The 64,618-nt window shown below is 38.5% G+C and overlaps 1 protein-coding gene across 1 annotated transcript; it reads right to left on the bottom strand.

The window, feature by feature from the left end:
• Positions 1 to 28,756: 28,756 nt before the first annotated feature.
• On the bottom strand, positions 28,757 to 40,384 carry LOC311285906 (putative E3 ubiquitin-protein ligase HERC4). The gene is made up of 24 exons (XM_084401781.1): positions 39,635 to 40,384; positions 39,270 to 39,384; positions 39,105 to 39,181; positions 38,763 to 38,984; positions 38,547 to 38,638; positions 38,316 to 38,446; positions 37,625 to 37,752; positions 37,450 to 37,520; positions 37,266 to 37,372; positions 36,576 to 36,635; positions 36,380 to 36,485; positions 36,109 to 36,298; positions 35,860 to 36,023; positions 35,695 to 35,769; positions 35,050 to 35,145; positions 34,879 to 34,962; positions 34,687 to 34,788; positions 34,418 to 34,558; positions 31,054 to 31,220; positions 30,845 to 30,905; positions 30,170 to 30,240; positions 29,833 to 30,016; positions 29,634 to 29,736; positions 28,757 to 29,512 (listed from the first exon to the last, which is right to left on the bottom strand). Exons 1-24 carry the CDS (start codon positions 39,846 to 39,848, stop codon positions 29,301 to 29,303), a joined length of 2,973 nt encoding a protein of 990 aa, XP_084257907.1. The 5' UTR covers positions 39,849 to 40,384; the 3' UTR covers positions 28,757 to 29,300.
• Positions 40,385 to 64,618: the final 24,234 nt, after the last annotated feature.

The following is a 64,618-nucleotide window of genomic DNA, read 5'->3' on the forward strand; positions in this document are numbered from 1 at the left end:
GCAACCCGAGTTCAAGTCCCGGGTCATCGAACTTTCTTGATACTATACTTTCCTATCATAATAAAAGGCAAAAAATATATTCTTTAAACTGTTGCAAGTTAAGCTCCATCCACACACAAAATAGAATCAGCATTTTTTAAGCCATTACATCAACACCTCTCATAATGGGAGTGGGGGAACGGATTCCGACAGCTGTTTTTTTGCCGTCGGATTCCGTTCCCCCTATGTTTCTTACACGATAAGGTTCTAATATTTATTGAATTGTAGCATTTTGCTATCCTCAATAGCCTAGAGGTCAGTCCCCTGACAATTTTTTTTTTTAGCTTTGGGGCGACCCGAGTTCAAGTCCCGGGTCATCGAACTTTCTTGATACTATACTTTCCTATCATAATAAAAGGCAAAAAATATATTCTTTAAACTGTTGCAAGTTAAGCTCCATCCACACACAAAATAGAATCAGCATTTTTTAAGCCATTACATCAACACCTCTCATAATGGGAGTGGGGGAACGGATTTCGACAGCTGAACTATTTGCCGTCGGATTCCGTTCCCCCTATGTTTCGTACACAATAAGGTTCTAATATTTATTGAATTGTAACATTTTGCTATCCTCAATAGCCTAGTGGTCAGTCCCCTGACCATTTTTTTTTTTAGCTTTTGGGCGACCCGAGTTCAAGTCCCGGGTCATCGAACTTTCTTGATACTATACTTTCCTATCATAATAAAAGGCAAAAAATATATTCTTTAAACTGTTGCAAGTTAAGCTCCATCCACACACAAAATAGAATCAGCATTTTTTAAGCCATTACATCAACACCTCTCATAATGGGAGTGGGGGAACGGATTCCGACAGCTGTTTTTTTGCCGTCGGATTCCGTTCCCCCTATGTTTCTTACACAATAAGGTTCTAATGTTTATTGAATTGTAGCATTTTGCTATCCTCAATAGCCTAGTGGTCAGTCCCCTGACAATTTTTTTTTTTAGCTTTGGGGCGACCCGAGTTCAAGTCCCGGGTCATCGAACTTTCTTGATACTATACTTTCCTATCATAATAAAAGGCAAAAAATATATTCTTTAAACTGTTGCAAGTTAAGCTCCATCCACACACAAAATAGAATCAGCATTTTTTAAGCCATTACATCAACACCTCTCATAATGGGAGTGGGGGAACGGATTCCGACAGCTGAACTATTTGCCGTCGGATTCCGTTCCCCCTATGTTTCTTACACAATAAGGTTCTAATATTTATCAAATTGAAGGAAGTTACTAGTCTCAATAGCCTAGTGGTCAGTACCCTGACAATATTTTTTTTTAGCTTTGGGCAACCCGAGTTCAAGTCCAGGGTCGTCGAACTTTCTTGATACTATACTTTCCTGTCATAATAAAAGGCAAAAAATATATTCTTTAAACTGATGCAAGTTAAGCTCCATCCACACACAAAATAGAATCAGCATTTTTTAAGTCATTACATCAACACCTCTCATAATGGGAGTGGGGGAACGGATTCCGACAGCTGTTTTTTTGCCGTCGGATTCCGTTCCCCCTATGTTTCTTACACAATAAGGTTCTAATATTTATTAAATTGTAGAGTTTTTCTAGCCTCAGTAGCCTAGTGGTCAGTCCACTGACAATATTTTTTTTTAGCTTTGGGGCGACCCGAGTTCAAGTCCCGGGTCATCGAACTTTCTTGATACTATACTTTCCTATCATAATAAAAGGCAAAAAATATATTCTTTAAACTGTTGCAAGTTAAGCTCCATCCACACACAAAATAGAATCAGCATTTTTTAAGCCATTACATCAACACCTCTCATAATGGGAGTGGGGGAACGGATTTCGACAGCTGAACTATTTGCCGTCGGATTCCGTTCCCCCTATGTTTCGTACACAATAAGGTTCTAATATTTATCAAATTGAAGGAAGTTACTAGTCTCAATAGCCTAGTTGTCAGTACCCTGACAATATTTTTTTTAGCTTTGGGCAACCCGAGTTCAAGTCCCGGGTCATCAAACTTTCTTGATACTATACTTTCCTATCATAATAAAAGGCAAAAAATATATTCTTTAAATTGTTGCAAGTTAAGCTCCATCCACACACAAAATAGAATCAGCATTTTTTAAGCCATTACATCAACACCTCTCATAATGGGAGTGGGGGAACGGATTCCGACAGCTGTTTTTTTGACGTCGGATTCCGTTCCCCCAATGTTTCTTACACAATAAGGTTCTAATATTTATTGAATTGTAACATTTTGCTATCCTCAATAGCCTAGTGGTCAGTCCCCTGACAATTTTTTTTTTTAGCTTTGGGGCGACCCGAGTTCAAGTCCCGGGTCATCGAACTTTCTTGATACTATACTTTCCTATCATAATAAAAGGCAAAAAATATATTCTTTAAACTGTTGCAAGTTAAGCTCCATCCACACACAAAATAGAATCAGCATTTTTTAAGCCATTACATCAACACCTCTCATAATGGGAGTGGGGGAACGGATTCCGACAGCTGTTTTTTGCCGTCGGATTCCGTTCCCCCTATGTTTCTTACACAATAAGGTTCTAATATTTATTGAATTGTAGTATTTTGCTATCCTCAATAGCCTAGTGGTCAGTCCCCTGACAATTTTTTTTTTTAGCTTTGGGGCGACCCGAGTTCAAGTCCCGGGTCATCGAACTTTCTTGATACTATACTTTCCTATCATAATAAAAGGCAAAAAATATATTCTTTAAACTGTTGCAAGTTAAGCTCCATCCACACACAAAATAGAATCAGCATTTTTTAAGCCATTACATCAACACCTCTCATAATGGGAGTGGGGGAACGGATTTCGACAGCTGAACTATTTGCCGTCGGATTCCGTTCCCCCTATGTTTCTTACACAATAAGGTTCTAATATTTATCAAATTGAAGGAAGTTACTAGTCTCAATAGCCTAGTGGTCAGTACCCTGACAATATTTTTTTTTAGCTTTGGGCAACCCGAGTTCAAGTCCAGGGTCGTCGAACTTTCTTGATACTATACTTTCCTGTCATAATAAAAGGCAAAAAATATATTCTTTAAACTGATGCAAGTTAAGCTCCATCCACACACAAAATAGAATCAGCATTTTTTAAGTCATTACATCAACACCTCTCATAATGGGAGTGGGGGAACGGATTCCGACAGCTGTTTTTTTGCCGTCGGATTCCGTTCCCCCTATGTTTCTTACACAATAAGGTTCTAATATTTATCAAATTGACAGATGATAATAGTCTCAATAGCCTAGTGGTCAGTACCCTGACAATTTTTTTTTTTAGCTTTGGGGCGACCCGAGTTCAAGTCCCGGGTCATCGAACTTTCTTGATACTATACTTTCCTATCATAATAAAAGGCAAAAAATATATTCTTTAAACTGTTGCAAGTTAAGCTCCATCCACACACAAAATAGAATCAGCATTTATTAAGCCATTACATCAACACCTCTCATAATGGGAGTGGGGGAACGGATTTCGACAGCTGAACTATTTGCCGTCGGATTCCGTTCCCCCTATGTTTCTTACACAATAAGGTTCTAATATTTATCAAATTGAAGGAAGTTACTAGTCTCAATAGCCTAGTGGTCAGTACCCTGACAATATTTTTTTTTAGCTTTGGGCAACCCGAGTTCAAGTCCAGGGTCGTCGAACTTTCTTGATACTATACTTTCCTGTCATAATAAAAGGCAAAAAATATATTCTTTAAACTGATGCAAGTTAAGCTCCATCCACACACAAAATAGAATCAGCATTTTTTAAGTCATTACATCAACACCTCTCATAATGGGAGTGGGGGAACGGATTCCGACAGCTGTTTTTTTGCCGTCGGATTCCGTTCCCCCTATGTTTCTTACACAATAAGGTTCTAATATTTATTAAATTGTAGAATTTTTCTAGCCTCAGTAGCCTAGTGGTCAGTCCACTGACAATATTTTTTTTTAGCTTTGGGGCGACCCGAGTTCAAGTCCCGGGTCATCGAACTTTCTTGATACTATACTTTCCTATCATAATAAAAGGCAAAAAATATATTCTTTAAACTGTTGCAAGTTAAGCTCCATCCACACACAAAATAGAATCAGCATTTTTTAAGCCATTACATCAACACCTCTCATAATGGGAGTGGGGGAACGGATTTCGACAGCTGAACTATTTGCCGTCGGATTCCGTTCCCCCTATGTTTCGTACACAATAAGGTTCTAATATTTATCAAATTGAAGGAAGTTACTAGTCTCAATAGCCTAGTTGTCAGTACCCTGACAATATTTTTTTTAGCTTTGGGCAACCCGAGTTCAAGTCCCGGGTCATCAAACTTTCTTGATACTATACTTTCCTATCATAATAAAAGGCAAAAAATATATTCTTTAAATTGTTGCAAGTTAAGCTCCATCCACACACAAAATAGAATCAGCATTTTTTAAGCCATTACATCAACACCTCTCATAATGGGAGTGGGGGAACGGATTCCGACAGCTGTTTTTTTGCCGTCGGATTCCGTTCCCCCAATGTTTCTTACACAATAAGGTTCTAATATTTATTGAATTGTAACATTTTGCTATCCTCAATAGCCTAGTGGTCAGTCCCCTGACAATTTTTTTTTTTAGCTTTGGGGCGACCCGAGTTCAAGTCCCGGGTCATCGAACTTTCTTGATACTATACTTTCCTATCATAATAAAAGGCAAAAAATATATTCTTTAAACTGTTGCAAGTTAAGCTCCATCCACACACAAAATAGAATCAGCATTTTTTAAGCCATTACATCAACACCTCTCATAATGGGAGTGGGGGAACGGATTCCGACAGCTGTTTTTTGCCGTCGGATTCCGTTCCCCCTATGTTTCTTACACAATAAGGTTCTAATATTTATTGAATTGTAGTATTTTGCTATCCTCAATAGCCTAGTGGTCAGTCCCCTGACAATTTTTTTTTTTAGCTTTGGGGCGACCCGAGTTCAAGTCCCGGGTCATCGAACTTTCTTGATACTATACTTTCCTATCATAATAAAAGGCAAAAAATATATTCTTTAAACTGTTGCAAGTTAAGCTCCATCCACACACAAAATAGAATCAGCATTTTTTAAGCCATTACATCAACACCTCTCATAATGGGAGTGGGGGAACGGATTTCGACAGCTGAACTATTTGCCGTCGGATTCCGTTCCCCCTATGTTTCTTACACAATAAGGTTCTAATATTTATCAAATTGAAGGAAGTTACTAGTCTCAATAGCCTAGTGGTCAGTACCCTGACAATATTTTTTTTTAGCTTTGGGCAACCCGAGTTCAAGTCCAGGGTCGTCGAACTTTCTTGATACTATACTTTCCTGTCATAATAAAAGGCAAAAAATATATTCTTTAAACTGATGCAAGTTAAGCTCCATCCACACACAAAATAGAATCAGCATTTTTTAAGTCATTACATCAACACCTCTCATAATGGGAGTGGGGGAACGGATTCCGACAGCTGTTTTTTTGCCGTCGGATTCCGTTCCCCCTATGTTTCTTACACAATAAGGTTCTAATATTTATCAAATTGACAGATGATAATAGTCTCAATAGCCTAGTGGTCAGTACCCTGACAATTTTTTTTTTTAGCTTTGGGGCGACCCGAGTTCAAGTCCCGGGTCATCGAACTTTCTTGATACTATACTTTCCTATCATAATAAAAGGCAAAAAATATATTCTTTAAACTGTTGCAAGTTAAGCTCCATCCACACACAAAATAGAATCAGCATTTATTAAGCCATTACATCAACACCTCTCATAATGGGAGTGGGGGAACGGATTTCGACAGCTGAACTATTTGCCGTCGGATTCCGTTCCCCCTATGTTTCTTACACAATAAGGTTCTAATATTTATCAAATTGAAGGAAGTTACTAGTCTCAATAGCCTAGTGGTCAGTACCCTGACAATATTTTTTTTTAGCTTTGGGCAACCCGAGTTCAAGTCCAGGGTCGTCGAACTTTCTTGATACTATACTTTCCTGTCATAATAAAAGGCAAAAAATATATTCTTTAAACTGATGCAAGTTAAGCTCCATCCACACACAAAATAGAATCAGCATTTTTTAAGTCATTACATCAACACCTCTCATAATGGGAGTGGGGGAACGGATTCCGACAGCTGTTTTTTTGCCGTCGGATTCCGTTCCCCCTATGTTTCTTACACAATAAGGTTCTAATATTTATTAAATTGTAGAATTTTTCTAGCCTCAGTAGCCTAGTGGTCAGTCCACTGACAATATTTTTTTTTAGCTTTGGGGCGACCCGAGTTCAAGTCCCGGGTCATCGAACTTTCTTGATACTATACTTTCCTATCATAATAAAAGGCAAAAAATATATTCTTTAAACTGTTGCAAGTTAAGCTCCATCCACACACAAAATAGAATCAGCATTTTTTAAGCCATTACATCAACACCTCTCATAATGGGAGTGGGGGAACGGATTTCGACAGCTGAACTATTTGCCGTCGGATTCCGTTCCCCCTATGTTTCGTACACAATAAGGTTCTAATATTTATCAAATTGAAGGAAGTTACTAGTCTCAATAGCCTAGTTGTCAGTACCCTGACAATATTTTTTTTAGCTTTGGGCAACCCGAGTTCAAGTCCCGGGTCATCAAACTTTCTTGATACTATACTTTCCTATCATAATAAAAGGCAAAAAATATATTCTTTAAATTGTTGCAAGTTAAGCTCCATCCACACACAAAATAGAATCAGCATTTTTTAAGCCATTACATCAACACCTCTCATAATGGGAGTGGGGGAACGGATTCCGACAGCTGTTTTTTTGCCGTCGGATTCCGTTCCCCCAATGTTTCTTACACAATAAGGTTCTAATATTTATTGAATTGTAACATTTTGCTATCCTCAATAGCCTAGTGGTCAGTCCCCTGACAATTTTTTTTTTTAGCTTTGGGGCGACCCGAGTTCAAGTCCCGGGTCATCGAACTTTCTTGATACTATACTTTCCTATCATAATAAAAGGCAAAAAATATATTCTTTAAACTGTTGCAAGTTAAGCTCCATCCACACACAAAATAGAATCAGCATTTTTTAAGCCATTACATCAACACCTCTCATAATGGGAGTGGGGGAACGGATTCCGACAGCTGTTTTTTGCCGTCGGATTCCGTTCCCCCTATGTTTCTTACACAATAAGGTTCTAATATTTATTGAATTGTAGTATTTTGCTATCCTCAATAGCCTAGTGGTCAGTCCCCTGACAATTTTTTTTTTTAGCTTTGGGGCGACCCGAGTTCAAGTCCCGGGTCATCGAACTTTCTTGATACTATACTTTCCTATCATAATAAAAGGCAAAAAATATATTCTTTAAACTGTTGCAAGTTAAGCTCCATCCACACACAAAATAGAATCAGCATTTTTTAAGCCATTACATCAACACCTCTCATAATGGGAGTGGGGGAACGGATTTCGACAGCTGAACTATTTGCCGTCGGATTCCGTTCCCCCTATGTTTCTTACACAATAAGGTTCTAATATTTATCAAATTGAAGGAAGTTACTAGTCTCAATAGCCTAGTGGTCAGTACCCTGACAATATTTTTTTTTAGCTTTGGGCAACCCGAGTTCAAGTCCAGGGTCGTCGAAACTTTCTTGATACTATACTTTCCTGTCATAATAAAAGGCAAAAAATATATTCTTTAAACTGATGCAAGTTAAGCTCCATCCACACACAAAATAGAATCAGCATTTTTTAAGTCATTACATCAACACCTCTCATAATGGGAGTGGGGGAACGGATTCCGACAGCTGTTTTTTTGCCGTCGGATTCCGTTCCCCCTATGTTTCTTACACAATAAGGTTCTAATATTTATTAAATTGTATAATTTTTCTAGCCTCAGTAGCCTAGTGGTCAGTCCACTGACAATATTTTTTTTTAGCTTTGGGGCGACCCGAGTTCAAGTCCCGGGTCATCGAACTTTCTTGATACTATACTTTCCTATCATAATAAAAGGCAAAAAATATATTCTTTAAACTGTTGCAAGTTAAGCTCCATCCACACACAAAATAGAATCAGCATTTTTTAAGCCATTACATCAACACCTCTCATAATGGGAGTGGGGGAACGGATTTCGACAGCTGAACTATTTGCCGTCGGATTCCGTTCCCCCTATGTTTCTTACACAATAAGGTTCTAATATTGATCAAATTGAAGGAAGTTATTAGTCTCAATAGCCTAGTGGTCAGTACCCTGTCAATATTTTTTTTAGCTTTGGGCAACCCGAGTTCAAGTCCAGGGTCGTCGAACTTTCTTGATACTATGCTTTCCTGTCATAATAAAAGGCAAAAAATATATTCTTTAAACTGATGCAAGTTAAGCTCCATCCACACACAAAATAGAATCAGCATTTTTTAAGCCATTACATCAACACCTCTCATAATGGGAGTGGGGGAACGGATTCCGACAGCTGTTTTTTTGCCGTCGGATTCCGTTCCCCCTATGTTTCTTACACAATAAGGTTCTAATATTTATTAAATTGTAGAATTTTTCTAGCCTCAGTAGCCTAGTGGTCAGTCCACTGACAATATTTTTTTTTAGCTTTGGGGCGACCCGAGTTCAAGTCCCGGGTCATCGAACTTTCTTGATACTATACTTTCCTATCATAATAAAAGGCAAAAAATATATTCTTTAAACTGTTGCAAGTTAAGCTCCATCCACACACAAAATAGAATCAGCATTTTTTAAGCCATTACATCAACACCTCTCATAATGGGAGTGGGGGAACGGATTTCGACAGCTGAACTATTTGCCGTCGGATTCCGTTCCCCCTATGTTTCTTACACAATAAGGTTCTAATATTGATCAAATTGAAGGAAGTTATTAGTCTCAATAGCCTAGTGGTCAGTACCCTGTCAATATTTTTTTTAGCTTTGGGCAACCCGAGTTCAAGTCCAGGGTCGTCGAACTTTCTTGATACTATGCTTTCCTGTCATAATAAAAGGCAAAAAATATATTCTTTAAACTGATGCAAGTTAAGCTCCATCCACACACAAAATAGAATCAGCATTTTTTAAGCCATTACATCAACACCTCTCATAATGGGAGTGGGGGAACGGATTCCGACAGCTGTTTTTTTGCCGTCGGATTCCGTTCCCCCTATGTTTCTTACACAATAAGGTTCTAATATTTATTGAATTGTAGCATTTTGCTATCCTCAATAGCCTAGTGGTCAGTCCCCTGACAATTTTTTTTTTTAGCTTTGGGGCGACCCGAGTTCAAGTCCCGGGTCATCGAACTTTCTTGATACTATACTTTCCTATCATAATAAAAGGCAAAAAATATATTCTTTAAACTGTTGCAAGTTAAGCTCCATCCACACACAAAATAGAATCAGCATTTTTTAAGCCATTACATCAACACCTCTCATAATGGGAGTGGGGGAACGGATTTCGACAGCTGAACTATTTGCCTTCGGATTCCGTTCCCCCTATGTTTCGTACACAATAAGGTTCTAATATTTATCAAATTGAAGGAAGTTACTAGTCTCAATAGCCTAGTTGTCAGTACCCTGACAATATTTTTTTAGCTTTGGGCAACCTGAGTTCAAGTCCAGGGTCGTCGAACTTTCTTGATACTATACTTTCCTATCATAATAAAAGGCAAAAATATATTCTTTAAACTGTTGCAAGTTAAGCTCCATCCACACACAAAATAGAATCAGCATTTTTTAAGCCATTACATCAACACCTCTCATAATGGGAGTGGGGGAACGGATTCCGACAGCTGTTTTTTTGCCGTCGGATTCCGTTCCCCCTATGTTTCGTACACAATAAGGTTCTAATATTTATCAAATTGAAGGAAGTTACTAGTCTCAATAGCCTAGTTGTCAGTACCCTGACAATATTTTTTTTTAGCTTTGGGCAACCCGAGTTCAAGTCCCGGGTCATCGAACTTTCTTGATACTATACTTTCCTATCATAATAAAAGGCAAAAAATATATTCTTTAAACTGTTGCAAGTTAAGCTCCATCCACACGCAAAATAGAATCAGCATTTTTTAAGCCATTACATCAACACCTCTCATAATGGGAGTGGGGGAACGGATTTCGACAGCTGAACTATTTGCCGTCGGATTCCGTTCCCCCTATGTTTCTTACACAATAAGGTTCTAATATTTATCAAATTGAAGGAAGTTACTAGTCTCAATAGCCTAGTGGTCAGTACCCTGACAATATTTTTTTTTAGCTTTGGGCAACCCGAGTTCAAGTCCCGGGTCATCGAACTTTCTTGATACTATACTTTCCTATCATAATAAAAGGCAAAAAATATATTCTTTAAACTGTTGCAAGTTAAGCTCCATCCACACACAAAATAGAATCAGCATTTTTTAAGCCATTACATCAACACCTCTCATAATGGGAGTGGGGGAACGGATTTCGACAGCTGAACTATTTGCCGTCGGATTCCGTTCCCCCTATGTTTCTTACACAATAAGGTTCTAATATTTATCAAATTGACAGATGATAATAGTCTCAATAGCCTAGTGGTCAGTACCCTGACAATATTATTTTTTCTATGGGCAACCCGAGTTCAAGTCCAGGGTCGTCGAACTTTCTTGATACTATACTTTCCTATCATAATAAAAGGCAAAAAATATATTCTTTAAACTGATGCAAGTTAAGCTCCATCCACACACAAAATAGAATCAGCATTTTTTAAGTCATTACATCAACACCTCTCATAATGGGAGTGGGGGAATGGATTCTGACAACTGTTTTTCTTTTTGCCGTCGGATTCTGTTCCCCCCATATTTCTGACACACTGAGGTTCTTATATTTATCAAACTGATGCTGTTTAAGCTCCATACACTCACAAAAATAGAATCAGCATTTTTTAAGCCATTACATCAACACCTCTCATAATGGGAGTGGGGGAACGGATTCCGACAGCTGTTTTTTTGCCGTCGGATTCCGTTCCCCCTATGTTTCTTACACAATAAGGTTCTAACATTTATTGAATTGTAACATTTTGCTATCCTCAATAGCCTAGTGGTCAGTCCCCTGACAATTTTTTTTTTTTAGCTTTGGGGCGACCCGAGTTCAAGTCCCGGGTCATCGAACTTTCTTGATACTATACTTTCCTATCATAATAAAAGGCAAAAAATATATTCTTTAAACTGTTGCAAGTTAAGCTCCATCCACACACAAAATAGAATCAGCATTTTTTAAGCCATTACATCAACACCTCTCATAATGGGAGTGGGGGAACGGATTTCGACAGCTGAACTATTTGCCTTCGGATTCCGTTCCCCCTATGTTTCGTACACAATAAGGTTCTAATATTTATCAAATTGAAGGAAGTTACTAGTCTCAATAGCCTAGTGGTCAGTACCCTGGCAATATTTTTTTTTAGCTTTGGGCAACCCGAGGTCAAGTCCAGGGTCGTCGAACTTTCTTGATACTATACTTTCCTGTCATAATAAAAGGCAAAAAATATATTCTTTAAACTGATGCAAGTTAAGCTCCATCCACACACAAAATAGAATCAGCATTTTTTAAGTCATTACATCAACACCTCTCATAATGGGAGTGGGGGAACGGATTCCGACAGCTGTTTTTTTGCCGTCGGATTCCGTTCCCCCTATGTTTCTTACACAATAAGGTTCTAATATTTATTAAATTGTAGAATTTTTCTAGCCTCAGTAGCCTAGTGGTCAGTCCACTGACAATATTTTTTTTTAGCTTTGGGGCGACCCGAGTTCAAGTCCCGGGTCATCGAACTTTCTTGATACTATACTTTCCTATCATAATAAAAGGCAAAAAATATATTCTTTAAACTGTTGCAAGTTAAGCTCCATCCACACACAAAATAGAATCAGCATTTTTTAAGCCATTACATCAACACCTCTCATAATGGGAGTGGGGGAACGGATTTCGACAGCTGAACTATTTGCCGTCGGATTCCGTTCCCCCTATGTTTCTTACACAATAAGGTTCTAATATTGATCAAATTGAAGGAAGTTATTAGTCTCAATAGCCTAGTGGTCAGTACCCTGTCAATATTTTTTTTAGCTTTGGGCAACCCGAGTTCAAGTCCAGGGTCGTCGAACTTTCTTGATACTATGCTTTCCTGTCATAATAAAAGGCAAAAAATATATTCTTTAAACTGATGCAAGTTAAGCTCCATCCACACACAAAATAGAATCAGCATTTTTTAAGTCATTACATCAACACCTCTCATAATGGGAGTGGGGGAACGGATTCTGACAGCTGTTTTTTTGCCGTCGGATTCCGTTCCCCCTATGTTTCTTACACAATAAGGTTCTAATATTTATTAAATTGTAGAATTTTTCTAGCCGCAGTAGCCTAGTGGTCAGTCCACTGACAATATTTTTTTTTAGCTTTGGGGCGACCCGAGTTCAAGTCCCGGGTCATCGAACTTTCTTGATACTATACTTTCCTATCATAATAAAAGGCAAAAAATATATTCTTTAAACTGTTGCAAGTTAAGCTCCATACACTCACAAAAATAGAATCAGCATTTTTTAAGCCATTACATCAACACCTCTCATAATGGGAGTGGGGGAACGGATTTCGACAGCTGAACTATTTGCCGTCGGATTCCGTTCCCCCTATGTTTCTTACACAATAAGGTTCTAATATTTATCAAATTGACAGATGATAATAGTCTCAATAGCCTAGTGGTCAGTACCCTGACAATATTATTTTTTTGCTTTGGGCAACCCGAGTTCAAGTCCAGGGTCGTCGAACTTTCTTGATACTATACTTTCCTATCATAATAAAAGGCAAAAAATATATTCTTTAAACTGATGCAAGTTAAGCTCCATCCACACACAAAATAGAATCAGCATTTTTTAAGTCATTACATCAACACCTCTCATAATGGGAGTGGGGGAACGGATTCTGACAACTGTTTTTCTTTTTGCCGTCGGATTCTGTTCCCCCCATATTTCTGACACACTGAGGTTCTTATATTTATCAAACTGATGCTGTTTAAGCTCCATACACTCACAAAAATAGAATCAGCATTTTTTAAGCCATTACATCAACACCTCTCATAATGGGAGTGGGGGAACGGATTTCGACAGCTGAACTATTTGCCGTCGGATTCCGTTCCCCCTATGTTTCTTACACAATAAGGTTCTAATATTTATCAAATTGAAGGAAGTTACTAGTCTCAATAGCCTAGTGGTCAGTACCCTGACAATATTTTTTTTAGCTTTGGGCAACCCGAGTTCAAGTCCGGGGTCGTCGAACTTTCTTGATACTATACTTTCCTATCATAATAAAAGGCAAAAAATATATTCTTTAAACTGATGCAAGTTAAGCTCCATCCACACACAAAATAGAATCAGCATTTTTTAAGCCATTACATCAACACCTCTCATAATGGGAGTGGGGGAACGGATTCTGACAACTGTTTTTCTTTTTGCCGTCGGATTCTGTTCCCCCCATATTTCTGACACACTGAGGTTCTTATATTTATCAAATTGATGCTGTTTAAGCTCCATACACTCACAAAAATAGAATCAGCATTTTTTAAGCCATTACATCAACACCTCTCATAATGGGATTGGGGGAACGGATTCCGACAGCTGTTTTTTTGCCGTCGGATTCCGTTCCCCCTATGTTTCTTACACAATAAGGTTCTAATATTTATTAAATTGTAGCACTTTGCTACCCTCAATAGCCTAGTTGTCAGTACCCTGACAATATTTTTTTAGCTTTGGGCAACCCGAGTTCAAGTCCAGGGTCGTCGAACTATCTTGATACTATAGACCTTATGTAGCTCCGCCCCTTTTCAGCGCTGCGCTCATTGTCTTTTGACTTCCGGTCTGTATTTTCACACCGTTTTGTGTGTTTATTAATGAACGGCTCGTTTTAAAATCTTCCCGGTCGATTTACATTTGTTAAGTCATCTGCTTTAAACATTACAGTCCTCATGATAACTTTCATTAACTTTACATTAAGTAAATCCACTTAAAAAGCTAATTACTCCTGGACAGAAATGCCATATAAATATACAGAGCGACCGCAAAACGGAAGTTAAAAGACAATTTTCCAAAGATGGCGGCGCCCTTGTTTCTCTGGTGCATAAGGTCTATACTTTGCTATCATAATAAAAGGCAAAAAATATATTCTTTAAACTGATGCAAGTTAAGCTCCATCCACACGCAAAATAGAATCAGCATTTTTTAAGTCATTACATCAACACCTCTCATAATGGGAGTGGGGGAACGGATTCCGACAGCTGTTTTTTTGCCGTCGGATTCCGTTCCCCCTATGTTTCTTACACAATAAGGTTCTAATATTTATTAAATTGTAGCATTTTGCTAGCCTCAGTAGCCTAGTGGTCAGTCCCCTGACAATATTTATTTTTAGCTTTGGGGCGACCCGAGTTCAAGTCCCGGGTCATCGAACTTTCTTGATACTACACTTTCCTATCATAATAAAAGGCAAAAAATATATTCTTTAAACTGTTGCAAGTTAAGCTCCATCCACACACAAAATAGAATCAGCATTTTTTTAAGCCATTACATCAACACCTCTCATAATGGGAGTGGGGGAACGGATTCCGACAGCTGTTTTTTTGCCGTCGGATTCAGTTCCCCCTATGTTTCTTACACAATAAGGTTCTAATATTTATTAAATTGTAGCACTTTGCTACCCTCAATAGCCTAGTTGTCAGTACCCTGACAATATTTTTTTTAGCTTTGGGCAACCCGAGTTCAAGTCCAGGGTCGTCGAACTTTCTTGATACTATACTTTCCTATCATAATAAAAGGCAAAAAATATATTCTTTAAACTGATGCAAGTTAAGCTCCATCCACACGCAAAATAGAATCAGCATTTTTTAAGCCATTACATCAAAACCTCTCATAATGGGAGCTAGGAGGATGAACCCCTCCAGACCTCCGTCTGTGCCGTCTTGGGACCTCTCCATGGTCCTTGGGGCCCTGAAGAGACCACCTTTTGAACCACTCCAGTCGGTTGATCTTAAACCTCTCTTGCTAAAGACTCTCCTGCTGGCACTTGCATCTATCAAGCGAGTGGTGGATCTACAGGCCCTCTCCGTGAGCCCTTCCTGTTTGGAGTTTGGATTGGATGACTTCAGGGTCATCCTCAAACCCAGACATGGCTATGTACCCAAAGTGCTCTCAACTCTTCCCCCTTCTGCTGAGGATGGGGAGGCTAATCTACTCTGCCCTGTCAGAGCACTGAGAATCTATCTGGAGCGTTCTGCGTCTTTTAAACAATCAGAACATCTCTTTGTCTACTTTGGTGGCCGATCTAAGGGTTATCCAGTCACTAAGCAAAGACTGTCTAGATGGATAGTGGATGCCATATCTATGGCATATACCTCAGTGGGTCAGATTTGCCCTATAGGTATTAGAGCTCATTCAACGAGAGGCATGGCTTCGTCTTGGGCTTGGTCCTCTGGCTTTCCCATTCAGGATATTTGTGATGCGGCCGGCTGGTCCTCGCCGTCCACATTTATGAAGTTCTGTAACATGGAGGTACCTTCCCTGCAGGCGAAGGTACTTTCGGTACGATTAAGGCCCGACGGTGTCTGGTCTTGTCTACAAATTATGTCACGGTGTCCAGTCTGTTCAATATATATACTTGGGTTCTGGCTTGTTTCTGTGAGCTCAGGGGTCCTGAGCTGCAGTAGACAACCAGTTACTTATAGTGCGGCATTTTGCATGGCATCCCCACTGCGTATAGCTACTCAATACGAAGTGACCGTTCTTGAAAGGGAACTACTCGGTTACTATCGTAACCTCGGAGAGTAGGGAACGAGTATTGCGTAGCCGGCCGCACTATAGTAACATGCCAAGTTGTCGCTTCAGTCGTTTAAACCTGCTAAAATGGGGTTTTTCGGGGACTAATATAGGCTAAGGCCGCGCCCCCTTGGCGGGCTCTGACGTGTAATAGCGTGATGCTAGCTCATTGGCGCACACGTCAGAGGCGCCCGCGCCACTGGATGTGCAGTTGCCGCAGCACAGCCAATGAGTGAGCCAGACACTTACTGTGCTAGCTGTGCAGCTGCAAAATGCGTTTTACATTTTAGGCTTCAGTAAATCAAGGAAAAGGAGTTTCCTCACTGCGTATAGCTACGCAATACTCATTCCCTACTCTCAGGGAACTGTTGTAAAGTTTTCTTTCCTCGAAGCAGAAACCAGGAGAAGTTTGGGATCACGTTCAAGAAGTTATTCTTTATTGAGGACTTCGCGTTGACGTGGCTGCAGTTCTTCCAAACTAGTCTGACTAATGTAACTTTGCAAGTTATCTTATAGGCATTTCAGTGGGCTGTCCTTAAAGGTGCTGACCTTACACACAGCCTTAGAGGTAACCACTAAATCTAATCATCTAAAGACAATAGAGGCAATTGCCCCCAACTGAGATAATGGTACCCCCTTAAACATAAGCAGCAGATCTTAAGCAGATCTTAAACATATTCTTAAATTTGGAATCCTTCAGAACCGAGGTTACGATAGTAACCGAGTAGTTTAGTAGTTTTTGGAATTGGAATTTGGAATCCTTCAGTCCCCCGTTTGAGAGTTCTTAAAAACTCTCACAAAATACAAATTTAGACACTCAAAAGTTAATTCTTGTAACTTGTGTAAGTTACAGGCACATAGCAAGTTCATTCTTGTAACTTGTGTAAGTTACAGGCACAAGCATGATCTGTGTTGTTCATCTGTATTTGCATGCTGACACAGAAACATAACATGCAACTAGGGTCGGTGAAGTCCTTACGGGTAATAGTCTTTTCTGGTCGGAACTGTAATTTCCTTGTGCTGGACGTGAGTCATTTGTTGGTTGACACACTTGATACTAACAGGTTTCCGAACCATGAAAAGTTATCTTCAGTCATATTAACCAGGTGCAGCACTCAGATAATGGTGCAGGCTTGTAGTCTTGATCATATCGATGGATGACTGAAGGTTTTGTATCTCTGCGTTGTGTATTTTTTTCTTTTTCTTTTGTGATTGGCTCGTTCAGCAGTGGGTGTAGTTGTCTTCTTGAGGTTGTGGCTTCATATGCAGATGAGACGTCGTTGCATATGGATTTTTTTTTGGAACAGCCATCAAGTGTTAATCTGCACAGAGGAAAAAACAAAACAAAACAGAGCAGTATTTCTTCAAACACTAGAGTTGTATGGTTTTTTAGAGTCTGCTGTTGTTGTTTCATTCTTTCCCTATTTCTTAATTGATTTGACACCTATAGACCAGTGAGGTAAGGATGGACTAAATCGGGAAAGGCCTATGAGGTAGTGTCTTCACCCTGGGTTCACCCCCGAAGCCTGTTGCGTTCAGTTCTTCCCAGGGCACCTCACTTGTCCGTGTGTCCTATTCTGTCCCTGTGTTGTGTACACACTGTACAGTGTTTGAGAAAATTGGCACATTTCCATTCTCCAGTGAAACATCAGTCCTAATAAACATCATTAACAGAGGATGGTGTCTGATTGTAATGTTCTGCAGTATAACATTTAAGGCTGTGAGTCTTAGGCCCCGTTTACACTGCCAGTGAAATGTGACCCAATTCCGATTTTTTGCTCACATGTGACACAGATCGGATGTGTTCTATGACAGTGTAAACAGGAAAAAAACGCATGCATTCGGATATTTCCAGATCGGTTTCAGGCCTCATTCATATGTGGAAATAAATCGGATATGTGCCAATGCGACTGTCATGTAAACAGGCAGATCGGATTTTCTGAGGCATTAGGCAACGTTTAATGACGAGAGAAACCCCGACGCACATCTACAAAGGGACGGATGGCCCGACGAAACGTGTCATCGTAGGAGAGGAATGTGGAGAGGGGCACGGGAAGTGTTTTCACATGATTGTAAATTTAACGAAAATTTTTGTTCATTTACATTTATTCATTTTAAGCAATTAATAATTTATTTGTAATAAACACTTTAAGTGGGCTATTTAAATTTAAAAAGTGCTAGGACTATTTACATGTTCAATTATATTTTTAAAACATGCGCGCAGATTGTGATGTAGCCTAATATTGTGTGTGCATAGAAAGAATTTGTCCGCAGCCGCACAAAAAAGAAAAAGAAAATTGTCCATAGCTGCTCTACTCCTGAGCGCAACTCCACTGTCAGTGTTGTGTAAGTAAAGGCTCTAGACAGTTTTTTTGTGTTAATTTCTATTTCTTGTCGCTGTGCAGGCTCTTTATTGTATAACAGTGAACAGCCCTTAATTTATGTGCCGTAGATCGGTCCGTTGCATTACGAATGAAAGCAGTATCAGTAATCTCAAATATGTGATGTGCAGTCAAGTTCGGGTGTGTGTATGTTGTTTTAACGAGTGTTCTCACCGATACGCTTGTGATTCGTGGTAGTTTTATAGACATTGTTTCTTATTCAAAAGTGGTGTTTGGCAACTTTGCATATCGCAGAGCATGAAACATATTTTGTGTTCGTCCATTTGTGCAAGAAAAATTTAACCCTTTAAGCATGCGCGATATGTTTCAGATAGTAGGCTACTAGCCATGGCAAGTGTAAACATATGAATCGGATATGGGTCACAATTTAAAGAACGTGTAAACAGACAGTCAAAAAAATCGGATTTAGGCAACAAATCAGAATTGGGCATCAAGACCTGCAGTGTAAACGAGGCCTTAATGTCTCCCAAAGAAAGGCTGAGACAGTCACTTTCCTTTTGTTCTGTTAAACAAAAATAAGTCTTTCATCTTTGTTGTGAGTTACTGGGGAAATTAAGCACTCACAGCCTAAATGGTTAACACTGTATCAAGTTGCCCCACGAGTTTAACGAGGAGGGGAGGGGCTGCTTCAGAATATCAAGCAGGCTAAGCAGAAGCTGAGTAACCTTGTTAACTTCTTTAAAGTTCTTTTTGTTTTTCCTACATTCTTTTCCAAAATGTTTGTGCTTGCCACAGTAAGAACAACTGGCTTCTCTAGGACTTTTGCGTTTCTTTGGCTTCTCTGAGTTGACCTTAACAGAAACTGCTGCAATTCTTACTCTCTCTTTGACATCAGAATCTCTTTCCCAAATAGCTAAACTGTCCAAGTTGTCTTGCAGGGTTCTCGTACACCATGTGATGTTTAAGTAAGGCAACGACTTTCTGTGTTCTGGCAAAAGACAATGAAACCATGTGCGAACCAAAGGGCCATTATCACCTAACACCTTTTCTGGAGTGTCTGCAATTCCACTGTACACTGCAGCTGACTGACAGAATCGTTCTGTGTACTCACAAACAGTTTCACCCTTCTTCTGTACACAATTGGTAATTTTTGACCAATTGATTTTGGGTCCTAAGATATTCTTTAGGATTTTCAAAACACCTTCTCTCAAATCGCCTTCACTGACATGTTGCAGTTCGGAAGTAACAGCAGACTCAAAATGGTTGAATTCAGATTCAGTTAGACTTTGTGACATCAGCTGTGTGACTTCCGGCAACGACATGTCGTAAAGATGCATTTTACTGATCCATGCTCTTCTAAATTCAGAAAAATTTGTTTGCACTGATGGCAAACTTTCAGCAATTCTCTCAATATCTTTAGGACCTAAAGATGTTTTGACTGCTTGTGGCTGCAATATGGGGGTTGCCGATCGAACTGGATCAACCCCTTTTTCCCTGTTCTGAGCCTTTTGTCTAGCTCCACACACTTCAACGTCATAAACATCTTTCAATCCATCATTGACACTGTTCTCTATACTATAGACAGACTGTAAGTCAGGATAAGTGTTATCAGGCTGACTAACTTCTTCCACATCAGTTTTTTCTGCATCTTTGTTGCGGTTTACTTTCTTAGTCACAGAAGATAATCTAATACGGAGCTCTTGATCTGTTTCTCTAGCTCTGAGTTGCGCTTAGACTGTTCTGTAGCTTTTGCTAAAACAAATTCTCTGTGACAACAAATAATGCCCTTCACATTGTTTTTGCGGATGCTTGCTCCAAGCACCTTTTTACAATCTTCAATAGACCATACTTTGTCTGCATCAATGCCAAATTTCCTTGTTAAATTCAATCTGACTTTCTCAGTCACTATTGTGTCCATGTGCTCTGATAACAAAGACTTAAACTCATTGTCTGTTCATAACGGTGTAGCTCGTCTAGTACTTTTCCTAAACATTTTGTGAATTTCTATGTTACCACACAAACAAACACTAAAACTTCTCTCTACTGTCTTCAGCAGAGGGTACAATCTTATTAGCACATGACGCTAATCGTCTCTAGCTTACAGAGGATAGGTCTTCTCTAGCAAGAGGATAAACACAATATTAACATGTAACTGTTAATCTTCCCTGCCAACAACAGAGGATAAATTTCATCTCTAAAAGAAAAACTTTTTAGAGGTTTATCTTTAGTTAACCAAACTCTACAGCTGTTTGTTAACTTCTTCTCTGAACGACGCAGAGGAAAAACACATTTGTACTGGTCTGCATTGGTTCTTTGAATGGAGTGAAACTCACCGAATCGTTGGTTGTACAGAAAAATTTCGTCTGGAACTCAGTCAGCTTTGTTGAGATCTTTGAGCTTGAAGTTTCAAGATTCAGTCTGGAACTCAGTCAGGCATTGAGATCTTTTTGGAGCTTGAAGTTTTCAATCTGGAGGAAGCTGGAAAGATTCAGTCTGGCAATCTTTGTCAGATCTTTTGTTGAGCTTGAAGTTTCAAGATTCAGTTCTTTGAGCTTAAAATTCTTTGAGTTTCCTTTTTTCTCCATCCGGGTCACGGCACCATCTGTTGTAAAGTTTTCTTTCCTCGAAGCAGAAACCAGGAGACGTTTGGGATCACATTCAAGAAGTTATTCTTTATTGAGGACTTCGCGTTGACGTGGCTGCAGTTCTTCCAAACTAGTCTGACTAATGTAACTTTGCAAGTTATCTTATAGGCATTTCAGTGGGCTGTCCTTAAAGGTGCTGACCTTACACACAGCCTTAGAGGTAACCACTAAATCTAATCATCTAAAGACAATGACAATGAATGGCAATTGCCCCCAACTGAGATAATGGTATGTTCTATGTTCAAATTAAATTTTTTATACTTGAAAAATACCTTTAACTGTACTTTAATTTTAAAAACATTTAATTAGCTTCATGCATTCTTTTTTATCAACACTTGAATGTTGGTAAGTTTCATAAAGAAAGGCAACATTTTAAACAAAAAAGTTGAGAAAATCTAATCTAATTTTTGTCAAAGACAAATTCATCCTTGATCAGACTGAAAACGATGATCAAAACACAGATGGAGTAGATCGAGTCCAACACCCCCAAAGCTTCACAGTCGTTTTCTCTTCATGGTTTACGCTTCATTTCATTTGTTAATATTAAGCAGTTTTGATTTACACGCTGTTTAATGTTTGATGATCACGTTATTTTACATTTGAGTGAGCAATCTTCTATCACTTGTTTCAGCTTCTTCTTCTCCTGTGTTTTGATCCGGAGATTCTTCTTCTTCTTCTTCTTCTTCTTCTTCTTTTGGTTTTATTGCGGGTTGCGAACTAACTTTAAAGGTGCATACGCCACCTACTGTGATGGAGTGTGAAAAGAATGAACTAAATACTCCTATATCCTATTATATAACCCACTATTCTTAATAAATCTCATGATTACTTTTACCCAGCTAACACAGTAACGTTGTGAAGACGTAACTGGACCAGACCATATTCGTCGTAACGACGTTCCACATAACGTTTCAGCGACGTTATGTGGTACGTCCCAAGAACGTGATGAGGACATCTTAATGACCAAACTGGCATGTTGCTAAGACTAAGACTAAGACCACGCCCATTTAGGTGCGCTCTGACGTGTTGGGCGCCAAGTCATCTGATTGGGTCGTGCGTCAGAGGCGCAGTTGCCGCAGCACAGCCAATGGGCGAGCTAGACGCTCTGCTGTGTTCGCTGTGCAGCTGCATTGCGTTTTAAATTATTAGCTTCAATATTCTTGAGAAAAGGAGTTTCCCACTGCGTATTAGCTACGCAATACAAAGTGACTGTTCTCGAAAGGGAACCTTGATTTTCCAATGTCTTCATGTACAAGTTGCACACAAGGTTATAATTGTTAACGAAAACGAACGAAAAAACGAAAACTAGGTGGGAAAAAACATAGTCGTTAACTGAAATAAAAATAAAAACGAGGCATTACAAAAAAACGATAACTAACTAAAACTGTAATGTGCGTTTGGCAAAACTAACTAAAATAAAATAAAATTATAGAGTAAATGTCCTTAGTTTTCGTCTTTGTCAAGGTCTTTCATTTTTTAACGCTATTTAAAACACGCAGCGTAATTGTTCAGCTGCATTTCCTTTCCCTGCTTTCCCTCCATCTCTCTGTCACTCATGCGTCTCTCACATGCGCGCGTGCGCGCACACACACACACACACACAGACCCTCCCCTCCGTGCACACCGCGTCTCCATGAGAACGAGTGTTCATTCGACGTTGAAAGCAAGTTCGGGAAAGGTTGGTATCTCTATCTCGTGAACACCTTTACACAATCACACATTAAAAAGTGGTATAAAAATATTTAAAATTCTGAATATAATTTTGTCAGTGTGTTAATGTCGACCCGAGAAGTGATTGCGCCTTCTTTAGAAAGTTAACTAGTCACAAGTTTGAGGTAAAATGCACTTTTTGGTTGTGGTTGTCGATGTCAAAACACTATATAAGCTGTGATTCAAATATTAATGTTATGTAATTTTTTGAATAATTTGAATAGTTTAGTTTATTTCAGACAGACAACTTAATTTCAACACAGTTGAGCTAACAAACAACAGCATATTTATATGCAGCATAGTGTAGGCCTACTTTTACTTTTATCTTTTACACTGAATGTCTGCTGCTTCAATCCAGATGAGTAGGCTATTGACTGTATAGGGTAAATTTAGTAGCCCATAGGGTGTGAAAATTGAACAGCTGTGGTATTTGTATAGGGCAGGCGCGTAGCCAGTAATGGGCCAGGGCGGCACTGGCCCACCCACATAACTCACTGGCCCGCCCAGGCAAGTTTGATCAAAATACATTTTTAGTTTAGTTTTATTATTCAAATGTATTTAAGAAAATATATTAATATAAACCTGATTTATTGTTGACTGGTGTGTGTGTTTAATTCTGTTTCCGAATAAAATGCGTGAAAGCCTCCCTCTGGAACGTAATTGGTTGCTATGGTTGCTAGGGGTTCCGAGTCCGACAGGAAGACTCTCTAGGCGGCGGGCTCTGGCGGCCTTTAGTTCTTTGAAAAATAACTCTGTGACTCTTTGGACTATGATGAGATCATTTCTGTTTTTAATACTAAACCCAGGCACTTGCATCTTGTTTTGTAGAATGAAAACAACAAAGGTAGGCCAGTTGTTTAACTAATTTCCTTAATTTTTGCCCGTGAAGTGATTTAAGGCGAGACACGGCAAAAACATCAGGTTTTTTTTTCACTGGTCAATTTTAAGATTTTGGGCTATTTGTCTTCTTCAATGCCTTATTTCAGATTTGTGGTAAAAAAAAAAAAAATCCAAAATACACATTTAGGTCTTTATTTTACTACATTTTGTCTATTTGCGTCTGTATATTTCTCCTAAATTCAACAAAAGTTGGCGTTGTTAATCAATATGCTGCTCCGCGATCGCTGTCTGCACCTGTCATAACACAAACACCGTTGAAAAGCTCTCTACTTTCTCCTGTACACAATGCTGTCGGATCCAAATATGGTAATTTCCTTTGATCAGCAACCAATCGTGAAAGTACAATGGGGCATTTAACTCTAAAAGCGAAATCTCATTGGCTGATGTCAATTTCTGACAATGTGATTCGTTCAGATGCATCACGTGACGTGCTCTGACATTTTGATGTGTGTTTTTGACTGTTTTTGACTGGGGTTCTGTTCAGTTGTTGGCCATAAATGCTGTGTTATAAGTTTTGATGTGTTTTAGGTGGTTTGTATTGTTGTTGCTGATGATTTGATAAGATATTGTGTCTGTAAATAGTTGTTTCTGCTAAAAAAGTATGATTTTTTACATTACAAATCTTTAAATGCTGTTTTCTCAAAATTAGTTGTTTGTCAATCTCCAGAATAACTGAGGAAGTTTTATGGTAATATCTATTATTTTAAAATGTTACCCTATTCACCTGTCTCGCCTTAAGTTACTGGTGTGTTGTGTACTGTATAGCTGAATGCCTTATAGGCTAGCCTACTGTACATTGTTTAGTTTAAATTAGTTGCAATTTTTTTGGCACAAAAGCTTAATTTCCACCAGGCTGCATTGTATATGGTTGATTTAACAGAAATTGGGGAGTGTGTTGTTATTCATTTCAAACCGTGCTTATTATTATATTATTATTATTTACTTATTAATTATTATTTAAGTAATTTTTTTTCTAGGAAAAACTATTGGCCCACTCACTTTTTCACTGGCCCGCCCAAAATACAATTTCTGCCTACGCCACTGGTATAGGGTGTGAATTCTGTAAAGAAGATGTGTAGATTTTTGGTACGGCGTGTGGATTTTGTAAGAGGTAAAGGAATTTCAAAATGTTTTTGTTGAGTTATTATTACACAATACTTTTACTGACCTTTTTGAATCTTGCCCCTGACAATTAACCCAAAAAAAGACTAAAACTAACACTAAAACTAATAAAAACTAAACTAAAACTAAGCATTTTCAAAAAATAAACTAAACTAGCAAACCCACTTTAAAAACTAATTAAAACTAAACTGAATTTGAAAACAAAAAGTAAAAACGAAATAAAAATAAAAACTAATGAAAAATGCAAAACTATAATAACCCTGGTTGCACATGGGTCTTAGCTGGACAACCTCTTTGCATTCAATCACAATCACATTCCTAAGAATGTAATCCTTTACCACACAATACGACTTGTTATGTGCTGCTATCTTCTGGGCCTGCAGGCTGTCAATGTTGTCTGCTACCTTTTCTGCCCTCTCCCTTCCACGCCCATGGGTTTGGTACTCTGTGTTGAAGTTGTTTCTGCATGATGGATGATACTTAGCTTCCATTGCAAAAAGGTCCTTGTCCTGCACCTTGCGATAAAGAGCCTCTTTCTTTAATTCCTGTGCCCTAGGTTCAATAACTTTCCAGGCTGGCTCCTTGTGTTTCCAACTCTGAAAAATTGTAAGCTCTTCAGTCTTGCCCTTGAACTTGGATTTTGCTTTGTCACAGAAAATGCACTGATTGGGAAACAAGAAGGAACACCTTCTTGGAGCTCCTTCAGATTGAATTGACAGAGATTTGACATGGCGCAGAGAGTCCTTTTTCAATGATGTTGATTCACCAGATCTAGAAGCCTTTGACACTTGTAAACAATCTATTTTCCCTGTAAAGGTTTTATAGCAGTATTGGTGATAGCCAACTGTATCCAAAGGCAAGTCCTCTAATGTTAATGGAATCTGTTCACAAATATCCATCATCCATCAGTTAATTTGCTTTGTTTTGTTTACTTCAAAAGTAAAGCTATTTTCAATTTCTTCAGGTTCAGGATAGGTGCAGTAAAAGGTTAAAATAAACCCCATTTCAGGCTGCTATTAGTATAATAAATTGTCAAATGAGCTATTTTTGCTGTTTTTTGACCATAGATGGTCAAGATGTTGTAAAATATAACAAATAACAATTTCCCTGGGTCAGAATTGTATAGAAAAATGTGTCCATTTGTCTCTGTGAGTTGTTTACATCAAAAGTTATGCCACTTTATATCATAGTTAGATTTTTCGGGTTTGGTGCAAACTGGGTTAAAAATAAAGCATTTTGGACATTATTTCAGCTTGGTACCCAATGTAATCTTAAAATGGACACTTGAATGATAAAGAAATAACAGGTTGTAAAAAAATAAAATAAAAAAATCACCCTTATGCGCTTGAGAAAACGAAAATATAGTTCATCCTCTACACATCTTTGGCCATTTTTTGCTATTTTTGTCCAGAAATAGGGTCAATATGTTTTCAAATGTTGAAAATAACCATTCCATTAAATTCCTGGGGTCAGAATTGTATGGGAAAATGTGTTCATTTGTCTCTGTATGTTGTTTACTTCAAACGTTATGCCACTTTCTTCATCATTTTGTGATTTTTCGGGTTCCGGTCGGGTGCAGCAAAGGGTTAAAAAGTAAGCCTTTGGGACATTATTTCAACTTGGTACCTGGCAGACTCTGAAAATAGACACTTTAAGGATTTAAAAAAATCAGGTGGCATAAAAAAATGCCGGGGGGTGCGTGTGGACCCCTATTTCCATCTAGACTACTGTGGTCAGTTGATGTGCTTTGGATACCTCGCCTCTCCATGCAACCCTGAAGGACCTACCTGCGAGATTCAAACCAGTGGAGGGATGGTAATATCTGTCTTTTGCGATTCAAACCAGTGGAGGGAAGTTCCTGTGATTCCCAGTGATGAGAGGGTGGACATAAGGATCTGATGGATTCACAGTGTTGAAGGCAGCAGACAGATCCAGGAGAATGAGAACTGAAGATTTGGAAGCAGCTTTTGTGATCCGTAGGGCTTCTGTGACCGACAGTAATGCAGTCTCGGTTGAATGCCCTTTCTTGAAGCCGGATTGGTTGACATCCAGCTGGTTGTTAAGAGACAAGAAGGATGTTAATTGGTTGAAAACAGCTCGTTCAAGTGTTTTCGCAATGAATGGTAGGAGAGAGACTGGTGTTGGTTTTCTAAGCAGTGGAGTTACCCGAGCCTGCTTGAATGCAGTAGCGTAAGTGCCAGTATGGAGGGATGAGTTGATGATGTGTGTGAGTGCTGGTAGAAGTGTGGGAGAGATGGCTTGTAGAAGGTGTGAGGGGATAGGGTCTAGAGGGCAGGTGGTAGGATGACTGGAGAGGATAAGTTTAGATAGCCTGCTTCTTCCTTGGTTAGCGGAGAGGAGGAGGAGAGAGCGTTATTGGCTGTGGACGGGTCGTCTGGGTTCTTGTGTGTGTGGCGCTGAGAACTGACTGCTAGTTGTTGTTTTGTTGGTGAAGAAGTTAGCAAAATCATCAGCAGAAAGTATACTGGGAAGAGTGATGTATATAAAAATACTGGAGATATGAAACCAATAACGAATGTCAAAGTTATTTTATTGCACTTGGCATGTTCCAAAAGAACCTCTCAGAAAGGAGGTTCAACCAACTCTGAGTTAAAACTTGAACACTGAGTTGACTTGCCCTGAGATGGGAAACTCTGAGTTTTCGGTTACAGAACAGCTGAAATTAGTTAGTTCAATCAACTCTGAGTTGACTGACTCTGAGTTAAGCGCGTGCACCACAACTATAAAAAGCCATTATCAATGGAGCACAGATATTATGAGTCACCATGGCAACAGCACCAGACAAAAAGAGGTCTGCATATTTCTCAGCAGCAGAACTGGATAAGCTTCTGCAAGCATATAGAGTATGAACACATATTATTATTATTTTTTAAATATCGGCTGCAGCAGCGAAGGACAGCGAGTTAGCTAGGGAGAAAATAGTTGCTCGAGTCAATGCGTAAGTTTACATTTTAATTACTGTTATACAGTGTTGGGTGTAATTAATTACCAAGTAATCTAAATACTGCAATTTAATTAAAGGGATTACTCTTAATTCTTCTGTAATTGAAAGTAAAATCTGATGTAATTGCATTAGACTATAGAACAATTCTGTATATTTAACATACATTTTTAAAAGGTATATTTTTAATGTAACCTTCTCCCTCTACACACTTTGGTCAATTCAAGAATAATTCATGCAATTGTATATTGTTTATTTGAAAGCATTAAAAGTGCAGTTTCTTGTCTCTCCTTGTATTGTTCAAGTGGTTGAGGTTGACATGGGATTTAGTAATTAATAAGTAGACCAATCATTTCTAAAGATAGTCATTATTACATTAATCTAATTACACTGTTGAAGATGTCATTTGTAGTTATACAAGTAACTTACCCAACTGTTATAATATCAGAGGTGAAACTGGAAGAACAGTGTGTTATTCAACCTAATTTAAATGTTCATGTAGGTGCAATCCTGCAGGTATTAAAAGAACATGGCAGCAGCTGAAAATTAAATATAAAAACATAATTCAATCAAGTAAGGCTTGAGCATATCATGGGTGTAGGCTACCTGACTTTACATTTGACATATTAAATAACTAAATAGCATCCAGTGTCTAGCAGTGCTGCAGCATTTTTGGCTGAGGGAATTCCTGGCGGGACTTCAGAGCCAGTCACTCCCGAAGATCCAAGGGCCTTCATAAAATGTAAGAGGTTTACATGTGTTACTTTCTATATAGGCTATTTTTGATATTTCCATTTCTTTGGGTTGGGTTTTTTGTTGGTCCCAACAGATTCTGATGGTAATATCTGTCTTTTGGAGAATAGAAGATTAACTTTATTTTCAGTCAATGTACACGGAATGGAAAAACAACAAATAAGATGGAAAAGAGACAATATATTCCACTAATACACATATAATATTCTACAATATATTTATTATTAGATTTTTGCAGGGTATTTATTTATTATTTTGTGGAAATGCTTCTGTTAGTTTTCTTATGCTAGTTATATTAAACTGTCATATTGGATGAGGACTGGATTTTTCATCTACTTTTTCATTTTGCCCTAGTCGTAGATGTTCTTTATAAAGATTTTATATTTAAAGAATTAGTTTATTATACAGTTTTTTTTTTTTTACAGAGTCCAACATTTAGCTTGGTCCTTTTTATTATTATTTAAGCCAGACCAGGCAAGAAAAAAATGAACATATGTAAAAATGTAAATATTTCATTGCTGTAATCTTGGTTTGAAAAAAATAAATAAACAAACATTTTATTATTAAGACATGTTTATTTTAATTAAGTTAATAAACACAACACGTTACATAGCATTTGGAAAAGAAACCAATCTTGTGTCAAAGCACTGTAAACAGAAACGTCTTGCCAACAGAAATCTTTATCTGTTTGCGGATATAAATGTAAACTTTGTTATAAAAAAATAAATTTGTAAACACCATTTACATAACTTATGTGATTCATGTAATTCATAACTGAATGTGACGAGACAAGAAACATTAACACAGCTCATATTAACATTCCACATATCAGGCATACAATTATGAGTAAGTGTGTGCATATTTTTAAATAAAAATATTATTTGCAAATAGTTGAAGTTGATTACAATAAATTTTTGTTCTTTTAGAGTTCTTCTTATTTTTCTTTATACCCCTTTAAATACTTTAATTAAATACCCCCCTAAAAATGGTTTGGTCCACCAGTGTTCAAGACATTGCTGATGCTTTGATCAAAGATCAAGTATCAAGTTATTAGATCTGTGACTTGCGTCCACGGATGATCTCAGAACTCCAGTCTTATTCTTCCCAGAACCCCCTCTTGTGGTTGATGGCTTCAATGACTTTAGCCCTGAGTGTTTCCTTGTTCTGATAAACGGGAAGATCTAACAGAGCATGGCAGGTAAGGGCTTCTGGTAGATGATCCTGAGTAAAGTTGAACAGAGATCTCACTCTCATCTTCACCGCACTCATACCCAGAATGGGCACTTTCTCAAACCCTGTTATGAACACTTCAGAGAGGAAAACAGGGGAGAGATTTATTTGAAAGCACTCTGAATGTGTTCTGGCAAACAAGACAAGATTACTAGACACAATCACACCACCATTCAGGATAATCACTTGTGAACTTACATAGAAAGGCCTTCTTCTCATTTGGTGTCAGTTCATCAAACACCTCCCAGAAGGAGATGATGGTTGGATGCTCAGCATAAAATGATCCTTCATATGTTGTGTTCTAATGATCAAAATATATATGTAGTCAGGATTTACTTGTTCACAATGTCAAGAGCATAGTAGTTTTGACTTTTGTTTGACGTGCGTTATCGCGGACCTGTTTGAGGATGTCCCAGTCATATTCCTCATTGCCCACCAGAACTCCTCTCAGCTCCTCTGGCTCAAACATCTCCACCAAGCATCGGTCACACGCACTGAAGAAGCCTCTCTTGAATTCTTCAAACACTTCCTCTACTGATTTATTCAGGATATAATCCACATACTTGTCCACAAATTCTGTTCTGTTGCAGAAATTAGATTTTAAAAAAATGCATCTTAACCAAAATGATCAAATATTATCTTATGTCCAAGATTAAGCAAAAATAATATGATCATGTTTTAGTGACAAGGTAACTCAGTAAAATTAGATTTCTTTATAAAACTATAACCCTGACCTGTTATTATTTGTGACAACTTTTCCTGGCTCAGCTGGATCCAGTTCGACATCTGTTCCATCCCATGTGATCTTACGTAGAAAGATAAAAAATTAACTTTTTTTTTTTTTTTTTGTAATAATGGGTCTCATTTACTAACCTTGTGTGCAGACCATTTTTGTGGTGCAAAATCTGCATACGATATTTTTAATTTTCAAATTATATTTAAAATGTATTAAAAAATGTTAAAAAACATGTTAAGATGAAATTTCATAGATAATTAATCCTAAATATATTTCATCATAAAAGAGAAAGAAATTGGCGAGTTATAGCTCGAACTGCAGATACGTTTATGTACAGCTGTTTAATGAGAGGTCTGTAATCTGGGTGTGTGTAAAAGGTGTTTCTTCTGTTTGAACTGAATTTTTATGTTTTATGTTTTTTTTAACTGGTTTCTGACTCCAGAGCGAGAGCACATCTTAATAAATCTTTAGCCTTTAGAGTGCAGAAAGTTCTTATATGGAGATGGTTATGCAAAATACGCATAAACTCACATGTGGTGTGAATTAGGTGAACATTTTTCATTAAAAGTTCTCCTGTGGGTATTCATTTTAATAATCCACACAATTATTAGTGAATGAGACCTGACGTCTTTAAAAGCTACATTACAGCAACGCAAGAATCAAACAAACTAACCGTGAATAACAGATCCATTTCCCTCACGTCATCGCTGTAGTCCAGGATGTACCGCAAACTCCTGAGAATATCATGTTTCAGATTCATTAAACAATGCTACTCAAAGATAGATAGCAGCACATACATGGAACATGGAAGTACATTTTAGCAGTCATTATACAAAAATATACCAAGAGAATCAAGGTAACATTGATTGTAAAAACACTCACTTGCCAAGAACCGGACTGAACTCTATCAAGTCTTCAAGACATGGTTTGACATTGAGAAGCTTCTTGAACAAAGCTAAAGGAAAAGGCAGATTCACTACAGAGTTGTTGTTGAAGGCCAAGCCACACAGAATCCCAAACAGGAAGTACTTCTCCTTCTCCACGCTGAGCTGGAGTGGGGTAATAAGTTAAAGACAAAGAGAACAATAATAAAAAATGTAAATAAATGGGAAAACACAAAAGACACATTAGGTATCTTAGCGCTACTTTCCATTGTTTCCTATCTAAACAATCTAAATGTACATGTTTGACCCTTGCGCTCATGTCTTTTGTAGAGTCTAGCACATGACAGCATTTTAAAACTGTGCTCAAGTTAAAAGAAATTCAACTTAAAAAAAAAAAAAAATCTTGAGACCTTGGTCCCCCCCTTAAGCCAGTCTCACATTGTACGATTTTGGCCATGATTTGACCGTCTAAGAATTCGTTTTTGTCTAGGCCAAAGTCTTTGATCATTAGACATGTTCACTGGCAGACAGCTGTTTAATGACTATTGCAATCAAATTTTACCTCAACAAAATCCTCACAGTCCTCAGTCCTGCAGTGTGACTTCTACGAAATCAAAAACCAATAGAAGAGCAGAACCTGATGACACAATTTATGAGACAACAAACCACCACTTGCTCTACACACACGTCTTCGTTTTTCTCCTTTTCAAGAGAAACCATGATCCAAATTAACAAGCTACCATTTCTATCCCGCATGTAAATGCAGCTCATGTCACCGAACGTGTCACAGATTGATGATGTAAAGTTAAACCTCCGGAAGAATCTTGTTACATCTTTCAATTAAGTCACTAGTATTGGTAACTCCATAAAACACAGATGTAAGAAGCAAACAGTGTCTTTTGTTTATTGCAATAAACATTGCTTCCAATTAGGGTAAGTGTACCCATTAAGCCCATGTGCCCTTTAAGCCCACTTTCAACTCTGAAGTCAAATTAAAAAAAGAGAAAATAATATTTTATGCTGCTTATTATTAAAAACCAATCCAGTGATTTGTTACTTCCCTGGCATTTTTAATTGCATGCCAATCACATTTGGCAATGTTGAGTTAGCCCCACCCATGTGCATGCTGTCTCAGGTGACCTCACACAAAGTCACCCCAAAACTTTGGTGTTTCGGGACCCTTCAGAAATCAACACATTTCAGCAATTTTCAGCCATTTCTTTGGTAACTACATTGATATTATGTCAAATAAGAGATAAATGTATTGTTTTTTGTGTATGAACAAATAGTACTTTATCATTTTATATCATTTTCCTTTAAATGGAAAGATGAGTTTTATTAGCTTGCGTTCAAAGCTAATCTCTAGATCAAACCATTAGCCTTACAGAAAGATGGACTGCCAAATAATTAAGCATGTGAACTGCAAACAATGAATGTTTTGTGATTCATTTTACATTCATTTACAAATAAATGCATCATAAATTGTTTTGTAGAGAAGATTATTTTTATAAATTAACTTTTTTTTAAGATGGGCTTAAATGGTACAGCGCCACAAAACGCATGCAAACCAGAGCCATCACAAGCTAACCTTGAATGAAAAAAACTTAACATTTCTCAGTGTGGGTACAATGAAAATTACTATGATACTTAGTCCACAGTATATTTAAGCTCCATGCATGCATTTGTAAACATATCTTACATTTTTAAAGGAAAACATTGTCTTTTTTCACCATTACTCACTGTGTACCATTTAAGCCCACCTTATGTATTTCAATGAAGAATCCCTCTAATTGCAAACTAAATATAATATATAAATATAATATTTATATAATATAATTTTTTTTAAAGTGTTTAAAGATAACATGTCTTTGTGTGCTTTTACCTTACTAACCTTTTAACCTTACCTTACTTACACACAAATTACACACATTCATTCAAATGAGATAGAGCCCGGTTTGTCCTAAAGTCCTGTATGTATAACCGGGCATAATCCGGGAGCCAAGCTGAGTAAAGGCTTGAGATTCTGGGCATGGAGAGCTCCCAGAGGGACCCTATATTCCCCACAGTCCTGAGCCCCTGGGACCGTCCGGCTCCGAGATACTGCCACTTCCTGTCCAGCTTTGACCGGGCAAAACTTGGGGCCCAAGCCGAGATGGGGCTCTGGACTCAGGGCATGGAGGGGTCACCTAGTGGGCCGCCTATGCCGGGAGTATTGAGCCCTAACTCGGCTTTCTTCCCGAGGTATGGTCACTTCCACCCACTAGGAGCCCCCCCTAAGCCTAGAATATGGAGCCCCAACTCGGCTTGGCTTCCGAGATACACCCGGTCAAACTTCCAGCTTGACTCCAGCTACAACTCCAGTCAAGCCAACTTAAGGCTCCAGACCCCCGGCCACTAACACCAACCCATCCCACCCAGGGCTCTAATCAAACATTAGCAAAAGGATTTTTTTTATTCTTCCCTGTCACTGAATAAATATATTGATGTTTTACTTCTTTAAAATCAATAAAAAAAATTATATTTTATGAATCAAAGATGATGTGGGCTTATTTGGAACACATGCGGGCTTAAATGGTGCCAAAAGTACCAATTAAGCCCATGCCAGACTTCTGACTTTATTCCTAAATTATCTTAATTTTATATTCTAAAATGTACATCAACTAATTAATACATTTTCAAATGAGAGATTGATCTTGCATTTTAACAAATTATTTTTCTTATAAACTATGTCAATATCTATGAAAAAAACCTAGATTTAGATTTTGGTGGGCTTAATGGGTACACTTACCCTAGCTTCCTGTGGTGTCTCATTCTTTGAAGTTCAAAGCATACAAATATGAAGTCTATACCTTGCAGATACAGCGCACAGATTGTCCATATTGTTGCATGGATTAAGCATGGCTAAGCACCAGTAAGCTCTGTACAACACATTACAATCCATTAAGCACAGTCAGCATGTTCTTGCACATAGTGCATAGTTTAGCATGGTCAAAAACTGTGTGCTTCACTACTACCAATACACCTGTTGTCTAATTACCCGTGTGCTCGTAATATACCATTGTCAGAATGCCACCCAGTGGACAAATATATAATTGCATCAAAATGGCTCCTACAAGTCTTCTTCTGTCTATTTTTAACGCGTCTTTCTTGACTGCTGTACAGTCTGACATTAATGACAACTGAGATCCCACAGTGTGAAACAACGGGGACCATGTTCGTACAGTCTGACCAGCAACAGTCATAAAGGACTGTTATAAATCGTACAGTGTGCACCCGGCTTTAGGTATGTAACTTGACTTAACTAAACTTGGTTACCACTATTGACATCTTTAGCATGACCTCATGAAAAGTCTTTGCCTTACCTTTGTGGGGAACCAGCTCAGAGTTTTGTTGTCGTTCTCCTTGAGCAGCTGAGATTCTGGCGCACAAAGCTCTTTAAACACGTTGAGAAAAAAGTCTCTCTTGTTCACATCTGTTTTTCTCAAATCCTCTGTGTAAAACACCTGTTAGATAACCAAAATAATTCATTCATACTGCAGCTCGTAACAGTTTGTATAATAAAACTGCACACAAAAAATAACCTGTTGTAACCTATGTTACTGAATAAAAATATCGCTTTTGTTTTCCTTACCGCCAGCCAATATCCTCTGAGATGTTGCTTGCTGATTGTTCTCAGGTGAGAGAAACAATCCTCCAGCAGAGCTGTGCGTCTCAGGGTCAACGGAAGACAATCCTGCAATTAAAGCATTTCATTCTGTGATTAAAAAGAACATGAACACAAAAGTAATTCCCAGGATTTTTTTTTAGGTCAAGACAAAATTACCTTCCATGCTCTGTTCTTCATATAGCTACATTTGGCCTCCAGGTTAAAGATGCATGGAAGTGATATGAGATTTTTTAAGATTGTCTGTAACAGAAGAAATAGGAACATCATTCTTACTTGATCTGAAATGTGAATACATATCAGATATGGCCAAAAGACTTTGGAGCTCACATTATAGTAGTTTTGCTGTGCCACCAATGCCTGGATTTGTCCAGTCAAGTTAAACCACTCCCACATGTCATTCACATCTTCATTGATGGTTTGGAGCTGTTGATTTGGGGAAAACAAAATTTTTTTATATAGTGGGAATTAATGGTTGATCAATATATCATAACCAATACAGAAATTATCAGCAGATAACCATGGGTAAAAGAAGTACTTGTATCACTTCTAAAATCTAACAACAATCCTGTCAATTGATCGTTTTTATATATATTTTTCAAATATAAATTGTGTGATTTCAGTCATTTTTGTAAAATAAATACAGTGATTGCTGACATATTTACTGTTACCAATATATTAAAAAGATATACCATAAATCAGAGGTGTCCAATCCTGCTCTAGCAGGGCCGCTGTCCTTCAGAGTTTAGCTCCAATCCCAGTTAAATACAACTGAAACAAGGTGTTCAAGGTCTTCAGGATGACTAGAATCTTCTAAGCAGGAATGTTGGGACAAGTTGGAGCTAAACTCTGCAGGACATTGGCCCTCCAAGAGTAGGATTGGACACCCCTGCAGTAGATGATACAGTAACATCATCAGCCATTGAAAGCCCATATAGGTTGACCAGTAGATTTTCTAAATGTTTTTGTTCTCACCACATCTAGGAGACCATTGACCTCATGAACGATGAAATCACTCTTTGTGATGTCTCTGTGGGCACTGCAGCAGACCTTTCCAACAGAAACACTGTTATTGAAACTACTATAATAATAATAATATCGTTAAATGTTTACTTTTGATCTAATGTTTAATAAAGGCACCTGATAGACCATCTGAAGGATCCGCACATATTTCGGCAGGTGTGTCGCTATGTCCCAGTCCATCTTGACAACAGAAATCCTGCCAATTGACATAGCGGACTCTTTTTGAAACAAGTCAACCAAGTTTCTGAGCATATCATCAGGGAGTTTGGACCAGTACATCTCTGAGAATACAAGATGCATAAAACATAAAAATACAAATAGAACAAGGACAACAACACAAAGGATGTAAATGTCCTCCAGCTTTACCTAACACCTTGAGAACAGCAGGATTCAGATCAAGGATTTTGGAGGCCATTGCTTTAGTAAGTTCAGTTCTTTGTTGTTCCTGGAGTCCTCTGATGAGCTCAGGGAGGAGAAGGTAAAGTCTCAGAGCTTCCACACCAGCTGGATTTGGATTCAGAGACGGCAGCAGTTTCTGTTGAACTACCCTCACCACCTGAGGTACGGAAAAACATCAACTGCATCTCACTGTTTAAAATGTAATGAACATTTTTGTAAATGCTGGATTTACCATTACCTCTGAGATCAACCTTTCATTGTTTGATAACTTCACAAAGGATGCTTTAACCAGATCAAAATCCAACCCACAATGCTCCTCAGACATCTGATAATGTTCATCACAACTACAAAGACAGACACTTGCATTAAGTCATTTTAGGCACAAAAAGGAGGAACTACTACATTAGACTGTCTAATTCAGATTAGGATATTACCTTGTTTTGAGGAAACTTCCATTCAGAGAGGCAGCAGAGGAGAACACTTTGTTTATGTCCCTGTAAACAACAAAACATAAATAATGTTTTTATAGTCTATTGATTTTAATTCCTGTATAAAATTCACACCTCGTTGGCACATATTTCTTGATTCAATTATGTTAAGAAAGATGTTAAGAAAGACTATTTCATGGACCTACTGTAATTCAGGTGCTACCTTCCGTCAACATAACCAACGTGACAACCTGCTTGCACAGGGAGCGTTGGAAGTTACCGAGCTGGGGACTATTTTCAGGCACTGCGTCATATCATTATGCCTGCTGCACTCATGGTACGGCAGTAAAGTTTCTTGATTATTAAATCGCAACTTTACATTTTCCATCGGTCTTAGTACACGATGTAACTACAGAAGAGTCAAGTTTTAAATAGGAAAAATATCGAAACTCTTTGGTCATTTTTTTGAGAGAAATGCTAATGGTCTTGTCCACTTCAATGATCTATGCTAAGCTATGCTAAAAGTGGTGCCGCCAGAACCGGAGATCGGCTGAATGGATTCAAAAACGGTAAATCTCAACTGCTTAACTCTGGGGGAGTTGTAAAATGAGCCTATTTCCAAAAAAAGCGGAGTATCCCTTTAAGCATTAGTATCTCAATGGAAGCACTGTTGTTAAAACTGAGTTAAAAACTCACTTCTTTATCACTTTCCATGAATCACTTCCAGACACCCATCGGTCAATCATTCTGTCATCTAATGTCAAAATCCTGCTTGGATTTGGTTTAGACTCATTCCCAAGTTTCTACAATATACATAAAAAAAACATAAGTAATCACAGTGGAGCAATAATTTAATTGTTAAAAAATGTGTGTACTGTACCTTGGAAAACAAGGCAAAGGAATGATTCTCCCCAGCAATCAGTTTTTCAATCATATATGCTTGATGACATTCTATGTGCAACAAAAATTTAGTTTAGTTAGCTTAGTTTAGCAACATCATGAGAAAAAAAGTATTTCTAAGGAAATAGCCTATTGCTAAAAGATGATTTAATTACCAGTTGAGAGATCCACAGGGAAAGGCACAGCCTGCTTGATAATTTCTCCATTTCCCAACTTCCCTTGCATCCCACATCCAAATGAATAGATCAGCTTTGACGATTCGACTGATACGAGTGTGTGACGTCTTTATTCAAGAAAGAATCAAATGCCTAATCATTGAGCTGATCTCAAACGTTAGACATGTTAAAGGTGCATTGCGCAACATTTCATGTTAAAAATACCCGTTTTTCGAACCCATACATGCTTAAACAATTGCCTGATGGGCTGAATGAGCCCTTCTATGATCACTGTGATTGCCTCTATAATCCTGTACAGTAAAATAAATAAGAGGGATTCGGGTCGGAATCGACTGGGCGTGACGTCATGCGCGTTCACGCTCACCTGGCTATGTCTGGCAGGTTTGTGTATTCGCCACCATTATCCGCATCAGCGAAGACAACTCAAGCGACTTTTGCAAAAGTAGAAGATGGATTCAAAGAGACCGGCTTCTAGTTCATCCCAAACCCCAACGCAAACTCCACGTAACAGCGTGCACAACTCTGGTTGCAGTTTCGCGTGTCGCCAGAAGGGGGCATAGTTCTGCAAAAACTCAGAGACTTGTGCAATGCACCTTTAACCATGTGAGGAAATATAAATAATTCTGCACTACTGCACTGAAACTGATTGCTTATGAAAAGTCTAGTTTACCTCCCACATGTGACCTGTGACACTTTAGATCCCCAAAGTTCAGCAACCACCTGCGGATGATGTTCGTCTTCAAATGAGTTGTGCCCAAGCTGGCCAAAACCTCCTGATCCAAATGTGAATACTGTGCCGCCCTGAAACACAAACTATTCACTACATTTTCTGTCCAGTTTATTGTATGCTAAATATAGTATTATTTATAATATGGATATATAAAATATTACAAAACACTACCTTTGATAGAATCGCAGTGTGTTTCCCTCCACATGAGATGGACACAGTTTTCTTTCGGTTCAGACTATTTACAACCGTTGGGACGTGTCTGTCTGTGGTGGAAAAACAGTAAATTCATCATTCTTTAATATAGGTTTGACACAGTATTGCACAAATGTAGTGCATTTATATATGCTTTTATATGATTGGTTTAGTTACATGATGAAACATTCAGACCTGTAGTGTCTCCGAGGCCCAGCTGTCCTGCCGAGTTCTTTCCCCATCCGAACACGACTCCAGAGAGAGACAACACAAAGCTGTGGTCTCCTCCAGCGCTGATCTGAGCCAGTGGGATCCCACACAGACTCTTCACAGGTTGAGCTGACAGAGAGCTGGGCTGTTCTTTCTCCAAACCCAGCTGACCGTGAGTGTTATCACCCCATACGAACAGCTGACCATCTGAAAGACCAACAACAGCTCTATATATCCACACTTAAATGCCAATCAATTCATGTCAATCATAAGAAGTCAAAAGATTAAAACAAAACATCAGCTTTTAGATGAAATGGTTGTGAATACCTTTGGTTAGTGCCATTGAATGCTGGTCTCCACACGCGATCTGAATCACCTGATTGTTTTCCAGACCTTTAAGAGGACTGCAGAGAAAAGACAAACTGTCTGTCAGACATGTTATTATAATTCATGGTAATTTATACTGTTATGCTTATGCCTACATAAACATACCTGCACACAGTAGATTTGTCCATAATGAGAACTCTTCCTCCATAAACAAGAAGAACCGCACCAGCTCCTCCACAGACAATCGATCTGATTCTGTCCTTCTTCAGCTGTAGTTGCTCTGGAGTAAATACAATATTTGTATCAGTTCAACTTCTGTTCAGACAGAATATAGCATACAAACAGACACTTAAATAATTACAATTAATTCCATTACTAAGTCACAAATATTATGCAGTATAGTAACTCATAGGCTACTATCAAACATAAATAGGCTATATATGAAAATAAAAGAGTCAAGACTTTTATCTGTTAAGTATTATATAATGATATCAACTTTATGAATGAAAAAGGTGTAATTTAGTATATACTTAGTTTTCCATCGTGATCACAGTTTTCACCGCGCAATTTCAGGACCGAGACTTGCCCATCCCGGATAAATACAACAAAACTCCTTCCAGCTGACATGTCCTGAACTGCTGATTTCGGACACACGGATCGTATTCCACATTTGCCATGTTTGACTTTGTCAGGCTGTGAGAGACCGAAGCCCTCTCTGACCTGCGGTCCCCAGTAGCACAACATGTTCACAGCTGATGGATGAAACCTCCAGACTCCAGCAGCGTCTTATGCATCCGTGGACAGAAGAACAAGCTCTCGTTATATAGCCTATACAGCCTAAATCGAAAACGAGAGTGAAACTGCTGTTAAGCAAGTTCTCGACTATTTAGCGAGTTCCCACGAAACGAAAGTAGGCTAGCCTAATGTTTGTTGTTATTCTTCCGCGTTTATAGCGAGTCAGAGACGAATTAATTGATGACGATCGGAAAACGAAAGCAAAATCTAGGTGAAGCTCCTCCACACCCATAGGCGTAATTTGCAGGTGGGACATGATGTCCCCACCATTTTTTGCCAGGGTCGATCGTGTCCCCACCACTTTTGAAACATCTCGCGGCACGGATGTAGGCTACCAATACAAATAAATAAAACATCTCCACTTAACTCTAGCAGAGCATTCATTTCGTTCGTCTGTTAAATAAGAGGCGATCTAGTGTGTAGAAGTGATCAAAGTGCTCGTTGCCGCTGTGATCAGTAACGCGGATACAGTGTTCTCTTGTGGCTCGCGCACAGTCTTCACACGGACGCGCGCTTCAATCCGTTGCGGAGAGACTAGGCTATTCGTTCCGATGAAATCACAAAACAAACTGCACACAAACGTGTCCCTGCTTGATATACAACCACTAATAAAAATAAAATCGGTTTTGATGAAAAAAAAGAAGATATAGGCTACTTCTTAGAGCTCAAACACGCTTGGCAAGAATTCTACCACACACTGGACCAGTAGAATAGTCGGTTGACTCGGATCTATGTATTTATTCACGTGAAAATTCTCGGCACTAACAACATATAGTAGATCTCATTAAACGACAAATTAAACACAATGTAGCTACTATTTAAATCGCTGAACATCGTAATGTTATTGTACATAGGCTACATCTGATTTATGATTTAGCATTGTATTAGCAACCAGTGTATCACCCCAGGGTGACCACCATCAAACAAACCAAATGTGGGACGATTACTAAGTTTGTGTGGGACAATGTGGGACTGTGGGGCATAGCCGTTAACGGCTCTGATGTTACCAACACATAACCTGAAACTGTTATAATGTCTATCTAACTTAATAAAAACATTTGTATTATGCGTTTCAGCTGATAAAAATACTTTGTCCCTTCCAGAAAACACCATCAAACATGTCTTTCTTTCTTTATTTTATTTTTGAAACCAACAAAATAAATAATGAACAAATAAAATATAAAACAACATGAAATTAGTTCATTGACAGTCTTATATATTAATATCCATTTGTTTTCAGAGGGAACACAGAACCAATCACCGCACCGCTCCATATTTTGAATGACAGCTGTCACAACCTACCAGTGACCGTGTTTACTCTTTTCTTTTCAACCATTGGATAGGATTTAAAAAACGGCTGTTGTATTTGTACTTCTGACGACGAGCTGTAGCCGCCTAGGTAAAAAACTACGCCGCAAAAAGAATAAATAAAATGCTTTCTTAAAAAGGCAAAAGAACGCATGCACGTTTTCTTAATATGATAATTAAAAACCAAACCAACAGACTGATGAAAATGCGGGACTTTTTCTCAATATGCGACGTGCGGGACAATGGGCGAAAATTATGGAGGACCCAACCTGCAGAAATTAAAAATGAATAATTACATAAATAAATATGTAAAGATGTAATTTTTTTTTACTATTTATACTTTTATCTTCCTATTTATGTATAATTATATAGGCTATTTTTCCACATTTATTTATTTTTTCATTTATTTATTTATGCATTTATTTATTTCCACTTTAATTTATTTTCACATTTATTATGTAGACCTATATACAGTATGTAGCCTATTTATGTATACATTTATTTATTTATTCATTTATTTATTTATAAATGTATTGCTCTGTATTATGCTAATGGGGGGGGGGGGGGGGGGGGGTGTTTTACCTCAGACATAGCAATCGAGCTCAGAGTGGCAGTGCTGAAGCTTTGAGGCCACAGTGACACCTTGTGGTGTGACCAAACAATAGGGACTTTAAGCAACAGCCTCTGGTGGAATGTGTGGTCAGAGAATGTCTTATAAGGCGAGAAGTTTCACTCTCAGTACACTTCCGGCTTCTGAAATGGTTGCAGTTCCACTTTGATTCCATATGAGAGCGCTCACAGGACGAGTGCAGAATGAATGGAGGTCTATGGCAGTATACCCATCAAAATCCACTTTTCTCAGGATATAATTTTTTGTCTAGTCATTTGAATATTGTATTCTAAAGGAGATGCAAAGAAATTACACATTGCTGGGTGTTAGATTTTTTAGAGTCACTTATTTGCTTTAAAAAGTCTTTTAAAGTGTCAATGACGTCATACACATCGTACGACCAGAGATACTGATTTACGGCAATCCTTCAGTCACTTTGGTGCTTTCGCGCTCTACACTTTCTTTTCTCTCGAGGCATCGACAACACAGCTGACACAGGTAAATACACGTGCTAGAAGAGTTTTTGTTTTGTTTGTTTCTGGTCCCGCTTCGGATGCCACGATGCCATCAAGCGGTATCTCTGGTCGTAATCAGTCCTTCACTGACCAATCAGCGTTCATTAGCAGAATGCTAGTGTGTTATGGGCAACAACAACTCAACCTGTGAGAAATCGAAAGGACATAAGTACTCGTTCATTCAACTTTCGACCTATAACCCATGTTGAACTTGCAAAACCTACTATCAAATCTGAGATTTCTCAACGGCAATCGGGTGAAAGAGACAAATTTAGCCGTTTAGCCCCACAGACTCTCATTCATTCTGCACTCATGGGCGATCGCCCCCAGTGGAGCTCTGGTGGAACTACAACCAAAATTCGGTACAATAGGACTTAATAGGGAGTGGGCAGGCTCTCCGTAGACGGGCTCTGGTGTGGTGAACAATCGGTCCGGCTGAAGAGATGAGTCCGGGCTTAGGACCCCATTAGTATGCCAGTAGTATGCCTGATCTAAATCTCAAGTTGCGTCAATAGTTTAGGAGAAAGACCGCGAAATTTAAAAATACTACTGTTATTGTGTCACGAAATGTAGTTTTAAGAGTTTTTCAGTCGAGAATGTAGTTGTTTTAATCTCAAATATGTTGTTTGTTTATACAGATAGCGCCTATTTAAAATTTTGATCTGAGTTGTGAGATCCAAGGGATCACCGGGCGCTCAGCGCTCTTGTATCCCGCCTGGAACAGCCTTAACGTTACCTCGGCTAGTGCTGCTGATGTTTGCCGCTGGCTGATGTCTATACTACCTACTATATTGTCTATATAAAATAAAATGACACAACCCTGTCTCTTTTTGTTAAATTTCAGTTTTATTGATCAATAATAGCCATTATGAAAGTATAAGTAGCCTAAAAGGTATAAGTAGCCATAAAACGATTCGCCAGGGAACAAATTATAGATTAATGATGTATCTAAGCTAACTAAAAAACACACTAACAACGAGAAATGTTTAATTTCACAATCTATGCTACTATGCTAAGCTTCGGTTAAATACTAGTAGCCTATATGAAACGTATAAGTTAAAATAGGCATTAATGACTCAGTATAACGTAGTACAAACGTCTTCTTTAATAAAGTGATTTTGTATGATTTGTAACCAGGCACTAAAGCGATTACCCATAAAACGTGCTTTGAACCAATCGGATTGCTTGGGTCCTAAGCCCGGACTCATCTCTTCAGCAGGTGTGGTGAACAATCGGGTCCGGCTGAAGAGGCAAATAGTTCAGCTGTCGAAATCCGTTCCCCCACCCCAATGATGAGAGATGTTGATGTATCGGCTTAAAATATGCTTATTCTATTCTGTGTGTGGATGGAGCTTAAACAACATCAATTTGATAAATATTAGAACCTCAGTGTGTCAGAAACATAGGGGGAACGGAATCCGACGGCAAAAAAACAGCTGTCGGAATCCGTTCCCCCACTCCCATTATGAGAGGTGTTGATGTAATGACTTAAAAAATGCTTATTCTATTTTGTGTGTGGATGGAGCTTAACTTGCATCAGTTTAAAGAATATATTTTTTTGCCTTTTATTATGATAGGAAAGTATAGTATCTAGAAAGTTCGACGACCCGGGACTTGAACTCAGGTCGGCCAAAGCTGAAAAAAATGTCAGGGAACTGACCACTAGGCTATTGAGGATAGAAACTTAAAGCAATTTGATAAATATTAGAACCTTATTGTGTAAGAAACATAGAGGGAACAGAATCTGACGGCAAATAGTTCAGCTGTCGAAATCCGTTCCCCCACCCCAATGATGAGAGATGTTGATGTATTGACTTAAAATATGCTGATTCTATAATGTGTGTGGATGCAGCTTAACTTGCATCAGTTTAGAGAATATATTTTTTTGCCTTTTATTATGATAGGAAAGTATAGTATCAAGAAAGTTCGACGACTCGGGACTTGAACTCGGGTCGCCCAAAGCTAAAAAAAAAATTATCAGGGAACTGACCACTAGGCTATTGAGGATAGCAATTTAAAGCAATTTGATAAATATTAGAGCCTTACTGTGTAAGAAACATAGGGGGAACAGAATCCGACGGCAAATAGTTCAGCTGTCGAAATCCGTTCCCCCACCCCAATGATGAGAGATGTTGATGTATCGGCTTAAAATATGCTTATTCTATTCTGTGTGTGGATGGAGCTTAAACAACATCAATTTGATAGATAAATATTAGAACCTCAGTGTGTCCGAAATATGGGGGGAACAGAATCCGACGGCAAAAAAACAGCTGTCGGAATCCGTTCCCCCACTCCCATTATGAGAGGTGTTGATGTAATGGCTTAAAAAATGCTGATTCTATTTTGTGTGTGGATGGAGCTTAACTTGCAACAGTTTAAAGAATATATTTTTTTGCCTTTTATTATGATAGGAAAGTATAGTATCAAGCCTTTTATTATGATAGGAAAGTATAGTATCAAGAAAGTTCGACGACCCTGGACTTGAACTCGGGTTGCCCAAAGCTAAAAAAAAATATTGTCAGGGTACTGACAACTAGGCTATTGAGACTAGCAACTTCCTTCAATTTGATAAATATTAGAACCTTATTGTGTACGAAACATAGGGGGAACGGAATCCGACGGCAAATAGTTCAGCTGTCGAAATCCGTTCCCCCACTCCCATTATGAGAGGTGTTGATGTAATGGCTTAAAAAATGCTGATTCTATTTTTGTGAGTGTATGGAGCTTAAACAGCATCAATTTGATAAATATAAGAACCTCAGTGTGTCAGAAATATGGGGGGAACAGAATCCGACGGCAAAAAGAAAAACAGTTGTCAGAATCCGTTCCCCCACTCCCATTATGAGAGGTGTTGATGTAATGGCTTAAAAAATGCTGATTCTATTTTGTGTGTGGATGGAGCTTAACTTGCAACAGTTTAAAGAATAAATTTTTTGCCTTTTATTATGATAGGAAAGTATAGTATCAAGAAAGTTTGATGGCCCGGGACTTGAACTCGGGTCGCCCCAAAGCTAAAAAAAAAAATTGTCAGGGGACTGACCACTAGGCTATTGAGGATAGCAAAATGCTACAATTCAATAAATATTAGAACCTTATTGTGTAAGAAACATAGGGGGAATGGAATCCGACGGCAAAAAAACAGCTGTCGGAATCCGTTCCCCCACTCCCATTATGAGAGGTGTTGATGTAATGGCTTAAAAAATGCTGATTCTATTTTGTGTGTGGATGGAGCTTAACTTGCAACAGTTTAAAGAATATATTTTTTGCCTTTTATTATGATAGGAAAGTATAGTATCAAGAAAGTTTGATGACCCGGGACTTGAACTCGGGTCGCCCCAAAGCTAAAAAAAAAATTGTCAGGGGACTGACCACTAGGCTATTGAGACTAGTAACTTCCTTCAATTTGATAAATATTAGAACCTTATTGTGTACGAAACATAGGGGGAACGGAATCCGACGGCAAATAGTTCAGCTGTCGAAATCCGTTCCCCCACTCCCATTATGAGAGGTGTTGATGTAATGGCTTAAAAAATGCTGATTCTATTTTGTGTGTGGATGGAGCTTAACTTGCAACAGTTTAAAGAATATATTTTTTGCCTTTTATTATGATAGGAAAGTATAGTATCAAGAAAGTTCGATGACCCGGGACTTGAACTCGGGTCGCCCCAAAGCTAAAAAAAAAATTGTCAGGGGACTGACCACTAGGCTATTGAGACTAGTAACTTCCTTCAATTTGATAAATATTAGAACTGAAGGGAGTGGATTGGAATCCACTGCTGCTTCAATGTATATGTAATGAGTGATTATAATCAAGGTATTAATCAATACTTTTCCTTCTAAATATCAAATGAGTTGAATGACTTCTCTGGAGATTTTACTTTGTTATAGAAGTTACCAGAGTGATTACTGAAATGTTCTTTTCATGTATTCATTAATGTCAGTATTTGATATTTGAATGCAGTAACGTTGCTGGCCTATTTATCCCAGCTTCCAGAAATTAAATAGGGACTGGTTTTGTGTTTGAGAAAGGTCTTCAACATGTTAAAACACATAGGGGTCATTTAAGTCTATAGTTTAAGGTACCATTTGTCAGTTAAAGCCTATAGTTTCCATTTAGAATAAAGTGTCCTATCCTGAGAGAAAGAACGCATTATCTTGATGTTTTGAGACGAGACTCCTGTTTATAGTTAGAGCCTGGCCAAATCCAACCTTGGAAAAGATGTGTGCCGGGTGTGTGTGTTAGTCTTCTTGCTTACAGGTTAAGGAACCACTGGCATTGTTGGAGATTGACTGAGTTGTTGTTCGAGACATGCTGGCACCCAGCAACCCAAATCTGCGACCTGGAAGGTCATGACGTGCCTAAACTTCAGGGTCCGAGTGTCAGCGGCATAATCTATGGAGATATGCTTCTGTCTATCTGTATATGTGTGGAAAATTACTATGTTTATCAATTTCTTGGCCAATAAGAATCATTCAGCCTGTAAGCGATGACATAGCTTAGACCTTGGAAATGGTATAACTGCTGTGATCTTTGTAACTGTAAGTGGGGCGGCCTACGAACTCCTGTGTGAGTCTTGAAGCTGACTTCTGCTGATGAAACTGCAAACTATCTTCAGTAAAACTTTTCTTCAATTTTTTTATAATTCTGACTCCGGGTCTTCTTTTCAAACATCTGGTCCATGGGTCCTAAACTGTTAACCCCTAACAGAACCTTATTGTGTACGAAACATAGGGGGAACGGAATCCGACGGCAAAAAAACAGCTGTCGGAATCCGTTCCCCCACTCCCATTATGAGAGGTGTTGATGTAATGGCTTAAAAAATGCTGATTCTATTTTGTGTGTGGATGGAGCTTAACTTGCAACAGTTTAAAGAATATATTTTTTGCCTTTTATTATGATAGGAAAGTATAGTATCAAGAAAGTTCGATGACCCGGGACTTGAACTCGGGTCGCCCCAAAGCTAAAAAAAATATTGTCAGGGTACTGACAACTAGGCTATTGAGACTAGTAACTTCCTTCGATTTGATAAATATTAGAACCTTATTGTGTACGAAACATAGGGGGAACGGAATCCGACGGCAAAAAAACAGCTGTCGGAATCCGTTCCCCCACTCCCATTATGAGAGGTGTTGATGTAATGGCTTAAAAAATGCTGATTCTATTTTGTGTGTGGATGGAGCTTAACTTGCAACAGTTTAAAGAATATATTTTTTGCCTTTTATTATTATAGGAAAGTATAGTATCAAGAAAGTTCGATGACCCGGGACTTGAACTCGGGTCGCCCCAAAGCTAAAAAAAAAAATTGTCAGGGGACTGACCACTAGGCTATTGAGGATAGCAAAATGCTACAATTCAATAAATATTAGAACCTTATTGTGTACGAAACATAGGGGGAACGGAATCCGACGGCAAATAGTTCAGCTGTCGAAATCCGTTCCCCCACTCCCATTATGAGAGGTGTTGATGTAATGGCTTAAAAAATGCTGATTCTATTTTGTGTGTGGATGGAGCTCAACTTGCAACAGTTTAAAGAATATATTTTTTGCCTTTTATTATGATAGGAAAGTATAGTATCAAGAAAGTTCGATGACCCGGGACTTGAACTCGGGTCGCCCCAAAGCTAAAAAAAAAAAATTGTCAGGGGACTGACCACTAGGCTATTGAGGATAGCTAAATGCTACAATTCAATAAATATTAGAACCTTATTGTGTAAGAAACATAGGGGGAACGGAATCCGACGGCAAAAAAACAGCTGTCGGAATCCGTTCCCCCACTCCCATTATGAGAGGTGTTGATGTAATGGCTTAAAAAATGCTGATTCTATTTTGTGTGTGGATGGAGCTTAACTTGCAACAGTTTAAAGAATATATTTTTTGCCTTTTATTATGATAGGAAAGTATAGTATCAAGAAAGTTCGATGACCCGGGACTTGAACTCGGGTCGCCCCAAAGCTAAAAAAAAAAATTGTCAGGGGACTGACCACTAGGCTATTGAGGATAGCAAAATGTTACAATTCAATAAATATTAGAACCTTATTGTGTACGAAACATAGGGGGAACGGAATCCGACGGCAAATAGTTCAGCTGTCGAAATCCGTTCCCCCACTCCCATTATGAGAGGTGTTGATGTAATGGCTTAAAAAATGCTGATTCTATTTTGTGTGTGGATGGAGCTTAACTTGCAAAAGTTTAAAGAATATATTTTTTGCCTTTTATTATGATAGGAAAGTATAGTATCAAGAAAGTTCGATGACCCGGGACTTGAACTCGGGTCGCCCCAAAGCTAAAAAAACAAATTGTCAGGGGACTGACCACTAGGCTATTGAGAATAGCTAAATGCTACAATTCAATAAATATTAGAACCTTATTGTGTAAGAAACATAGGGGGAACGGAATCCGACGGCAAAAAAACAGCTGTCGGAATCCGTTCCCCCACTCCCATTATGAGAGGTGTTGATGTAATGGCTTAAAAAATGCTGATTCTATTTTGTGTGTGGATGGAGCTTAACTTGCAACAGTTTAAAGAATATATTTTTTGCCTTTTATTATGATAGGAAAGTATAGTATCAAGAAAGTTCGATGACCCGGGACTTGAACTCGGGTTGCCCAAAGCTAAAAAAATATTGTCAGGGTACTGACAACTAGGCTATTGAGACTAGTAACTTCCTTCAATTTGATAAATATTAGAACCTTATTGTGTACGAAACATAGGGGGAACGGAATCCGACGGCAAAAAAACAGCTGTCGGAATCCGTTCCCCCACTCCCATTATGAGAGGTGTTGATGTAATGGCTTAAAAAATGCTGATTCTATTTTGTGTGTGGATGGAGCTTAACTTGCAACAGTTTAAAGAATATATTTTTTGCCTTTTATTATGATAGGAAAGTATAGTATCAAGAAAGTTCGATGACCCGGGACTTGAACTCGGGTCGCCCCAAAGCTAAAAAAAATATTGTCAGGGTACTGACAACTAGGCTATTGAGACTAGTAACTTCCTTCAATTTGATAAATATTAGAACCTTATTGTGTACGAAACATAGGGGGAACGGAATCCGACGGCAAAAAAACAGCTGTCGGAATCCGTTCCCCCACTCCCATTATGAGAGGTGTTAATGTAATGGCTTAAAAAATGCTGATTCTATTTTGTGTGTGGATGGAGCTTAACTTGCAACAGTTTAAAGAATATATTTTTTGCCTTTTATTATGATAGGAAAGTATAGTATCAAGAAAGTTCGATGACCCGGGACTTGAACTCGGGTCGCCCCAAAGCTAAAAAAAAAAATTGTCAGGGGACTGACCACTAGGCTATTGAGGATAACAAAATGCTACAATTCAATAAATATTAGAACCTTATTGTGTAAGAAACATAGGGGGAACGGAATCCGACGGCAAAAAAACAGCTGTCGGAATCCGTTCCCCCACTCCCATTATGAGAGGTGTTGATGTAATGGCTTAAAAAATGCTGATTCTATTTTGTGTGTGGATGGAGCTTAACTTGCAACAGTTTAAAGAATATATTTTTTGCCTTTTATTATGATAGGAAAGTATAGTATCAAGAAAGTTCGATGACCCGGGACTTGAACTCGGGTTGCCCAAAGCTAAAAAAATATTGTCAGGGTACTGACAACTAGGCTATTGAGACTAGTAACTTCCTTCAATTTGATAAATATTAGAACCTTATTGTGTACGAAACATAGGGGGAACGGAATCCGACGGCAAAAAAACAGCTGTCGGAATCCGTTCCCCCACTCCCATTATGAGAGGTGTTGATGTAATGGCTTAAAAAATGCTGATTCTATTTTGTGTGTGGATGGAGCTTAACTTGCAACAGTTTAAAGAATATATTTTTTGCCTTTTATTATGATAGGAAAGTATAGTATCAAGAAAGTTCGATGACCCGGGACTTGAACTCGGGTCGCCCCAAAGCTAAAAAAAATATTGTCAGGGTACTGACAACTAGGCTATTGAGACTAGTAACTTCCTTCAATTTGATAAATATTAGAACCTTATTGTGTACGAAACATAGGGGGAACGGAATCCGACGGCAATAAAACAGCTGTCGGAATCCGTTCCCCCACTCCCATTATGAGAGGTGTTGATGTAATGGCTTAAAAAATGCTGATTCTATTTTGTGTGTGGATGGAGCTTAACTTGCAACAGTTTAAAGAATATATTTTTTGCCTTTTATTATGATAGGAAAGTATAGTATCAAGAAAGTTCGATGACCCGGGACTTGAACTCGGGTCGCCCCAAAGCTAAAAAAAAAAATTGTCAGGGGACTGACCACTAGGCTATTGAGGATAACAAAATGCTACAATTCAATAAATATTAGAACCTTATTGTGTAAGAAACATAGGGGGAACGGAATCCGACGGCAAAAAAACAGCTGTCGGAATCCGTTCCCCCACTCCCATTATGAGAGGTGTTGATGTAATGGCTTAAAAAATGCTGATTCTATTTTGTGTGTGGATGGAGCTTAACTTGCAACAGTTTAAAGAATATATTTTTTGCCTTTTATTATGATAGGAAAGTATAGTATCAAGAAAGTTCGATGACCCGGGACTTGAACTCGGGTCGCCCCAAAGCTAAAAAAAAAAATTGTCAGGGGACTGACCACTAGGCTATTGAGGATAGCAAAATGCTACAATTCAATAAATATTAGAACCTTATTGTGTAAGAAACATAGGGGGAACGGAATCCGACGGCAAAAAACAGCTGTCGGAATCCGTTCCCCCACTCCCATTATGAGAGGTGTTGATGTAATGGCTTAAAAAATGCTGATTCTATTTTGTGTGTGGATGGAGCTTAACTTGCAACAGTTTAAAGAATATATTTTTTGCCTTTTATTATGATAGGAAAGTATAGTATCAAGAAAGTTCGACGACCCTGGACTTGAACTCGGGTTGCCCAAAGCTAAAAAAATATTGTCAGGGTACTGACAACTAGGCTATTGAGACTAGTAACTTACTTCAATTTGATAAATATTAGAACCTTATTGTGTACGAAACATAGGGGGAACGGAATCCGACGGCAAATAGTTCAGCTGTCGAAATCCGCTCCCCCACTCCCATTATGAGAGGTGTTGATGTAATGGCTTAAAAAATGCTGATTCTATTTTGTGTGTGGATGGAGCTTAACTTGCAACAGTTTAAAGAATATATTTTTTGCCTTTTATTATGATAGGAAAGTATAGTATGAAGAAAGTTCGATGACCCGGGAAATGAACTCGGGTCGCCCCAAAGCTAAAAAAAAAAATTGTCAGGGGACTGACCACTAGGCTATTGAGGATAGCAAAATGTCACAATTCAATAAATATTAGAACCTTATTGTGTAAGAAACATAGGGGGAACGGAATCCGACGGCAAAAAAACAGCTGTCGGAATCCGTTCCCCCACTCCCATTATGAGAGGTGTTGATGTAATGGCTTAAAAAATGCTGATTCTATTTTGTGTGTGGATGGAGCTTAACTTGCAACAGTTTAAAGAATATATTTTTTGCCTTTTATTATGATAGGAAAGTATAGTATCAAGAAAGTTCGACGACCCTGGACTTGAACTCGGGTTGCCCAAAGCTAAAAAAATATTGTCAGGGTACTGACAACTAGGCTATTGAGACTAGTAACTTCCTTCAATTTGATAAATATTAGAACCTTATTGTGTACGAAACATAGGGGGAACGGAATCCGACGGCATAAAAACAGCTGTCGGAATCCGTTCCCCCACTCCCATTATGAGAGGTGTTGATGTAATGGCTTAAAAAATGCTGATTCTATTTTGTGTGTGGATGGAGCTTAACTTGCAACAGTTTAAAGAATATATTTTTTGCCTTTTATTATGATAGGAAAGTATAGTATCAAGAAAGTTCGATGACCCGGGACTTGAACTCGGGTCGCCCCAAAGCTAAAAAAAAAATTGTCAGGGGACTGACCACTAGGCTATTGAGGATAGCTAAATGTTACAATTCAATAAATATTAGAACCTTATTGTGTAAGAAACATAGGGGGAACGGATTCCGACGCCAAAAAAACAGCTGTCGGAATCCGTTCCCCCACTCCCATTATGAGAGGTGTTGATGTAATGACTTAAAAAATGCTGATTCTATTTTGTGTGTGGATGGAGCTTAACTTGCAACAGTTTAAAGAATATATTTTTTGCCTTTTATTATGATAGGAAAGTATAGTATCAAGAAAGTTTGATGACCCGGGACTTGAACTCGGGTCGCCCCAAAGCTAAAAAAAAAAATTGTCAGGGGACTGACCACTAGGCTATTGAGACTAGTAACTTTCTTCAATTTGATAAATATTAGAACCTTATTGTGTACGAAACATAGGGGGAACGGAATCCGACGGCAAAAAAACAGCTGTCGGAATCCGTTCCCCCACTCCCATTATGAGAGGTGTTGATGTAATGGCTTAAAAAATGCTGATTCTATTTTGTGTGTGGATGGAGCTTAACTTGCAACAGTTTAAAGAATATATTTTTTGCCTTTTATTATGATAGGAAAGTATAGTATCAAGAAAGTTCGATGACCCGGGACTTGAACTCGGGTCGCCCCAAAGCTAAAAAAAAAAATTGTCAGGGGACTGACCACTAGGCTATTGAGGATAGCAAAATGCTACAATTCAATAAATATTAGAACCTTATTGTGTAAGAAACATAGGGGGAACGGAATCCGACGGCAAAAAAACAGCTGTCGGAATCCGTTCCCCCACTCCCATTATGAGAGGTGTTGATGTAATGGCTTAAAAAATGCTGATTCTATTTTGTGTGTGGATGCAGCTTAACTTGCAACAGTTTAAAGAATATATTTTTTGCCTTTTATTATGATAGGAAAGTATAGTATCAAGAAAGTTCGATGACCCGGGACTTGAACTCGGGTCGCCCCAAAGCTAAAAAAATAAATTGTCAGGGGACTGACCACTAGGCTATTAAGACTAGTAACTTCCTTCAATTTGATAAATATTAGAACCTTATTGTGTACGAAACATAGGGGGAACGGAATCCGACGGCATAAAAACAGCTGTCGGAATCCGTTCCCCCACTCCCATTATGAGAGGTGTTGATGTAATGGCTTAAAAAATGCTGATTCTATTTTGTGTGTGGATGCAGCTTAACTTGCATCAGTTTAGAGAATATATTTTTTGCCTTTTATTATGATAGGAAAGTATAGTATCAAGAAAGTTCGATGACCCGGGACTTGAACTCGGGTCGCCCCAAAGCTAAAAAAAAAATTGTCAGGGGACTGACCACTAGGCTATTGAGGATAGCTAAATGTTACAATTCAATAAATATTAGAACCTTATTGTGTAAGAAACATAGGGGGAACGGATTCCGACGCCAAAAAAACAGCTGTCGGAATCCGTTCCCCCACTCCCATTATGAGAGGTGTTGATGTAATGACTTAAAAAATGCTGATTCTATTTTGTGTGTGGATGGAGCTTAACTTGCAACAGTTTAAAGAATATATTTTTTGCCTTTTATTATGATAGGAAAGTATAGTATCAAGAAAGTTTGATGACCCGGGACTTGAACTCGGGTCGCCCCAAAGCTAAAAAAAAAATTGTCAGGGGACTGACCACTAGGCTATTGAGGATAGCTAAATGCTACAATTCAATAAATATTAGAACCTTATTGTGTAAGAAACATAGGGGGAACGGAATCCGACGCCAAAAAAACAGCTGTCGGAATCCGTTCCCCCACTCCCATTATGAGAGGTGTTGATGTAATGACTTAAAAAATGCTGATTCTATTTTGTGTGTGGATGGAGCTTAACTTGCAACAGTTTAAAGAATATATTTTTTGCCTTTTATTCTGATAGGAAAGTATAGTATCAAGAAAGTTCGACGACCCTGGACTTGAACTCGGGTTGCCCAAAGCTAAAAAAATATTGTTAGGGTACTGACAACTAGGCTATTGAGACTAGTAGCTTCCTTCAATTTGATAAATATTAGAACCTTATTGTGTAAGAAACATAGGGGGAACGGAATCCGACGGCAAAAAAACAGCTGTCGGAATCCGTTCCCCCACTCCCATTATGAGAGGTGTTGATGTAATGGCTTAAAAAATGCTGATTCTATTTTGTGTGTGGATGGAGCTTAACTTGCAACAGTTTAAAGAATATATTTTTTGCCTTTTATTATGATAGGAAAGTATAGTATCAAGAAAGTTCGATGACCCGGGACTTGAACTCGGGTTGCCTAAAGCTAAAAAAAATATTGTCAGGGTACTGACCACTAGGCTATTGAGGATAGCAAAATGCTACAATTCAATAAATATTAGAACCTTATTGTGTACGAAACATAGGGGGAACGGAATCCGACGGCAAATAGTTCAGCTGTCGAAATCCGTTCCCCCACTCCCATTATGAGAGGTGTTGATGTAATGGCTTAAAAAATGCTGATTCTATTTTGTGTGTGGATGGAGCTTAACTTGCAACAGTTTAAAGAATATATTTTTTGCCTTTTATTATGATAGGAAAGTATAGTATCAAGAAAGTTCGATGACCCGGGACTTGAACTCGGGTCGCCCCAAAGCAAAAAAAAAAATTTGTCAGGGGACTGACCACTAGGCTATTGAGACTAGTAGCTTCTTTCAATTTGATAAATATTAGAACCTTATTGTGTAAGAAACATAGGGGGAACGGAATCCGACGGCAAAAAAACAGCTGTCGGAATCCGTTCCCCCACTCCCATTATGAGAGGTGTTGATGTAATGGCTTAAAAAATGCTGATTCTATTTTGTGTGTGGATGGAGCTTAACTTGCAACAGTTTAAAGAATATATTTTTTGCCTTTTATTATGATAGGAAAGTATAGTATCAAGAAAGTTCGATGACCCGGGACTTGAACTTGGGTCGCCCCAAAGCTAAAAAAAAAATTGTCAGGGGACTGACCACTAGGCTATTGAGACTAGTAACTTTCTTCAATTTGATAAATATTAGAACCTTATTGTGTACGAAACATAGGGGGAACGGAATCCGACGGCAAAAAAACAGCTGTCGGAATCCGTTCCCCCACTCCCATTATGAGAGGTGTTGATGTAATGACTTAAAAAATGCTGATTCTATTTTGCGTGTGGATGGAGCTTAACTTGCATCAGTTTAAAGAATATATTTTTTGCCTTTTATTATGATAGGAAAGTATGGTATCAAGAAAGTTCGATGACCCGGGACTTGAACTCGGGTCGCCCCAAAGCTAAAAAAAAAAATTGTCAGGGGACTGACCACTAGGCTATTGAGACTAGTAACTTCCTTCAATTTGATAAATATTAGAACCTTATTGTGTAAGAAACATAGGGGGAACGGAATCCGACGGCAAATAGTTCAGCTGTCGAAATCCGTTCCCTCACTCCCATTATGAGAGGTGTTGATGTAATGGCTTAAAAAATGCTGATTCTATTTTGTGTGTGGATGGAGCTTAACTTGCAACAGTTTAAAGAATATATTTTTTGCCTTTTATTATGATAGGAAAGTATAGTATCAAGAAAGTTCGATGACCCGGGACTTGAACTCGGGTCGCCCCAAAGCTAAAAAAAAAAATTGTCAGGGGACTGACCACTAGGCTATTGAGAGTAGTAACTTTCTTCAATTTGATAAATATTAGAACCTTATTGTGTACGAAACATAGGGGGAACGGAATCCGACGGCAAATAGTTCAGCTGTCGAAATCCGTTCCCCCACTCCCATTATGAGAGGTGTTGATGTAATGGCTTAAAAAATGCTGATTCTATTTTGTGTGTGGATGGAGCTTAACTTGCAACAGTTTAAAGAATATATTTTTTGCCTTTTATTATGATAGGAAAGTATAGTATCAAGAAAGTTCGATGACCCGGGACTTGAACTCGGGTCGCCCCAAAGCAAAAAAAAAAATTTGTCAGGGGACTGACCACTAGGCTATTGAGACTAGTAACTTCCTTCAATTTGATAAATATTAGAACCTTATTGTGTAAGAAACATAGGGGGAACGGAATCCGACGGCAAAAAAACAGCTGTCGGAATCCGTTCCCCCACTCCCATTATGAGAGGTGTTGATGTAATGGCTTAAAAAATGCTGATTCTATTTTGTGTGTGGATGGAGCTTAACTTGCAACAGTTTAAAGAATATATTTTTTGCCTTTTATTATGATAGGAAAGTATAGTATCAAGAAAGTTCGATGACCCGGGACTTGAACTTGGGTCGCCCCAAAGCTAAAAAAAAAATTGTCAGGGGACTGACCACTAGGCTATTGAGACTAGTAACTTTCTTCAATTTGATAAATATTAGAACCTTATTGTGTACGAAACATAGGGGGAACGGAATCCGACGGCAAAAAAACAGCTGTCGGAATCCGTTCCCCCACTCCCATTATGAGAGGTGTTGATGTAATGGCTTAAAAAATGCTGATTCTATTTTGTGTGTGGATGGAGCTTAACTTGCAACAGTTTAAAGAATATATTTTTTGCCTTTTATTATGATAGGAAAGTATAGTATCAAGAAAGTTCGATGACCCGGGACTTGAACTCGGGTCGCCCCAAAGCAAAAAAAAAAATTTGTCAGGGGACTGACCACTAGGCTATTGAGACTAGTAACTTCTTTCAATTTGATAAATATTAGAACCTTATTGTGTAAGAAACATAGGGGGAACGGAATCCGACGGCAAAAAAACAGCTGTCGGAATCCGTTCCCCCACTCCCATTATGAGAGGTGTTGATGTAATGGCTTAAAAAATGCTGATTCTATTTTGTGTGTGGATGGAGCTTAACTTGCAACAGTTTAAAGAATATATTTTTTGCCTTTTATTATGATAGGAAAGTATAGTATCAAGAAAGTTCGATGACCCGGGACTTGAACTCGGGTTGCCTGAAGCTAAAAAAAATATTGTCAGGGTACTGACCACTAGGCTATTGAGGATAGCAAAATGCTACAATTCAATAAATATTAGAACCTTATTGTGTACGAAACATAGGGGGAACGGAATCCGACGGCAAATAGTTCAGCTGTCGAAATCCGTTCCCCCACTCCCATTATGAGAGGTGTTGATGTAATGGCTTAAAAAATGCTGATTCTATTTTGTGTGTGGATGGAGCTTAACTTGCAACAGTTTAAAGAATATATTTTTTGCCTTTTATTATGATAGGAAAGTATAGTATCAAGAAAGTTCGATGACCCGGGACTTGAACTCGGGTCGCCCCAAAGCAAAAAAAAAAGTTTGTCAGGGGACTGACCACTAGGCTATTGAGACTAGTAACTTCCTTCAATTTGATAAATATTAGAACCTTATTGTGTAAGAAACATAGGGGGAACGGAATCCGACGGCAAATAGTTCAGCTGTCGAAATCCGTTCCCCCACTCCCATTATGAGAGGTGTTGATGTAATGGCTTAAAAAATGCTGATTCTATTTTGTGTGTGGATGGAGCTTAACTTGCAACAGTTTAAAGAATATATTTTTTGCCTTTTATTATGATAGGAAAGTATAGTATCAAGAAAGTTCGATGACCCGGGACTTGAACTCGGGTTGCCTAAAGCTAAAAAAAATATTGTCAGGGTACTGACAACTAGGCTATTGAGACTAGTAACTTCCTTCAATTTGATAAATATTAGAACCTTATTGTGTACGAAACATAGGGGGAACGGAATCCGACGGCAAATAGTTCAGCTGTCGAAATCCGTTCCCCCACTCCCATTATGAGAGGTGTTGATGTAATGGCTTAAAAAATGCTGATTCTATTTTGTGTGTGGATGGAGCTTAACTTGCAACAGTTTAAAGAATATATTTTTTGCCTTTTATTATGATAGGAAAGTATAGTATCAAGAAAGTTCGATGACCCGGGACTTGAACTCGGGTCGCCCCAAAGCTAAAAAAAAAATTGTCAGGGGACTGACCACTAGGCTATTGAGACTAGTAACTTTCTTCAATTTGATAAATATTAGAACCTTATTGTGTACGAAACATAGGGGGAACGGAATCCGACGGCAAAAAAACAGCTGTCGGAATCCGTTCCCCCTGCACTCCCATTATGAGAGGTGTTGATGTAATGGCTTAAAAAATGCTGATTCTATTTTGTGTGTGGATGGAGCTTAACTTGCAACAGTTTAAAGAATATATTTTTTGCCTTTTATTATGATAGGAAAGTATAGTATCAAGAAAGTTCGATGACCCGGGACTTGAACTCGGGTCGCCCCAAAGCTAAAAAAAAAAATTGTCAGGGGACTGACCACTAGGCTATTGAGACTAGTAACTTCTGTCAATTTGATAAATATTAGAACCTTATTGTGTACGAAACATAGGGGGAACGGAATCCGACGGCAAAAAAACAGCTGTCGGAATCCGTTCCCCCACTCCCATTATGAGAGGTGTTGATGTAATGGCTTAAAAAATGCTGATTCTATTTTGTGTGTGGATGGAGCTTAACTTGCAACAGTTTAAAGAATATATTTTTTGCCTTTTATTATGATAGGAAAGTATAGTATCAAGAAAGTTCGATGACCCGGGACTTGAACTCGGGTCGCCCCAAAGCTAAAAAAAAAAATTGTCAGGGGACTGACCACTAGGCTATTGAGGATAGCAAAATGCTACAATTCAATAAATATTAGAACCTTATTGTGTAAGAAACATAGGGGGAACGGAATCCGACGGCAAAAAAACAGCTGTCGGAATCCGTTCCCCCACTCCCGTTATGAGAGGTGTTGATGTAATGGCTTAAAAAATGCTGATTCTATTTTGTGTGTGGATGGAGCTTAACTTGCAACAGTTTAAAGAATATATTTTTTGCCTTTTATTATGATAGGAAAGTATAGTATCAAGAAAGTTCGATGACCCGGGACTTGAACTCGGGTCGCCCCAAAGCTAAAAAAAAAAATTGTCAGGGGACTGACCACTAGGCTATTGAGGATAGCAAAATGCTACAATTCAATAAATATTAGAACCTTATTGTGTAAGAAACATAGGGGGAACGGAATCCGACGGCAAAAAAACAGCTGTCGGAATCCGTTCCCCCACTCCCATTATGAGAGGTGTTGATGTAATGGCTTAAAAAATGCTGATTCTATTTTGTGTGTGGATGGAGCTTAACTTGCAACAGTTTAAAGAATATATTTTTTGCCTTTTATTATGATAGGAAAGTATAGTATCAAGAAAGTTCGATGACCCGGGACTTGAACTCGGGTCGCCCCAAAGCTAAAAAAAAAAATTGTCAGGGGACTGACCACTAGGCTATTGAGACTAGTAACTTCTGTCAATTTGATAAATATTAGAACCTTATTGTGTACGAAACATAGGGGGAACGGAATCCGACGGCAAAAAAACAGCTGTCGGAATCCGTTCCCCCACTCCCATTATGAGAGGTGTTGATGTAATGGCTTAAAAAATGCTGATTCTATTTTGTGTGTGGATGGAGCTTAACTTGCAACAGTTTAAAGAATATATTTTTTGCCTTTTATTATGATAGGAAAGTATAGTATCAAGAAAGTTCGATGACCCGGGACTTGAACTCGGGTCGCCCCAAAGCTAAAAAAAAAAATTGTCAGGGGACTGACCACTAGGCTATTGAGGATAGCAAAATGTTACAATTCAATAAATATTAGAACCTTATTGTGTAAGAAACATAGGGGGAACGGAATCCGACGGCAAAAAAACAGCTGTCGGAATCCGTTCCCCCACTCCCGTTATGAGAGGTGTTGATGTAATGGCTTAAAAAATGCTGATTCTATTTTGTGTGTGGATGGAGCTTAACTTGCAACAGTTTAAAGAATATATTTTTTGCCTTTTATTATGATAGGAAAGTATAGTATCAAGAAAGTTCGATGACCCGGGACTTGAACTCGGGTCGCCCCAAAGCTAAAAAAAAAATTGTCAGGGGACTGACCATTAGGCTATTGAGGATAGCTAAATGTTACAATTCAATAAATATTAGAACCTTATTGTGTAAGAAACATAGGGGGAACGGATTCCGACGCCAAAAAAACAGCTGTCGGAATCCGTTCCCCCACTCCCATTATGAGAGGTGTTGATGTAATGACTTAAAAAATGCTGATTCTATTTTGTGTGTGGATGGAGCTTAACTTGCAACAGTTTAAAGAATATATTTTTTGCCTTTTATTATGATAGGAAAGTATAGTATCAAGAAAGTTTGATGACCCGGGACTTGAACTCGGGTCGCCCCAAAGCTAAAAAAAAAAATTGTCAGGGGACTGACCACTAGGCTATTGAGACTAGTAACTTTCTTCAATTTGATAAATATTAGAACCTTATTGTGTACGAAACATAGGGGGAACGGAATCCGACGGCAAAAAAACAGCTGTCGGAATCCGTTCCCCCACTCCCATTATGAGAGGTGTTGATGTAATGGCTTAAAAAATGCTGATTCTATTTTGTGTGTGGATGGAGCTTAACTTGCAACAGTTTAAAGAATATATTTTTTGCCTTTTATTCTGATAGGAAAGTATAGTATCAAGAAAGTTCGACGACCCTGGACTTGAACTCGGGTTGCCCAAAGCTAAAAAAATATTGTTAGGGTACTGACAACTAGGCTATTGAGACTAGTAGCTTCCTTCAATTTGATAAATATTAGAACCTTATTGTGTACGAAACATAGGGGGAACGGAATCCGACGGCAAATAGTTCAGCTGTCGAAATCCGTTCCCCCACTCCCATTATGAGAGGTGTTGATGTAATGGCTTAAAAAATGCTAATTCTATTTTGTGTGTGGATGGAGCTTAACTTGCAACAGTTTAAAGAATATATTTTTTGCCTTTTATTATGATAGGAAAGTATCAAGAAAGTTCGATGACCCGGGACTTGAACTCGGGTCGCCCCAAAGCTAAAAAAAAAAATTGTCAGGGGACTGACCACTAGGCTATTGAGGATAGCAAAATGCTACAATTCAATAAATATTAGAACCTTATTGTGTAAGAATCATAGGGGGAACGGAATCCGACGGCAAAAAAACAGCTGTCGGAATCCGTTCCCCCACTCCCATTATGAGAGGTGTTGATGTAATGGCTTAAAAAATGCTGATTCTATTTTGTGTGTGGATGGAGCTTAACTTGCAACAGTTTAAAGAATATATTTTTTGCCTTTTATTATTATAGGAAAGAATAGTATCAAGAAAGTTCGATGACCCGGGACTTGAACTCGGGTCGCCCCAAAGCTAAAAAAAAAAATTGTCAGGGGACTGACCACTAGGCTATTTAGGATAGCTAAATGCTACAATTCAATAAATATTAGAACCTTATTGTGTAAGAAACATAGGGGGAACGGAATCCGACGGCAAATAGTTCAGCTGTCGAAATCCGTTCCCCCACTCCCATTATGAGAGGTGTTGATGTAATGGCTTAAAAAATGCTGATTCTATTTTGTGTGTGGATGGAGCTTAACTTGCAACAGTTTAAAGAATATATTTTTTGCCTTTTATTATGATAGGAAAGTATAGTATCAAGAAAGTTCGATGACCCGGGACTTGAACTCGGGTCGCCCCAAAGCAAAAAAAAAAATTTGTCAGGGGACTGACCACTAGGCTATTGAGACTAGTAACTTCCTTCAATTTGATAAATATTAGAACCTTATTGTGTAAGAAACATAGGGGGAACGGAATCCGACGGCAAAAAAACAGCTGTCGGAATCCGTTCCCCCACTCCCATTATGAGAGGTGTTGATGTAATGGCTTAAAAAATGCTGATTCTATTTTGTGTGTGGATGGAGCTTAACTTGCAACAGTTTAAAGAATATATTTTTTGCCTTTTATTATGATAGGAAAGTATAGTATCAAGAAAGTTCGATGACCCGGGACTTGAACTCGGGTTGCCTAAAGCTAAAAAAAATATTGTCAGGGTACTGACCACTAGGCTATTGAGGATAGCGAAATGCTACAATTCAATAAATATTAGAACCTTATTGTGTACGAAACATAGGGGGAACGGAATCCGACGGCAAATAGTTCAGCTGTCGAAATCCGTTCCCCCACTCCCATTATGAGAGGTGTTGATGTAATGGCTTAAAAAATGCTGATTCTATTTTGTGTGTGGATGGAGCTTAACTTGCAACAGTTTAAAGAATATATTTTTTGCCTTTTATTATGATAGGAAAGTATAGTATCAAGAAAGTTCGATGACCCGGGACTTGAACTCGGGTCGCCCCAAAGCAAAAAAAAAAATTTGTCAGGGGACTGACCACTAGGCTATTGAGACTAGTAACTTCCTTCAATTTGATAAATATTAGAACCTTATTGTGTAAGAAACATAGGGGGAACGGAATCCGACGGCAAAAAAACAGCTGTCGGAATCCGTTCCCCCACTCCCATTATGAGAGGTGTTGATGTAATGGCTTAAAAAATGCTGATTCTATTTTGTGTGTGGATGGAGCTTAACTTGCAACAGTTTAAAGAATATATTTTTTGCCTTTTATTATGATAGGAAAGTATAGTATCAAAAAAGTTCGATGACCCGGGACTTGAACTCGGGTCGCTCCAAAGCTAAAAAAAAAAATTGTCAGGGGACTGACCACTAGGCTATTGAGGATAGCTAAATGTTACAATTCAATAAATATTAGAACCTTATTGTGTAAGAAACATAGGGGGAACGGAATCCGACGGCAAAAAAACAGCTGTCGAAATCCGTTCCCCCACTCCCATTATGAGAGGTGTTGATGTAATGGCTTAAAAAATGCTGATTCTATTTTGTGTGTGGATGGAGCTTAACTTGCAACAGTTTAAAGAATATATTTTTTGCCTTTTATTCTGATAGGAAAGTATAGTATCAAGAAAGTTCGACGACCCTGGACTTGAACTCGGGTTGCCCAAAGCTAAAAAAATATTGTTAGGGTACTGACAACTAGGCTATTGAGACTAGTAGCTTCCTTCAATTTGATAAATATTAGAACCTTATTGTGTACGAAACATAGGGGGAACGGAATCCGACGGCAAATAGTTCAGCTGTCGAAATCCGTTCCCCCACTCCCATTATGAGAGGTGTTGATGTAATGGCTTAAAAAATGCTGATTCTATTTTGTGTGTGGATGGAGCTTAACTTGCAACAGTTTAAAGAATATATTTTTTGCCTTTTATTATGATAGGAAAGTATAGTATCAAGAAAGTTCGATGACCCGGGACTTGAACTCGGGTCGCCCCAAAGCTAAAAAAAAAAATTGTCAGGGGACTGACCACTAGGCTATTGAGGATAGCAAAATGCTACAATTCAATAAATATTAGAACCTTATTGTGTAAGAAACATAGGGGGAACGGAATCCAACGGCAAAAAAACAGCTGTCGGAATCCGTTCCCCCACTCCCATTATGAGAGGTGTTGATGTAATGGCTTAAAAAATGCTGATTCTATTTTGTGTGTGGATGGAGCTTAACTTGCAACAGTTTAAAGAATATATTTTTTGCCTTTTATTATGATAGGAAAGTATAGTATCAAGAAAGTTCGATGACCCGGGACTTGAACTCGGGTCGCCCCAAAGCTAAAAAAAAAAATTGTCAGGGGACTGACCACTAGGCTATTGAGGATAGCTAAATGCTACAATTCAATAAATATTAGAACCTTATTGTGTAAGAAACATAGGGGGAACGGAATCCGACGGCAAAAAAACAGCTGTCGGAATCCGTTCCCCCACTCCCATTATGAGAGGTGTTGATGTAATGGCTTAAAACATGCTGATTCTATTTTGTGTGTGGATGGAGCTTAACTTGCAACAGTTTAAAGAATATATTTTTTGCCTTTTATTATGATAGGAAAGTATAGTATCAAGAAAGTTCGATGACCCGGGACTTGAACTCGGGTCGCCCCAAAGCTAAAAAAAAAATTGTCAGGGGACTGACCACTAGGCCATTGAGACTAGTAACTTTCTTCAATTTGATAAATATTAGAACCTTATTGTGTACGAAACATAGGGGGAACGGAATCCGACGGCAAAAAAACAGCTGTCGGAATCCGTTCCCCCTGCACTCCCATTATGAGAGGTGTTGATGTAATGACTTAAAAAATGCTGATTCTATTTTGCGTGTGGATGGAGCTTAACTTGCATCAGTTTAAAGAATATATTTTTTGCCTTTTATTATGATAGGAAAGTATAGTATCAAGAAAGTTCGATGACCCGGGACTTGAACTCGGGTCGCCCCAAAGCTAAAAAAAAAATTGTCAGGGGACTGACCACTAGGCTATTGAGGATAGCTAAATGCTACAATTCAATAAATATTAGAACCTTATTGTGTAAGAAACATAGGGGGAACGGAATCCGACGGCAAAAAAACAGCTGTCGGAATCCGTTCCCCCTGCACTCCCATTATGAGAGGTGTTGATGTAATGACTTAAAA

Source organism: Rutilus rutilus, assembly GCF_951802725.1.
Source record: "Rutilus rutilus genome assembly, chromosome: 2".
Classification (NCBI taxonomy): Eukaryota; Metazoa; Chordata; class Actinopteri; order Cypriniformes; family Leuciscidae; genus Rutilus; species Rutilus rutilus.

Coding starts and splice junctions, on each gene's coding strand:
- LOC311285906 (XM_084401781.1), bottom strand. CDS start 39,848: ATGTTGTGCTACTGGGGACCGCAGGTCAGAGAGGGCTTCGGTCTCTCA. Junction 36,486..36,575: donor GGAAGTTTCCTCAAAACAAG/GTAATATCCTAA, acceptor CTGTCTTTGTAG/TTGTGATGAACATTATCAGA. Junction 30,906..31,053: donor TTCAGTCCGGTTCTTGGCAA/GTGAGTGTTTTT, acceptor TGATATTCTCAG/GAGTTTGCGGTACATCCTGG.